This window comes from Dendrobates tinctorius, unplaced genomic scaffold, assembly GCF_039654945.1.
Source record: "Dendrobates tinctorius isolate UK_male_01 unplaced genomic scaffold, ASM3965494v1 ptg000059l, whole genome shotgun sequence".
NCBI lineage: Eukaryota > Metazoa > Chordata > Amphibia > Anura > Dendrobatidae > Dendrobates > Dendrobates tinctorius.
The window spans coordinates 226,136-288,834 of record NW_027361727.1 but is presented as its reverse complement, the minus strand read 5'-3'; the positions used below and the strand labels follow the sequence as shown (position 1 = coordinate 288,834).

Genomic DNA, 62,699 nt, shown 5'->3' with positions numbered 1-62,699 from the left:
GAGAGTCTGCCAAATTGCACCAAATAAGGTGCAGGATTCCATGGCTCTCAGGTGAAATCCCAATAATAGGACTAAAATCCATCGAAATCCATACAGTCGAATGCACTCCCCATGGGACTCCATACAGTAGAATGCACTCCCCATGGGACTCCATACAGTAGAATGCACTCCCCATCTGATTGAATGCAGTAGAATGCACGCCCTATCAGACTCAATACAGTAGATTGCAATCTGCAACAGATTCCATACAGTAGAATGCCCCCTCATCGGACTCCATGCAGTAGAAAGCACTCCCCATCGGACTCAATACAGTAGATTGCACTCTCCATCGAAATCCATACTGTCGAATGCACTCCCCATTGGCCTCCATACAGTAGAATGCCTTCCCCATTGGACTCCTTACAGTTGAATGCACTCCGAATCGGACTCCATACAGTAGAATGCACTTCCCATTGGACTGCATGCAGTAGAATGCACTCCCCATCGGACTGCATGCAGTAGAATGCACTCCCCATTGGACTGCATGCAGCAGAATGCACACCTTCAAAATCCATACAGCCGATTGCACTCCCCATCGGACTCAGTACAGTAGATTGTCCTGCCCTTCAGACTCCATACAGTAGAATGCACTCCCCATTGGACTCCATACAGTAGGATGCACTCCCCATCAGACTGCATGCATTAGAATGCATTTCCCATCTGACTCAATACAGTAGAATGCACTCCCCATCGGACTGTATGCAGCAGAATGAGGCTGAAATCCCAGAAATAGGACTAAAACACCACCACTCTGCCTGAGAGTCTGCTAAATTGCACTAAATAAGGTGCAGGATTCCATGGCTCTCAGGTGAAGTCCCAATAATAGGACTAAAATCCATCGAAATCCATACAGTCGAATGCACTCCCATCGGACTGAATGCAGTAGAATGCACTCCCCATGGGACTCCATAGAGTAGAATGCACGCCCCATCGGACTCAATACAGTAGATTGCACTCTCCATCGGATTCAATACAGTAGCATGCCCCCCCATCGGACTGCATGCAGTAGAAAGCACTCCCCATCGGACTCACAGGGGGGCGTCAGTATGTTGTAGGGCCCCCAGGGAGGGTCCCCAAGCTGGGGTTAAAGTTTGTGGATCCTGGGCGGAAAGTTGAATTTTGGAAGAAAAACCATATTTTGGGACTTAGAAAAATTTCGAGATGAAACAGACTTCCAGGCAGGGGAGTGTCTCAGGAGGTGTACCCAGGAGGCTTCCATGAGCCTGGGTACACTTTTCAGAAAGTACCGTTGGGACTTAGTCATTTTTTCAAGATTTTTGGACTTAGCCTGATTTTTGGATTTTTGACCAAAAATTGGATTTCCCCTTCTCCCACCACTTAGGTGGAAGGCCAATGGGGAGTGCATTCGACTGTATGCAGTCCAATTTGGAGTGCATTGTACTGTATGCAGGCCGATGGGGAGTGCATTTTACTGTATGGAGGCCGATGGGGAGTGCATTTGACTGTACGGATGCCAATGGGGATTGCATTCTACTGTATGGAGTCCGATGGGAAGTGTATTCTAATGTGTTGAGTACGATGGGGAGTGCATTGTACTGTATGGAGGCCAATGGGGAGTGCATTCTACTGTATGGAGACAAATGGGGAGTGCATTCTACTGTATGCAGTCCGATGGGGAGTGCATTCTACTGTATGTAGGCCGATGGGGAGTGCATTTGACTGTATGAAGGCAGACGGGAAGTGCATTCGATTGTACGAAGGTCGAGGGTGAGTGCATTCTACTGTATTGAGTCCGATGGGAAGTGCATTCTACAGAATTCAGTATGTTGGGGAGTGCATTCTACAGAATAAAGGCCTATAGGGAGTGCATTCTACTGTTTGGAGGCTGATGGGGAGTGCATTTGACTGTATGGAGGCCATATATAGTATTTATGGCTCCATTCCCCTCCTAGTATATATAGCCCCATCATCCTCTCCCTAGTGTATATGACCCCATCATCCTCCTCCTCCTATATATGGCCTTATCCTTCCAGTATATATATGGCCCCATCCTCCTCCTCCTTGTATATATAGCCACATCATCCTTTCCCTAGTATATATGGCCCCCATCATCATCCTCCTCCTATATATGGCCCCATCATCCTCCTCCTCCTATATATGGCCCCATCATCCTCCTCCTATATATGACCCCATCATCCTCTTAGTATATATGGCCTCATCATCCTCTTCCTAGTATATATGGCCTCATCATCCTCTTCCTAGTATATATGGCCCCATCATTCTCTTCCTAGTATATATGGCCCCCTTCATATATATGGCCCCATCATCGTCCTCCTATATATGGCCCCATCATCCTCCTCCTATATATGACCCCATCAGCCTTCAGGTCTCCCACCATTTTAAGTCCTTTTAAAGCAGGCTGCCTGCCACTCAAAGCCCCTTTTCTCCCCTTCATCATTATGAATCTTCCCATAGTCCTTAGCGACTAAAGATTATATGGCTCTACCACATCAATCCGAAGTCTCTTAAACCACTAGTATCCCACCCTTAACACTAAGGCACCCACCATTCACCTATGGGCTCCCAGTTCTTTTAAACAATGAAATTGAAGACAAACATATGCTTAGTTAAAAAGAAAAACAAAATTTATTGAACAAACCCCATCACATCAAATCAGTGCAAACATAGTGATGTAGGTTGAATAAAGACCTAGGTCCATCACGTTCAACCTTTCTCCCCCAATTGTACTCCCCATACCAACACTACACTAACTTACTGGGACTAGGCCTCACAAATGAATAACCATTTTTAGTATTACTGCACTATTACAATCTAATATATAAAGCTCAAGTGTGTGTATGTATGTATGTATGTATGTCCAGGATAGGCATGGTGGATATGTATGATGGGTGTATGGGCACGGGACTATGGGATGGAGAATATGTATGATGGGTATATGGGCATGGGACGGATGATGTGTGATTGGTATATGGGCCCGGGACTATGCGATGGAGGATATGTATGATGGGTACATGGGCATGGGACTATGGGATGGAGGATGTGTATTATGGGTATATGTGCACGGGACTATGGGATGGAGGACATGTATGATGGGTATATGGGCACAGGAGTTTGGGATGGCGGATATGTATGATGGGTATATGGGCATGGGACTATGGGATGGAGGATGTGTGATGGGTATATGGGCCCGGGACTATGGGATGGAGGATATGTATGATGGGTACATGGGCATGGGATGGAGGATGTGTATTATGGGTATATGTGCACGGGACTATGGGATGGAGGATATGTATGATGGGTATATGGGCACAGGAGTATGGGATGGCGGATATGTATGATGGGTATATGGGCATGGGACTATGGGATGGAGGATGTGTGATGGGTATATGGGCCCGGGACTATGGGATGGAGGATATGTATGATGGGTACATGGGCATGGGACTATGGGATGGAGGATGTGTGATGGGTATATGGGCACTCGACTATGGGATGGCGGATATGTATGATGGGTATATGGGCATGGGACTATGGGATGGAGGATATGTATGATGGGTATATGGGCACGGGACTATGGGATGAACAATATGTATGATGGGTATATGGGCACAGGAGTATGGGATGGAGAATATGTATGATGGGTATATGGGCATGGGACTATGGGATGGAGGATATATATGATGGGTATATGGGCACGGGACTATGGGATGGAGGATGTGTATTATGGGTATATGGGCACGGGCCTATGGGATGGTGGATATGTATGATGGGTATATGGGCACGGGACTATGGGATGGAGGATAATTATAATTTGCTATAACTAACCACAGTTAGTTACTATGCCCAGGCAGCGCCGGGCTCTTCAGCTAGTTACATATAAACCAGTTTATAATATTTAATTAGTTTTATTTTTGTATTACTGTTATGGTATTACTAAAATCACTGTACCTAAATCTGTTGATCCAGAAGAAGGCAAAAACCCCAGGATACATTCAGCCAATTTGCACCACGGGGAAAAATTCCTTCTTGACCCCTAGAAAGGCGATCGGTACAAGAACCCTGGATCAAAAAGACTACTATAGGTGTAACATTTTGTCTAATTTAACTATAACCCACAATGTTATGGGTATCGAGGAAATCATCCAGCCCCTTTTTTTGAAAGCTGTTATAATGTCGGCCATCACTACCTCATGTGATCGTCATTCCACAGCCTGACTTCTCTGACTGTAAAGAACCCTTTTCTGTTTACGAACATGTATTAATACAGTATAACAAAAAATAGGTATTCAAATTTGAATTTCCGCTCCTTAAAGAAGAAGTGCAGTGCTGAGACGTCTTCCAGGTGTTAAATTTCCCTATTAAATAAAGCATTTTTCTATGTATGTTCACATTGTGGGGCGTCATAATTCCTCTTTTGTCTCCATGCAGAGAGTTGGGGCAGCCACGGCCTCGATGTGAATGCTGCATCATGGCATTTGATTCTCAAGCTGCTCCTAGGAGCCTGATAAACACATGCCCTGATGTTGCACTCTCATCGTGGCCACGACTAACTCCGCTCTCTGCACGGAGGCAGAGAAAGGGGAAACAAGGCAGTGATTGAATGTATTTAGAAAAATGCTCTATTTAATAGGGTAGATGTAACACTGGGAAGTTGTCCCAGTGCTGCACTTCTTTAAGTTAAAACAATATCTGCTTTATTAAGCAGCCCCCATCCCACCAACCCCCACAAATCAATGTGTTTATGTGCATTCAAACATACATTTGCCAAGAAATAAAACATACGGTCATTCTTAAAACACTCCTGACAGGTCATCAGGTATGTCAGAATTTTCTGATCACAGAAGGGCTCACAAGTGAGACCTAATATGATCAAAAGCTTTTGACATACCCAACAAAATCCATAGAAGTGTCCATTCAATAGAATAAGTGTCCTTTTAAGAGTGTATTGTCCATTGTCCTGTTCTAAGTCAAACACTTTTTCCATTTTTCAAAGATATCCTTCACCCTCGGCAAGTTACTTTTCCAAAGTTTCTGTGCAATACATCTCTTCACCTCTTCATCTGGATGATCATCCTTAAGAAGTCCAAATATATAGTCCACTCGCATTCTGTTCTGTCTCCTCCTCCACCTATCATACAGATGTGGTCCATTCAGTGGGAACTTGTCCTGGCATTGTTTTAACGTTGATGCTTCTGTCTCAGCAGTTAGGGGATACAGGGAACTAAATCTTTGAAAATCCTCGTCTTTGGTCTCTATGGTGGGAGGTCCAGGCTTATTTTCCTTTTCTTGATTAAACTTTTCTTCTTTTTCAATTGCAGCTCTGTAAATGACACATATATATTTAATTGAAGAAAAAAAATGAAAAATGCAATATTTGTGAAAGATTGATCAAACAAAAATATTCTTCTTTTCAAGTACTTACAGTGAGAAGTGGAAGGCTTCTCTTGCAGTCTGTCAAGAATCTGTGTTGTCATCATGGATGCCTTCACCATATTTTCCATCAATAATATTAAATATGCTCAAAATAAAGAAAACAAAATTATGATAATAGTCACAGGAATAGAGCAGCACAACCATTAAACTGAGAAATGGCACCAGCAGGCAGGTGTAAAATTCAGGACTCATAATAGAGGACATAAGGGATAAGCTTTAGTACTCCATGGTAAAGTAAAATCAATGTAGTATTTTTATTCCATCATACAAGATGAAAAATGTTGTGACATCACACCAACTCACTCCATTATGTTCAAGCATGAGATGGATGTGTGAGGTGCTGAAACGTCATAACATGTATTCTCTCCTAAGATGGAATAAAAACACAGGGTTGATTCAACTTGACCTTGGCATGCTGTAGTTCAGAGGTCTCAAACTGCATTCCTCAAGGGCCGCAAACAAGTCATGTTTTCACGATTTCCTTGTATTGCACAGGTGATCATTTCATCACCTGCACAGATTCCAGCACCTTGTGCAATGCTATGGAAATCTTGAAAACACGCATGGTTTGCGGCCCTCGAGGAATGCAGTTTGAAAGCCCTGCTTTAGGTTATTCCTTATAAGATAGAAAGATACATGGGTAAGAACAGACATAGATGATAACTTTAAAGGAGAAATAAAAAAATCAAGATGACGGGAACACATTTTGGCAGTGGCCCTCCATCTGTCTATTGGTTTTCTTGCCTTTAAAAGACAAAAAAAGAAGATTGGAATTAAAACCTCATGAGAACTAACAGCTTGAGGGTTTTGTTTTTGTTATTTTATAACTAAAATCAAACAGTGAGAATTAACAATGCCTTGAGGGGCTCTTTCCTGCCCCATCCTCTATCTCTGGAACCTCATTATCCTGTGCTGGGGAGAGGGTGATCTTTGATAATTAGATGGGTATATGAATAAAATGACCATTAGTATACAATCAGGTGATGCATGCAGAAACTAGCTATAGACTGGTTCATAATTTTGATGCACTCACCTTTTAGTCCAGATCACTTCCTCTTTGTCAGTTGCGTCCACTTGGAGTCTTCAGTCTCCTTCCCTGCTGAGACATCTTCCTGGTGTTACATTTCCCTATTAAATAAAGCATTTTTCTATGTATGTTCACATTGTGGGGCATCATAATTCCTCTTTTGTCTCCATGCAGAGAGTTGGGGCAGCCACGGCCTCGATGTGAATGCTGCATCATGACATCTGATTTTCAAGCTGCTCCTAGGAGTCTGATAAACATATGCCCTGATGTTGCACTCACATCGTGGCCACGACTCACTCCGCTCTCTGTACGGAGGCAGAGAAAGGGGAAACAAGGCAGTCCCACGATGTGAATGTATTTAGAAAAATGCTCTATTTAATAGGGTAGATGTAACACTGGGAAGTTGTCCCAGTGCTGCACTTCTCCTTTAAGTTAAAACAATATCTGCTTTATTAAGCAGCCCCCATCCCACCAACCCCCACAAATCAATGTGTTTATGTGCATTCAGACATTTGCCAAGAAATAAAACATACTGTCATTCTTAAACACTCCTGACAGGTCAAAATGGGATAATAAGAGCTTATTGAGACTGAACAGCAACTATCACAGTGGAAAATCCACCGGATTCTACAGGAAATCTATCTAAATATCTAAAACGAAAAAATATATAATTTTATCTCTGGATCTCCCTGGTTTATCAGAACAATGCATGACAATGCAGCTCCTCAGGTGGTTGTTTGTCAAGGGCAGTGCTAGATGCAGAGCCTCTAGCAAAATATGATATGCTACTATGTTCAAGCATGTAAATGCTAAGAATTTGACAGGGTGCTGCCTCAGATCAGCATACAGGCTAAAAATGCCCTTTGGTAGTGACGCACCCACTGGGGCAGAGGGGTACTCGGGTCCGGGCCTGCGTCGGTGGCTGGGAATGCCGCGGTCACGGTGGCAGGCGGCCTGGCCCATGGCCCGGGCGACTGGATCCGCAGGGGCACGACAGTAGCCCATTGGGCACCTAGTGGGTGAACCCACATCATCCTAGCAAATCATAGTATGTAGTAACATGGTTATATGATAAGGATTTAAAACAATATTTAAGTCTTGCAACAGAAGCTTGTTAAAATTTAGAATTTGATGGCCATGAAAGAATTTGCTGTGGTCTGTGTTGTGTATTTGTGTAAAAGCAATCAATGACATAGAAACATGTCAGAAAAAGGTTCAAGCCTCTGGGTCAAAAGGCAGTCGGCCCTTAAAGTCCCGGGACAGCACGAGTCGACGTTCTGCCTCCTTCCACTCTTCTAGGACCATTGTCTTAATATGCTCACTCACAGGGAACACAGTCTGTCTCCGAGCAACCAATCCTCCAAACATCAGGTCCTCTCGGGACTGCGGCTTAGGAACCTCCTCAATTTGCATGGTGTTCCTTACCACCTGCACCAAGTCCTCAGTGTCCTCTAGTCTAAACAGGTATTTCCTGCCTTGGTCCCGCCTGTCAGTCGGGATCTCTCCCTCTTCCTCGGGATCTGAGTCCCGGAGGTCTGACCCCTCAGGTGAGCTTGTTTCCGAGGCTAGCTCCATCTCCCACCTCGGGCGCTTCCGGCCTGGCCCCGGACTGGGGGACTGTGGCCGTGAGAGGCTGGATCTGGAGGCCTGTACTTCCTCCCGGGTCAGGGAACGCATCTCGGCCAGGAGGGACGGTTGCTCATCTCTTACGACCCTTGCGGTGCAGGGTCCACAGAGAGTTTTGACGTGGGTGTCTGGCAGCTTTACCCTGCAGACCAGGCATCTGACAGATTTAGATGTGGCCTTGGCCGGATCTTTAGCGTCTGCCGGGGGGGCTGGGGTACCCTTCTCCTGTATGGTACAGAACAGGGATAGTCGGGTCAATCGTCCTGGGCTGCGGGGAAGGCGGTGTGGGGGGTGGATTGCGCCAAGCGCACTTACACCTCTGTCGGCTGGTGCCTCTGAGTCCATCACCAAAGATGCTGCTGCGTGCGCTGAGCCTGCTGGCCTGCACTCGGCTTGCAGGCGTGCTGATTCAAAGACAGCGCGTGACGTTACCGCCGCGCCACGGGTCCTCCCTGATGCCGCTTCCTGCCCGGATCTGACGTGCCCCGGGTGTTCTGTAATGGCGGCGCCCGCCTGCGGAGATCTGGCTTCCTGCGCCTTTGAGGCCGGCGCCCGCTGCCTGCGGGGACTCTGCTCTACTGCGGCGCCGCCTGGAGCCGAGAGCCTCCCACCGGAACGGCTCCCTCCAGGAGCGCGTCCTGCTCCTGTCTTTGGGGCAGAGGGACTCCCCACCGGGAAGTGTCGGCCCTGGGCATCCCGGCAGGGGGAAGGTTTGGACTGGCCGCCCGATCCCCCTGCGCCCTTCGGTAAGCTTGATCTTCCTCTCGTATGTCCCTCCATGCAGGGACAGGACACTGAAGGAAGAGGGGTGGGCCGGGGCCTTTTAACCTCTCGTGTGCTTTCCTGTCCCTGTAAGGAGGAGGACGTCCTCCATGGTGCTGTCAGGGGGACGTCCTGGAAAATCTCAAAACCATTGGGATATTATGTTGAAGCGTTCCAGAGTTATTACTAAATAAAGTGAGAGTGGTCATATTTTAACCCCTTCATGACCTGGCCATTTTTTGCATTTCTGACCAGTGTCCCTTTATGAGGTAATAACTCAGGAATGCTTCAACGCATCCTAGCGATTCTGAGATTGTTTTTTCGTGACATATTGGGCTTCATGTTAGTGGTAAATTGAAGTCGATAATTTTTGCATTTATTTGTGAAAAAAATGGAAATTTGGCGAAAATGTTGAAAATTTCACAATTTTCAAATTTTGAATTTTTATTCTGTTAAACCAGAGTTTCGTGACACAAAATAGTTAATAAATAACATTTCCCACATGTCTACTTTACATCAGCACAATTTTGGAAACAAAATTTTTTTTTTTGTTAGGAAGTTATAAGGGTTAAAAGTTAACCAGCGATTTCTCATTTTTACAACAAAATTTACAAAGCCATATTTTTAGGGACCACCTCACATTTGAAGTCACTTTGAGGGGTCTATATGGCAGAAAATACCCAATTCTAAAAACTGCACCCCTCAAGCTACATTCAAGAAGATTACTAACCCTTCAGGTACTTCACAGGGACTAAAGCAACATGGAAGGAAAAAATGGACATTTTAATTTTTCCAACAAAAATTTTCTTTTAGCATCATTTTCATATGGGTAATGGGATAAAATGGATCCTAAAATTTGTTGGGCAATTTCTTCTGAGTACACCGATACCTCATATGTGGTCATAAACCAGTTTGGAGCGAAAAAAAAAAAAAAAGTGATCCAGCTTGAGACAGAGGCGGCTGCAATTTACAAAGCTTTATTGGACAACTTAAAAATATGTTGGTTCTTAAAAGTTTCTTAAAGCAAACACCATGCACACCAGTGAGGCTAACAGGAGAAATTAGACCCCAAAAGTTGTTGTGCAATTTTTCCTGAGTACGCTGATACCCCATATGTGGGGGTAAACCACTGTTTGGGCGCACGTCGGGGCTCGGAATGGAGGGAGCACTGTTTGACTTTTTAAACGCAAAATTGGCTGGAATAAATGGTGGCGCCATGTCGCGTTTGGAGACCCCCTGATGTGCCTAAACAGTGTAAACCCCTCAATTCTAACTCCAACCCTAACCCCAACACACCCCTAATCATAACCCTAACCCCAACACACCCCTAACCCTAATCCCAACTCTAACCCTAACCCTAATCTCAACCCCAACCCACCACTAACCCTCATTCCAACCCTAACCCTAATGGAAAAATAAAAATATTTTCTTTATTTTATTGTATGTCCCTACCTATGGGGGTGATAAAGGGAGGGTTTATTTCCTTTTTTTTTTATTTTGGTCACTGTGATTGTTTCTCACAGTGATCAAAATAAATGAATGAATCTGCAGCAGGCGCACTGCACATGCGCCCGCCATTTTCCAAGATGGCGGCGCCCATGACGCACGACACCGGGACGGCCAGGAGGTACCGGGGCAGGTGGGGGGGAGCGGAAGGCTGGGGGGGGAAGTGGAGGGAAGGGGACCTGATGATGACTGCGGCGTCTGATTGCTGCCGTCAGTCGGTGGCGGCAGCCGATCTGTGCCATCAGTTGGTGGGTGAGGAGTCTGATTGCTGTCTCCAGCCATGGCCGATGATATTGCAGCATCGGCCATGGACCAATTGTAATATTTCACCAAATTTAATTGGTGAAATATTACAATCGTACTGTACATGTGCCCGCCATTTGCAAAGATGGTGGCGCCCATGCAGGAGGGACGGCGGGACACCGGGAGCCGGACGTGACAGGTACCGGGGAGGGTGATCAGAGGGAAGGGGAGGGGGCAGATCGTGACAGCAGCAGCCCATCGCTGCTGTCAGTCCATGGCGGGGGCCAATCGCCCCCGCCAGCCGGTGTGTGGGGGGGTTAAGTTAGTGTCTCCATCCATGTCCAATGCTACTGCAGCATCGGCCATGGCTGGATTGTAATATTTCATCAAATTTCATTGATGAAATATTACTATTGCTTTGATTGGCTGTTTCACTTTCAATAGCCAATCAGAGCGATCGTAGCCACGTGGGGGCTAAGCCACCCCCCCTGTGGTGAAGCATAAAGGGTCCTTTGTGTGCGGATCGGGTGACCTTTCACTGACCCTGGTCACCCGACCCGCAGGAGCGCTATTTATAGCATGACGCCTACGTAGGCATCATGGGTCGGGAAGGGGTTAAAAAATTGGGCCCGTCACTAAAGGGGCTAAGCAGCTTGTCCTGCCCTATGCATGAAATGAAAGGCTAAAAATGCAACATGGAGACTTAACCACAGCAATGTTTTATTTACATTCACTGAAATCGCAGACTTATAGAAATATTGGATAAATAATATTTTGACATTATGTATAGAAGTGCATTTTTTTGCATTGAAAACTTTATGCCTTTGCTTGTTTCATTTTAAGCATTTATGTATTGTAAAACTGTAATATGCTGGTGGTGCATGCGGGTAGGACTGTTGGGAGGGTCTGCAGCTCTGCCCCCCAGGCCTGCCTTTGGTGTCTGAGGTTTCGGTGTCCCGGACCAGAGATCATAATACCGGACTTGAATAGTAAAGGAGACGGCAGCCCGAGAAACATCCAAGGTGGGAACGCCCCATCATGCCGAAGAGAGTCTGCTAGATCCAGGCCTAGCAGACCAGCGCTGGTGGGTTTGTGGATGCCAGGAGGGGGTTGGCCTGAAGGAACGTCTTGTCTTTTCCTGGCAGGTCAGAGAGTTGGCCCGTCGGTTGCTTTTTTGGACAGAATATTTCCAAAACAACCAAAATTGAACTGTACATCTCTTGGGAGGCGGAGTTTAGTCCTATGTTGCAGAAGCAAAGTACTCTTACCCAGATAGGTGCAGAGCAGGGAACACTAGAAAGTCGGCGTGCGTGATTGTTCAGGGCACTGGCAGTGTGGCCCGGCCAACATAGAAGGCCTAGACCAGAGCCTGGATTTTTTTTTTTTTTTTTTCTAAGAGCAGGGTCGCAGGAGCCTCTGAAAAACAGAGGCCACATGAATAGCAATGCTTCCCCAGGAGACATCCATATTGCTCAGGGGAAACCTGCAACATATTTGTCCTGTCCCTTCCTTTTTTTAAACGGAGCCCCCTCACTGGTTGGTAGGATATATCTGTCCTGAAGATCCCAAAGCTGTCTTTGCACACCGGTGATGAAGATGGCCATGGAAAATCCAGGATGCAGACTTTCGGGTGGCTGGCAGGTAACCAATTTGTCTTTCTTTCCAACTCTATCTGGCTCTGGGGGGCAAGAGGGTCGGGGATTAGTGGCAAGGACAGGCCTCCGTGGAACAAACACCAAACACTTGATCTGTTAGGGCCTTGCCTTGTAGACCACAGATGACACGGTAGTGACAATTCTAGGTGGGAGAGCAGAGTGACAATTTCACTCTGTCACCCTCAAAAGATGTATCTGAAAGAAAAAAGGAAATCATTAATAAAAAAAAAAAAAAAACCTAAGGCAGAAACTGGCCTGGGCGGTCAGGACCCATGTCTGCCTCCTACTGACACTAAGGTAAAACGGATTAGCTTTGTGCCAGTTGGTGGTGTACCCTCCTCTGGGGGGACCTACATTTTTTACTTTGCATAGCATAAGCAGCATACACCCATGTTTTGTGTACCCCAATGAAGCATTAGCCCCCCCCCCACACCAACCAGAGGGCCACACAGCATAACCCCCCACACCAACCAGAGGGCTGTTATGAATGAGTCACCAAGGAGGAAAAACAAAAACAAGCTAAGCCACAGAAAACCAGAGAGGTTGGTAACTAAGCGGATTGCAGACCCCTGATCCTATCCACAGAACTAGCAGTAGCCGTGGAGCGTACCTACGATGATCCTAGATGCCTCGTCACAGCCGGAGAACTAAATAAGCCTAAAGCAAGAAAAGGGGAAATCTAAACTGCCCCAGAGCAGACGCCAAAGCAATAGACAGCCCCCAAACATGTATTGTCGGTGAGACAAGATGAAAACACAAACACAGATAGAAAAATAGGCTGAGCAAACGATGGGGCCCACACTAACTAGAAAGGACAGGAAAGGAAAGACGCTGTCTGCAATCACGCACAAAAAACCCTGCCAAAAATGTCCAACATTTTCTGATAACAAAAACCCTGAAATCGCTAGACTTCAATTCCCTACATCAGCACTCTGGTATAGTCTGAAGACAGAGCAAAAAGAGACCAATCTGATCAGGGACAAAAAAGCAAACTGGCATAAACAGAGACATAAGAACGGAAATTCAGCACAGCCCCAGCAGGGGCTGGCTGACCACAAAAACTGAGTAAACCAGACCAAATCTTATGTGAAAAAATAGCAGAGCACACTTAGCTTGAGAAGGCAGGAACAGAACTGGAAACCAGCACAAAATTAGGGAGTCGGCTGTCTTAAATCCAGTCAGAGACTCCTGATGTCCACTCACAGTCCTCCTCCTCAGGTGGCAGGTCTCTGCCATTTAGATCAGCTTCATTACCTACTGTCACCACCAGAGGGAGCCCGGATGGAGAACTCACGACTCCTCTGTCAACACAGCCAGCTCCACCACCCTCACCAGAGGTAAACCAGAAAATGAGTTGACAACAGAGGGCCACACAGCATAACACGGCTCCCCCAATCATAAACCTCAACCTGACACTAATCAGTGGACCCCACATTATAAACCCAAAGCCCACCAGACATTCCCTCCCCAAGCGTAAATCCCCATGACGCCCCCTGCCCCCAAATGTACATCCCATCAAACTGACTCCAAACAAATCCCCCAATTGGACGCCTCAACGCTTCATCAACCCCATCGAACGTCCACCGACGCCAAGCATAAACCCACAAACCCCCAAAGGACGTCCAACCCACCCCCCAAGCATTACTCCCATCAGACGCCACCCCCCACCCAAGAATAAACCCTCACTGGACATTCACTCCCCCCAGCATAAAGCCCCATCGGACTTCCGCCCTCCCCAAGCATAAAGCCCCCATCGGACTTCCGCCCTCCCCAAGCATAAAGCCCCATCGGACTTCCGCCCTCCCCAAGCATAAAGCCCCATCGGACTTCCGCCCTCCCCAAGCATAAAGCCCCATCGGACTTCCGCCCTCCCCAAGCATAAAGCCCATGCCCCCCTCACACCAGCCCCCTTGATGGTCATCTACATACCCCATGCCTCCTCACACCAGCCACACAGCCTCCTGGATGCCCCTGTACATATCCCATCCCATGCCCCATTCACACCATCCAACCCCTAGATGCCCTACTACATACCCTATGCCTCCTCACACCAGCCCTCTGGATGCCCCTCTGCATACTCCATGCCCCCCTCACACAGCCCTCTGGATGCCCCTCTGCATATTCCCCCTCACACCAGCCGCCTGGATGCCTCAACAACATTTATTCACATGGTCTCCCACCTCTGCATACCCCAAGCCCCCTCACATAGCCCCCTGGATACCACTCTGCATACCCCATGCCCCTCACAGCAGCCTTCTGGATGTCCCTCTGCTTACCCCATGCCTCCTCACACAGCCCCCTGGATGCCTCAACAATTATTCCCATGGTCTGCCCACCTCTGCATACCCCCTCACACGGCCACCTGGATGCCCCTCTACATATACCCTCCTCACACAGCCCCCTGGATGCCTCAACATTTATTCAAAGTGTCCCCACCTCTGCATACCCCATACCTCCTAAAACAGCCCCCTGGATGCCTCCAAATATATTCACATAGTCTCCCCACCTCTGCGTACCCATGCCTCCTCACACAGCCCCCTGGATGCCTCCAAATTCATTCACATGGTCTCCCCACCTCCTCACACAGCCCCCTGGATGCCTACAAATTCATTCACATGGTCTCCCCACCTCTGCGTACCCCATACCTCCTCACACAGCCCCCAAATTCATTCACATGGTCTCCTCACCTCTGCGTACCCCATGCCTCCTCACACAGCCCCCTGGATGCCTCCAAATTCATTCACATGGTCTCCTCACCTCTGCGTACCCCATGCCTCCTCACACAGCCCCCTGGATGCCTCCAAATTCATTCACATGGTCTCCCCACCTCTGCGTACCCCATACCTCCTCACACAGCCCCCTGGATGCCTCCAAATTCATTCACATGGTCTCCCCACCTCTGCGCACCCCATACCTCCTCACACAGCCCCCTGGATGCCTCTACATTTATTCACATGGTCTCCCCACCTATGTGTACCCCATACCTCCTCATACAGCCCCCTGGGTGCCTCCAAATTCATTCACATTGTCTCCCCACCTCTGTGTACCCCATACCTCCTCATACAGCCCCCTGGGTGCCTCCAAATTCATTCACATGGTCTCCCCACCTCCTCACACAGCCCCCTGGATGCCTCCAAATTTATTCACATGGTCTCCCCACCTCTGCGTACCCCATACCTCCTCACACAGCCCCCAAATTCATTCACATGGTCTCCTCACCTCTGCGTACCCCATGCCTCCTCACACAGCCCCCTGGATGCCTCCAAATTCATTCACATGGTCTCCTCACCTCTGCGTACCCCATGCCTCCTCACACAGCCCCCTGGATGCCTCCAAATTCATTCACATGGTCTCCCCACCTCTGCGTACCCCATACCTCCTCACACAGCCCCCTGGATGCCTCTACAACATTCATTCACATGGTCTCCCCACCTCTGTGTACCCCATACCTCCTCACACAGCCCCCTGGATGCCTCAATAACATTTATTCACATGGTCTCCCCACCTCTGCGTACCCCATACCTCCTCACACAGCCCCCTGGATGCCTCAATAACATTTATTCACATGGTCTCCCCACCTCTGCGTACCCCATACCTCCTCACACAGCCCCCTGGATGCCTCAACAACATTTATTCATATGGTCTCCCCACCTCTGAATACCCCATACCTCCTCCTCACTCAGCCCCCTGGATGCCTCTACAACATTCCTTCACATGGTCTCCCCACCTCTGCGTACCCCATACCTCCTCACACAGCCCCCTGGATGCCTCAATAACATTTATTCACATAGTCTCCCCACCTCTGCGTACCCCATACCTCCTCACACAGCCCCCTGGATGCCTCAACAACATTCACATGGTCTCCCAACCTCTGCGTACCCCATACCTCCTCACACAGCCCCCTGGGAGCCTCAATAACATTCATTCACATGGTCTCCCCACCTCTGCGTACCCCATACCTCCTCACACAGCCCCCTGGGTGCCTCAATAACATTCATTCACATGGTCTCCCCACCTCTGCGTACCCCATACCTCCTCTCACAGCCCACTGGATGCCTCAACAACATTTATTCACATGGTCTCCCCACCTCTGCGTACCCCATACCTCCTCAGTGTCCCCTGGATGCCTCTACAACATTCATTCACATGGTCTCCCCACCTCTGTGTACCCCATACCTCCTCCCACAGCCTCCTGGATGCCTCAATAACATTTATTCACATGGTGTCCCCACCTCTGCATACCCCATACCTCCTCACACAGCGCCCTGGGTGCCTCAATAACATTTATTCACATGGTCTCCCCACCTCTGTGTACCACATACCTCCTCACACAGCGCCCTGGATGCCTCAATAACATTTATTCACATGGTCTCCCCACCTCTGTGTACCCCATACCTCCTCACACAGCGCCCTGGATGCCTCAATAACATTTATTCACATGGTCTCCCCACCTCTGTGTACCCCATACCTCCTCACACAGCCCCCTGAATGGCTCTACATTTATTCACATGGTCTCTCCACCTCTGCGTACCCCATATCTCCTCACACAGCGCCCTGGATGCCTCAATAACATTTATTCACATGGTCTCCCCACCTCTATGTACCCCATACCTCCTCACACATCGCCCTGGATGCCTCATTAATATTTATTCACATGGTCTCCCCACCTCTGTGTACCCCATACCTCCTCACACAGCCCCCTGGATGCCTCAATAACATTTATTCAGATGGTCTCTCCACCTCTGTGTACCCCATACCTCCTCACACAGCCCCCTGGGTGCCTCCAAATTCATTCACATGGTCTCCCAACCTGTGTGTACCCCATACCTCCTCACACAGCCCCCTGGATGCCTCTACAACATTCATTCACATGGTCTCCCCCACCTCTGTGTACCTCATACCTCCTCACACAGCGCCCTGGGTGCCTCCAAATTCATTCACATGGTCTCCCCACCTCTGCGTACCCCATACCTCCTCACACAGCCCCCTGGATAGCTCTACATTTATTCACATGGTCTCCCCACCTATGCGTACCCCATACCTCCTCACACAGCCCCCTGGATGCCTCCAAATTCATTCACATGGTCTCCCCACCTGTGTGTACACCATACCTCCACACACAGCCCCCTGGATGCCTCTACAACATTCATTCACATGGTCTCCCCACCTCTGTGTACCCCATACCTCCTCACACAGCCCCCTGGGTGAATCCAAATTCATTCACATGGTCTCCCCACCTGTGTGTACCCCATACCTCCTCACACAGCCCCCTGGATGCCTCTACAACATTCATTCACATGGTCTCCCCCACCTCTGTGTACCCCATACCTCCCCACACAGCGCCCTGGGTGCCTCCAAATTCATTCACATGGTCTCCCCACCTCTGCGTACCCCATACCTCCTCTCACAGCCCCCTGGATGGCTCTACATTTATTCACATGGTCTCCCCACCTCTACGTACCCCATACCTCCTCACACAGCCCCCTGGGTGCCTCCAAATTCATTCACATGGTCTCCCCACCTGTGTGTACCCCATACCTCCACACACAGCCCCCTGGGTGCCTCCAAATTCATTCACATGGTCTCCCCCACCTCTGTGTACCCCATACCTCCTCACACAGCCCCCTGGGTGCCTCCAAATTCATTCAGATGGTCTCCCCACCTGTGTGTACCCCATACCTCTTCACACAGCGCCCTGGATGCCTCAATAACATTTATTCACATGGTCTCCCCACCTCTGCGTACCCCATACCTCCTCACACAGCCCCCTGGGTGCCTCAATAACATTTATTCACATGGTCTCCCCACCTCTGTGTACCACATACCTCCTCACACAGCGCCCTGGAAGCCTCAATAACATTTATTCACATGGTCTCCCCACCTCTATGTACCCCATACCTCCTCACACATCGCCCTGGATGCCTCATTAACATTTATTCACATGGTCTCCCCACCTCTGTGTATCCCATACCTCCTCACACAGCGCCCTGGGTGCCTCCAAATTCATTCACATGGTCTCCCCACCTCTGCGTACCCCATACCTCCTCACACAGCCCCCTGGATGCCTCAATAACATTTATTCACATGGTCTCCCCACCTCGGTGTATCCCATACCTCCTCACACAGCGCCCTGGGTGCCTCCAAATTCATTCACATGGTCTCCCCACCTCTGTGTACCCCATACCTCCTCACACAGCGCCCTGGATGCCTCTACATTTATTCACATGGTCTCCCCACCTCTGTGTACCCCATACCTCCTCATACAGCCCCCTGGGTGCCTCCAAATTCATTCACATGGTCTCCCCACCTCTGTGTACCCCATACCTCCTCACACAGCGCCCTGGATGCCTCAATAACATTTATTCACATGGTCTCCCCACCTCTGTGTACCCCATACCTCCTCACACAGCCCCCTGGATGCCTCTACAACATTCATTCACATGGTCTCCCCACCTCTGTGTACCCCATACCTCCTCACACAGCGCCTTGGATGCCTCAACAACATTTATTCACATGGTCTCCCCACCTCTGCGTACCCCATACCTCCTCACACAGCCCCCTGGATGCCTCTACATTTATTCACATGGTCTCCCCACCTCTGTGTACCCCATACCTCCTCATACAGCCCCCTGGGTGCCTCAATAACATTCATTCACATGGTCTCCCCACCTCTGAGTACCCCATACCTCCTCACACAGCCCCCTGGATGCCTCAACAACATTTATTCACATGGTCTCCCCATCTCTGCGTACCCCATACCTCCTCACACAGCGCCTTGGATGCCTCAACAACATTTATTCACATGGTCTCCCCACCTCTGCGTACCCCATACCTCCTCACACAGCCCCCTGGATGCCTCTACATTTATTCACATGGTCTCCCCACCTCTGTGTACCCCATACCTCCTCATACAGCCCCCTGGGTGCCTCCAAATTCATTCACATGGTCTCCCCACCTCTGAGTACCCCATACCTCCTCACACAGCCCCCTAGATCCCTCAACATTTATTCACATGGTCTCCCCACCTCTGTGTACCCCATACCTCCTCACACAGCCCCCTGGATGCCTCAATAACATTTATTCACATGGTCTCCCCACCTCTGTGTACCCCATACCTCCTCACACAGCCCCCTGGATGCCTCAATAACATTTATTCACATGGTCTCCCCACCTCTGCGTACCCCATACCTCCTCACACAGCCCCCTGGATGCCTCAACAACATTTATTCACATGGTCTCCCCACCTCTGCGTACCCCATACCTCCTCACACAGCCCCCTGGGTGCCTCAATAACATTCATTCACATGGTCTCCCCACCTCTGCGTACCCCATACCTCCTCACACAGCCCCCTGGATGCCTCAACAACATTTATTCACATGGTCTCCCCACCTCTGCGTACCCCATACCTCCTCACACAGTCCCCTGGATGCCTCTACAACATTCATTCACATGGTCTCCCCACCTCTGCGTACCCCATACCTCCTCACACAGCCCCCTGGATGCCTCAATAACATTTATTCACATGGTCTCCCCACCTCTGCGTACCCCATACCTCCTCACAGTCCCCTGGATGCCTCTACAACATTCATTCACATGGTCTCCCCACCTCTGCGTACCCCATACCTCCTCACACAGCCCCCTGGATGCCTCAACAACATTTATTCACATGGTCTCCCCACCTCTGCGTACCCCATACCTCCTCACACAGCCCCCTGGGTACCTCAATAACATTTATTCACATGGTCTCCCCACCTCTGCGGACCCCATAACTCCTCACACAGCCCCCTGGGTGACTCAAAAACATTCATTCACATGGTCTCCCACCTCTGCGTACCCCATACCTCCTCACACAGCCCCCTGGATACCTCAACAACATTTATTCACATGGTCTCCCCACCTCTGCGTACCCCATACCTCCTCACAGTCCCCTGGATGCCTCTACAACATTCATTCACATGGTCTCCCCACCTCTGTGTACCCCATACCTCCTCACACAGCTTCCTGGATGCCTCAATAACATTTATTCACATGGTGTCCCCACCTCTGCGTACCCCATACCTCCTCACACAGCCCCCTGGGTGCCTCAATAACATTTATTCACATGGTCTCCCCACCTCTGTGTACCACATACCTCCTCACACAGCGCCCTGGATGCCTCAATAACATTTATTCACATGGTCTCCCCACCTCTGTGTACCCCATACCTCCTCACACAGCCCCCTGGATGGCTCTACATTTATTCACATGGTCTCCCCACCTCTGCGTACCCCATACCTCCTCACACAGCGCCCTGGATGCCTCAATAACATTTATTCACATGGTCTCCCCACCTCTGTGTACACCATACCTCCTCACACAGCCCCCTGGATGCCTCAATAACATTTATTCACATGGTCTCTCCACCTCTGTGTACCCCATACCTCCTCACACAACCCCCCTGAGTGCCTCCAAATTCATTCACATGGTCTCCCCACCTGTGTGTACCCCATACCTCCTCACACAGCCCCCTGGATGCCTCTACAACATTCATTCACATGGTCTCCCCCACCTCTGTGTACCCCATACCTCCCCACACAGCGCCCTGGGTGCCTCCAAATTCATTCACATGGTCTCCCCACCTCTGCGTACCCCATACCTCCTCTCACAGCCCCCTGGATGGCTCTACATTTATTCACATGGTCTCCCCACCTCTGCGTACCCCATACCTCCTCACACAGCCCCCTGGGTGCCTCCAAATTCATTCACATGGTCTCCCCACCTGTGTGTACCCCATACCTCCACACACAGCCCCCTGGATGCCTCTACAACATTCATTCACATGGTCTCCCCACCTCTGTGTACCCCATACCTCCTCACACAGCCCCCTGGGTGCCTCCAAATTCATTCACATGGTCTCCCCCACCTCTGTGTACCCCATACCTCCTCACACAGCCCCCTGGGTGCCTCCAAATTCATTCAGATGGTCTCCCCACCTGTGTGTACCCCATACCTCTTCACACAGCGCCCTGGATGCCTCAATAACATTTATTCACATGGTCTCCCCACCTCTGTGTACCCCATACCTCCTCACACAGCGCCCTGGATGCCTCAATAACATTTATTCACACGGTCTCCCCACCTCTCTGTACGCCATACCTCCTCACACAGCGCCCTGGATGCCTCAACAACATTTATTCACATGGTCTCCCCACCTCTGTGTACCACATACCTCCTCACACAGCGCCCTGGATGCCTCAACAACATTTATTCACATGGTCTCCCCACCTCTGTGTACCCCATACCTCCTCACACAGCGCCCTGGATGCCTCAATAACATTTATTCACATGGTCTCCCCACCTCTGTGTACCCCATACCTCCTCACACAGCGCCCTGGATGCCTCAATAACATTTATTCACATGGTCTCCCCACCTCTGTGTACCCCATACCTCCTCACACAGCGCCCTGGGTGCCTCCAAATTCATTCACATGGTCTCCCCACCTCTGCGTACCCCATACCTCCTCACACAGCCCCCTGGATGCCTCAATAACATTTATTCACATGGGCTCCCCACCTCTTTGTACCACATACCTCCTCACACAGCGCCCTGGGTGCCTCAATAACATTTATTCACATGGTCTCCCCACCTCTGTGTACCCCATACCTCCTCACACAGCGCCCTGGGTGCCTCCAAATTCATTCACATGGTCTCCCCACCTTTGCGTACCCCATACCTCCTCACACAGCCCCCTGGATGCCTCAATAACATTTATTCACATGGTCTCCCCACCTCTGTGTACCCCATACCTCCTCACACAGCGCCTGGGTGCCTCAATAACATTTATTCACATGGTCTCCCCACCTCTGCATACCCCATACTTCCTCACACAGCGCCCTGGATGCCTCAATAACAATTATTCACATGGTCTCCCCACCTCTGTGTACCCCATACCTCCTCACACAGCGCCCTGGATGCCTCAATAACATTTATTCACATGGTCTCCCCAACTCTGTGTACCCCATACCTCCTCACACAGCCCCCTGGATGCCTCAACATTTATTCACATGGTCTCCCCACCTCTGTGTACCCCATACCTCCTCACACAGCCACCTGGATGCCTCAATAACATTTATTCACATGGTCTCCCCACCTCTGTGTACCCCATACCTCCTCACACAGCCCTCTGGATGCCTCAATAACATTTATTCACATGGTCTCCCCACCTCTGCGTACCCCATACCTCCTCACACAGCCCCCTGGATGCCTCTACATTTATTCACATGGTCTCCCCACCTCTGTGTACCCCATACCTCCTCACACAGCCCCCTGGATGCCTCAATAACATTTATTCACATGGTCTCCCCACCTGTGTGTACCCCATACCTCCTCACACAGCCCCCTGGATGCCTCAACAAAATTTATTCACATGGTCTCCCCACCTCTGCGCAGGGCTGTGGAGTCGGAGTCGTGGAGTCGGTGCTCATTTTGGTGGAGTCGGAGTCGGAGTTGGAGTCGGTATAAAATGGACCGACTCCGACTCCTAAAATATATAATAAATTGGGTACAGTAATTCAATGCAGGATGTGCTGAATATTTATTCATAGGAGTTTGGGAAAGTTATGAAATGTCCTATAAATGGCTTATATTCCTGATCTAAGGCTACATTCACACACAGCGTTTTTCCTGTGTTTTTTGAGGATACGTTTTTCAGCTGCAAAAGTTGATCATCTTTTTAAAAAACTGCATCACCTGAAAGGTTTTTGAGCTCATAGATAATGTTCTCAATAGCAAAAGCAGATTAGAAATCTGCTCTTTCTATCCATTTATCCATATCTGTCTATCCATATCGTATCTGTACCAAAAAGAATGAAAACCAGGTAGTACACCAATATATATTCTGTTCTATCTAAATATCTTGATTATTGGATCATAAAAATGATTAAATGTCTGAGGTTCACATTGTACTACAATACATTTTTCACTTAAATATAAGCAATATGTGTGGGAGTCGGAGTCGTGGAGTCGGAGTTGGAGTCGGTGTAAGGGAAATTGAGGAGTCGGAGTCGCAGGTTTGGCTTACCGACTCCACAGCCCTGCCTCTGCGTACCCCATACCTCCTCACACAGCCCCCTGGGTGCCTCAATAACATTCATTCACATGGTCTCCCCACCTCTGCGTACCCCATACCTCCTCACACAGCCCCCTGGATGCCTCAATAACATTTATTCACATGGTCTCCCCACCTCTGTGTACCCCATACCTCCTCACACAGCCCCCTGGATGCCTCAACAACATTTATTCACATGGTCTCCCCACCTCTGCGTACCCCATACCTCCTCACACAGCCCCCTGGGTGCCTCAATAACATTCATTCACATGGTCTCCCCACCTCTGCGCACCCCATACCTCCTCACACAGCGTCCTGGATGCCTCTACAACATTTATTCACATGGTCTCCCCACCTCTGCGTACCCCATACCTCCTCACACAGCCCCCTGGGTGCCTCAATAACATTCATTCACATGGTCTCCCCACCTCTGCGTACCCCATACCTCCTCACACAGCCCCCTGGGTGCCTCAATAACATTCATTCACATGGTCTCCCCACCTCTGTGTACCCCATACCTCCTCACACAGCCCACTGAATGCCTCAATAACATTTATTCACATGGTCTCCCCACCTCTGCGTACCCCATACCTCCTCACACAGCCCACTGGTTGCCTCAACATTTATTCACATGGTCTCCCCACCTCTGTGTACCCCATACCTCCTCACACAGCGCCCTGGATGCCTCAATAACATTTATTCACATGGTCTCCCCACCTCTGCGTACCCCATACCTCCTCACACAGCCCCCTGGATGCCTCAATAACATTTATTCACATGGTCTCCCCACCTCTGTGTACCCCATACCTCCTCACACAGCCCCCTGGATGCCTCTACAACATTCATTCACATGGTCTCCCCACCTCTGTGTACCCCATACCTCCTCACACAGCGCCTTGGATGCCTCAACATTTATTCACATGGTCTCCCCACCTCTGCGTACCCCATACCTCCTCACACAGCCCCCTGGATGCCTCTACATTTATTCACATGGTCTCCCCACCTCTGTGTACCCCATACCTCCTCACACAGCCCCCTGGATGCCTCAATAACATTTATTCACATGGTCTCCCCACCTGTGTGTACGCCATACCTCCTCACACAGCCCCCTGGATGCCTCAACAACATTTATTCACATGGTCTCCCCACCTCTGCGCAGGGCTGTGGAGTCGGAGTCGGTGCTCATTTTGGTGGAGTCGGAGTTGGAGTCGGTATAAAATGGACCGACTCCGACTCCTAAAATATATAATAAATTAGGTACAGTAATTCAATGCAGGATGTGCTGAATATTTATTCATAGGAGTTTGGGAAAGTTATGAAATGTCCTATAAATGGCTGTTATATTCCTGATCTAAGGCTACATTCACACACAGCGTTTTTCCTGTGTTTTTTGAGGATACGTTTTTCAGCTGCAAAAGTTGATCATCTTTTTAAAAAACTGCATCACCTGAAAGGTTTTTGAGCTCATAGATAATGTTCTCAATAGCAAAAGCAGATTAGAAATCTGCTCTATCTATCCATATCTGTCTATCCATATCGTATCTGTACCAAAAAGAATGAAAACCAGGTAGTACACCAATATATATTCTGTTCTATCTAAATATCTTGATTATTGGATCATAAAAATGATTAAATGTCTGAGGTTCACATTGTACTACAATACATTTTTCACTTAAATATAAGCAATATGTGTGGGAGTCGGAGTCGTGGAGTCGGTGTAAGGGAAATTGAGGAGTCGGAGTCGCAGGTTTGGCTTACCGACTCCACAGCCCTGCCTCTGCGTACCCCATACCTCCTCACACAGCCCCCTGGGTGCCTCAATAACATTCATTCACATGGTCTCCCCACCTCTGCGTACCCCATACCTCCTCACACAGCCCCCTGGATGCCTCAATAACATTTATTCACATGGTCTCCCCACCTCTGCGTACCCCATACCTCCTCACACAGCCCCCTGGGTGCCTCAATAACATTTATTCACATGGTCTCCCCACCTCTGTGTACCACATACCTCCTCACACAGCGCCCTGGATGCCTCAATAACATTTATTCACATGGTCTCCCCACCTCTGTGTACCCCATACCTCCTCACACAGCCCCCTGGATGGCTCTACATTTATTCACATGGTCTCCCCACCTCTGCGTACCCCATACCTCCTCACACAGCGCCCTGGATGCCTCAATAACATTTATTCACATGGTCTCCCCACCTCTGTGTACACCATACCTCCTCACACAGCCCCCTGGATGCCTCAATAACATTTATTCACATGGTCTCTCCACCTCTGTGTACCCCATACCTCCTCACACAACCCCCCTGAGTGCCTCCAAATTCATTCACATGGTCTCCCCACCTGTGTGTACCCCATACCTCCTCACACAGCCCCCTGGATGCCTCTACAACATTCATTCACATGGTCTCCCCCACCTCTGTGTACCCCATACCTCCCCACACAGCGCCCTGGGTGCCTCCAAATTCATTCACATGGTCTCCCCACCTCTGCGTACCCCATACCTCCTCTCACAGCCCCCTGGATGGCTCTACATTTATTCACATGGTCTCCCCACCTCTGCGTACCCCATACCTCCTCACACAGCCCCCTGGGTGCCTCCAAATTCATTCACATGGTCTCCCCACCTGTGTGTACCCCATACCTCCACACACAGCCCCCTGGATGCCTCTACAACATTCATTCACATGGTCTCCCCACCTCTGTGTACCCCATACCTCCTCACACAGCCCCCTGGGTGCCTCCAAATTCATTCACATGGTCTCCCCCACCTCTGTGTACCCCATACCTCCTCACACAGCCCCCTGGGTGCCTCCAAATTCATTCAGATGGTCTCCCCACCTGTGTGTACCCCATACCTCTTCACACAGCGCCCTGGATGCCTCAATAACATTTATTCACATGGTCTCCCCACCTCTGTGTACCCCATACCTCCTCACACAGCGCCCTGGATGCCTCAATAACATTTATTCACACGGTCTCCCCACCTCTCTGTACGCCATACCTCCTCACACAGCGCCCTGGATGCCTCAACAACATTTATTCACATGGTCTCCCCACCTCTGTGTACCACATACCTCCTCACACAGCGCCCTGGATGCCTCAACAACATTTATTCACATGGTCTCCCCACCTCTGTGTACCCCATACCTCCTCACACAGCGCCCTGGATGCCTCAATAACATTTATTCACATGGTCTCCCCACCTCTGTGTACCCCATACCTCCTCACACAGCGCCCTGGATGCCTCAATAACATTTATTCACATGGTCTCCCCACCTCTGTGTACCCCATACCTCCTCACACAGCGCCCTGGGTGCCTCCAAATTCATTCACATGGTCTCCCCACCTCTGCGTACCCCATACCTCCTCACACAGCCCCCTGGATGCCTCAATAACATTTATTCACATGGGCTCCCCACCTCTTTGTACCACATACCTCCTCACACAGCGCCCTGGGTGCCTCAATAACATTTATTCACATGGTCTCCCCACCTCTGTGTACCCCATACCTCCTCACACAGCGCCCTGGGTGCCTCCAAATTCATTCACATGGTCTCCCCACCTTTGCGTACCCCATACCTCCTCACACAGCCCCCTGGATGCCTCAATAACATTTATTCACATGGTCTCCCCACCTCTGTGTACCCCATACCTCCTCACACAGCGCCTGGGTGCCTCAATAACATTTATTCACATGGTCTCCCCACCTCTGCATACCCCATACTTCCTCACACAGCGCCCTGGATGCCTCAATAACAATTATTCACATGGTCTCCCCACCTCTGTGTACCCCATACCTCCTCACACAGCGCCCTGGATGCCTCAATAACATTTATTCACATGGTCTCCCCAACTCTGTGTACCCCATACCTCCTCACACAGCCCCCTGGATGCCTCAACATTTATTCACATGGTCTCCCCACCTCTGTGTACCCCATACCTCCTCACACAGCCACCTGGATGCCTCAATAACATTTATTCACATGGTCTCCCCACCTCTGTGTACCCCATACCTCCTCACACAGCCCTCTGGATGCCTCAATAACATTTATTCACATGGTCTCCCCACCTCTGCGTACCCCATACCTCCTCACACAGCCCCCTGGATGCCTCTACATTTATTCACATGGTCTCCCCACCTCTGTGTACCCCATACCTCCTCACACAGCCCCCTGGATGCCTCAATAACATTTATTCACATGGTCTCCCCACCTGTGTGTACCCCATACCTCCTCACACAGCCCCCTGGATGCCTCAACAAAATTTATTCACATGGTCTCCCCACCTCTGCGCAGGGCTGTGGAGTCGGAGTCGTGGAGTCGGTGCTCATTTTGGTGGAGTCGGAGTCGGAGTTGGAGTCGGTATAAAATGGACCGACTCCGACTCCTAAAATATATAATAAATTGGGTACAGTAATTCAATGCAGGATGTGCTGAATATTTATTCATAGGAGTTTGGGAAAGTTATGAAATGTCCTATAAATGGCTTATATTCCTGATCTAAGGCTACATTCACACACAGCGTTTTTCCTGTGTTTTTTGAGGATACGTTTTTCAGCTGCAAAAGTTGATCATCTTTTTAAAAAACTGCATCACCTGAAAGGTTTTTGAGCTCATAGATAATGTTCTCAATAGCAAAAGCAGATTAGAAATCTGCTCTTTCTATCCATTTATCCATATCTGTCTATCCATATCGTATCTGTACCAAAAAGAATGAAAACCAGGTAGTACACCAATATATATTCTGTTCTATCTAAATATCTTGATTATTGGATCATAAAAATGATTAAATGTCTGAGGTTCACATTGTACTACAATACATTTTTCACTTAAATATAAGCAATATGTGTGGGAGTCGGAGTCGTGGAGTCGGAGTTGGAGTCGGTGTAAGGGAAATTGAGGAGTCGGAGTCGCAGGTTTGGCTTACCGACTCCACAGCCCTGCCTCTGCGTACCCCATACCTCCTCACACAGCCCCCTGGGTGCCTCAATAACATTCATTCACATGGTCTCCCCACCTCTGCGTACCCCATACCTCCTCACACAGCCCCCTGGATGCCTCAATAACATTCATTCACATGGTCTCCCCACCTCTGCGCACCCCATACCTCCTCACACAGCGTCCTGGATGCCTCTACAACATTTATTCACATGGTCTCCCCACCTCTGCGTACCCCATACCTCCTCACACAGCCCCCTGGGTGCCTCAATAACATTCATTCACATGGTCTCCCCACCTCTGCGTACCCCATACCTCCTCACACAGCCCCCTGGGTGCCTCAATAACATTCATTCACATGGTCTCCCCACCTCTGTGTACCCCATACCTCCTCACACAGCCCACTGAATGCCTCAATAACATTTATTCACATGGTCTCCCCACCTCTGCGTACCCCATACCTCCTCACACAGCCCACTGGTTGCCTCAACATTTATTCACATGGTCTCCCCACCTCTGTGTACCCCATACCTCCTCACACAGCGCCCTGGATGCCTCAATAACATTTATTCACATGGTCTCCCCACCTCTGCGTACCCCATACCTCCTCACACAGCCCCCTGGATGCCTCAATAACATTTATTCACATGGTCTCCCCACCTCTGTGTACCCCATACCTCCTCACACAGCCCCCTGGATGCCTCTACAACATTCATTCACATGGTCTCCCCACCTCTGTGTACCCCATACCTCCTCACACAGCGCCTTGGATGCCTCAACATTTATTCACATGGTCTCCCCACCTCTGCGTACCCCATACCTCCTCACACAGCCCCCTGGATGCCTCTACATTTATTCACATGGTCTCCCCACCTCTGTGTACCCCATACCTCCTCACACAGCCCCCTGGATGCCTCAATAACATTTATTCACATGGTCTCCCCACCTGTGTGTACGCCATACCTCCTCACACAGCCCCCTGGATGCCTCAACAACATTTATTCACATGGTCTCCCCACCTCTGCGCAGGGCTGTGGAGTCGGAGTCGGTGCTCATTTTGGTGGAGTCGGAGTTGGAGTCGGTATAAAATGGACCGACTCCGACTCCTAAAATATATAATAAATTAGGTACAGTAATTCAATGCAGGATGTGCTGAATATTTATTCATAGGAGTTTGGGAAAGTTATGAAATGTCCTATAAATGGCTGTTATATTCCTGATCTAAGGCTACATTCACACACAGCGTTTTTCCTGTGTTTTTTGAGGATACGTTTTTCAGCTGCAAAAGTTGATCATCTTTTTAAAAAACTGCATCACCTGAAAGGTTTTTGAGCTCATAGATAATGTTCTCAATAGCAAAAGCAGATTAGAAATCTGCTCTATCTATCCATATCTGTCTATCCATATCGTATCTGTACCAAAAAGAATGAAAACCAGGTAGTACACCAATATATATTCTGTTCTATCTAAATATCTTGATTATTGGATCATAAAAATGATTAAATGTCTGAGGTTCACATTGTACTACAATACATTTTTCACTTAAATATAAGCAATATGTGTGGGAGTCGGAGTCGTGGAGTCGGTGTAAGGGAAATTGAGGAGTCGGAGTCGCAGGTTTGGCTTACCGACTCCACAGCCCTGCCTCTGCGTACCCCATACCTCCTCACACAGCCCCCTGGGTGCCTCAATAACATTCATTCACATGGTCTCCCCACCTCTGCGTACCCCATACCTCCTCACACAGCCCCCTGGATGCCTCAATAACATTTATTCACATGGTCTCCCCACCTCTGCGTACCCCATACCTCCTCACACAGCCCCCTGGGTGCCTCAATAACATTTATTCACATGGTCTCCCCACCTCTGTGTACCACATACCTCCTCACACAGCGCCCTGGATGCCTCAATAACATTTATTCACATGGTCTCCCCACCTCTGTGTACCCCATACCTCCTCACACAGCCCCCTGGATGGCTCTACATTTATTCACATGGTCTCCCCACCTCTGCGTACCCCATACCTCCTCACACAGCGCCCTGGATGCCTCAATAACATTTATTCACATGGTCTCCCCACCTCTGTGTACACCATACCTCCTCACACAGCCCCCTGGATGCCTCAATAACATTTATTCACATGGTCTCTCCACCTCTGTGTACCCCATACCTCCTCACACAACCCCCCTGAGTGCCTCCAAATTCATTCACATGGTCTCCCCACCTGTGTGTACCCCATACCTCCTCACACAGCCCCCTGGATGCCTCTACAACATTCATTCACATGGTCTCCCCCACCTCTGTGTACCCCATACCTCCCCACACAGCGCCCTGGGTGCCTCCAAATTCATTCACATGGTCTCCCCACCTCTGCGTACCCCATACCTCCTCTCACAGCCCCCTGGATGGCTCTACATTTATTCACATGGTCTCCCCACCTCTGCGTACCCCATACCTCCTCACACAGCCCCCTGGGTGCCTCCAAATTCATTCACATGGTCTCCCCACCTGTGTGTACCCCATACCTCCACACACAGCCCCCTGGATGCCTCTACAACATTCATTCACATGGTCTCCCCACCTCTGTGTACCCCATACCTCCTCACACAGCCCCCTGGGTGCCTCCAAATTCATTCACATGGTCTCCCCCACCTCTGTGTACCCCATACCTCCTCACACAGCCCCCTGGGTGCCTCCAAATTCATTCAGATGGTCTCCCCACCTGTGTGTACCCCATACCTCTTCACACAGCGCCCTGGATGCCTCAATAACATTTATTCACATGGTCTCCCCACCTCTGTGTACCCCATACCTCCTCACACAGCGCCCTGGATGCCTCAATAACATTTATTCACACGGTCTCCCCACCTCTCTGTACGCCATACCTCCTCACACAGCGCCCTGGATGCCTCAACAACATTTATTCACATGGTCTCCCCACCTCTGTGTACCACATACCTCCTCACACAGCGCCCTGGATGCCTCAACAACATTTATTCACATGGTCTCCCCACCTCTGTGTACCCCATACCTCCTCACACAGCGCCCTGGATGCCTCAATAACATTTATTCACATGGTCTCCCCACCTCTGTGTACCCCATACCTCCTCACACAGCGCCCTGGATGCCTCAATAACATTTATTCACATGGTCTCCCCACCTCTGTGTACCCCATACCTCCTCACACAGCGCCCTGGGTGCCTCCAAATTCATTCACATGGTCTCCCCACCTCTGCGTACCCCATACCTCCTCACACAGCCCCCTGGATGCCTCAATAACATTTATTCACATGGGCTCCCCACCTCTTTGTACCACATACCTCCTCACACAGCGCCCTGGGTGCCTCAATAACATTTATTCACATGGTCTCCCCACCTCTGTGTACCCCATACCTCCTCACACAGCGCCCTGGGTGCCTCCAAATTCATTCACATGGTCTCCCCACCTTTGCGTACCCCATACCTCCTCACACAGCCCCCTGGATGCCTCAATAACATTTATTCACATGGTCTCCCCACCTCTGTGTACCCCATACCTCCTCACACAGCGCCCTGGGTGCCTCCAAATTCATTCACATGGTCTCCCCACCTTTGCGTACCCCATACCTCCTCACACAGCCCCCTGGATGCCTCAATAACATTTATTCACATGGTCTCCCCACCTCTGTGTACCCCATACCTCCTCACACAGCGCCTGGGTGCCTCAATAACATTTATTCACATGGTCTCCCCACCTCTGCATACCCCATACTTCCTCACACAGCGCCCTGGATGCCTCAATAACAATTATTCACATGGTCTCCCCACCTCTGTGTACCCCATACCTCCTCACACAGCGCCCTGGATGCCTCAATAACATTTATTCACATGGTCTCCCCAACTCTGTGTACCCCATACCTCCTCACACAGCCCCCTGGATGCCTCAACATTTATTCACATGGTCTCCCCACCTCTGTGTACCCCATACCTCCTCACACAGCCACCTGGATGCCTCAATAACATTTATTCACATGGTCTCCCCACCTCTGTGTACCCCATACCTCCTCACACAGCCCTCTGGATGCCTCAATAACATTTATTCACATGGTCTCCCCACCTCTGCGTACCCCATACCTCCTCACACAGCCCCCTGGATGCCTCTACATTTATTCACATGGTCTCCCCACCTCTGTGTACCCCATACCTCCTCACACAGCCCCCTGGATGCCTCAATAACATTTATTCACATGGTCTCCCCACCTGTGTGTACCCCATACCTCCTCACACAGCCCCCTGGATGCCTCAACAAAATTTATTCACATGGTCTCCCCACCTCTGCGCAGGGCTGTGGAGTCGGAGTCGTGGAGTCGGTGCTCATTTTGGTGGAGTCGGAGTCGGAGTTGGAGTCGGTATAAAATGGACCGACTCCGACTCCTAAAATATATAATAAATTGGGTACAGTAATTCAATGCAGGATGTGCTGAATATTTATTCATAGGAGTTTGGGAAAGTTATGAAATGTCCTATAAATGGCTTATATTCCTGATCTAAGGCTACATTCACACACAGCGTTTTTCCTGTGTTTTTTGAGGATACGTTTTTCAGCTGCAAAAGTTGATCATCTTTTTAAAAAACTGCATCACCTGAAAGGTTTTTGAGCTCATAGATAATGTTCTCAATAGCAAAAGCAGATTAGAAATCTGCTCTTTCTATCCATTTATCCATATCTGTCTATCCATATCGTATCTGTACCAAAAAGAATGAAAACCAGGTAGTACACCAATATATATTCTGTTCTATCTAAATATCTTGATTATTGGATCATAAAAATGATTAAATGTCTGAGGTTCACATTGTACTACAATACATTTTTCACTTAAATATAAGCAATATGTGTGGGAGTCGGAGTCGTGGAGTCGGAGTTGGAGTCGGTGTAAGGGAAATTGAGGAGTCGGAGTCGCAGGTTTGGCTTACCGACTCCACAGCCCTGCCTCTGCGTACCCCATACCTCCTCACACAGCCCCCTGGGTGCCTCAATAACATTCATTCACATGGTCTCCCCACCTCTGCGTACCCCATACCTCCTCACACAGCCCCCTGGATGCCTCAATAACATTTATTCACATGGTCTCCCCACCTCTGTGTACCCCATACCTCCTCACACAGCCCCCTGGATGCCTCAACAACATTTATTCACATGGTCTCCCCACCTCTGCGTACCCCATACCTCCTCACACAGCCCCCTGGGTGCCTCAATAACATTCATTCACATGGTCTCCCCACCTCTGCGCACCCCATACCTCCTCACACAGCGTCCTGGATGCCTCTACAACATTTATTCACATGGTCTCCCCACCTCTGCGTACCCCATACCTCCTCACACAGCCCCCTGGGTGCCTCAATAACATTCATTCACATGGTCTCCCCACCTCTGCGTACCCCATACCTCCTCACACAGCCCCCTGGGTGCCTCAATAACATTCATTCACATGGTCTCCCCACCTCTGTGTACCCCATACCTCCTCACACAGCCCACTGAATGCCTCAATAACATTTATTCACATGGTCTCCCCACCTCTGCGTACCCCATACCTCCTCACACAGCCCACTGGTTGCCTCAACATTTATTCACATGGTCTCCCCACCTCTGTGTACCCCATACCTCCTCACACAGCGCCCTGGATGCCTCAATAACATTTATTCACATGGTCTCCCCACCTCTGCGTACCCCATACCTCCTCACACAGCCCCCTGGATGCCTCAATAACATTTATTCACATGGTCTCCCCACCTCTGTGTACCCCATACCTCCTCACACAGCCCCCTGGATGCCTCTACAACATTCATTCACATGGTCTCCCCACCTCTGTGTACCCCATACCTCCTCACACAGCGCCTTGGATGCCTCAACATTTATTCACATGGTCTCCCCACCTCTGCGTACCCCATACCTCCTCACACAGCCCCCTGGATGCCTCTACATTTATTCACATGGTCTCCCCACCTCTGTGTACCCCATACCTCCTCACACAGCCCCCTGGATGCCTCAATAACATTTATTCACATGGTCTCCCCACCTGTGTGTACGCCATACCTCCTCACACAGCCCCCTGGATGCCTCAACAACATTTATTCACATGGTCTCCCCACCTCTGCGCAGGGCTGTGGAGTCGGAGTCGGTGCTCATTTTGGTGGAGTCGGAGTTGGAGTCGGTATAAAATGGACCGACTCCGACTCCTAAAATATATAATAAATTAGGTACAGTAATTCAATGCAGGATGTGCTGAATATTTATTCATAGGAGTTTGGGAAAGTTATGAAATGTCCTATAAATGGCTGTTATATTCCTGATCTAAGGCTACATTCACACACAGCGTTTTTCCTGTGTTTTTTGAGGATACGTTTTTCAGCTGCAAAAGTTGATCATCTTTTTAAAAAACTGCATCACCTGAAAGGTTTTTGAGCTCATAGATAATGTTCTCAATAGCAAAAGCAGATTAGAAATCTGCTCTATCTATCCATATCTGTCTATCCATATCGTATCTGTACCAAAAAGAATGAAAACCAGGTAGTACACCAATATATATTCTGTTCTATCTAAATATCTTGATTATTGGATCATAAAAATGATTAAATGTCTGAGGTTCACATTGTACTACAATACATTTTTCACTTAAATATAAGCAATATGTGTGGGAGTCGGAGTCGTGGAGTCGGTGTAAGGGAAATTGAGGAGTCGGAGTCGCAGGTTTGGCTTACCGACTCCACAGCCCTGCCTCTGCGTACCCCATACCTCCTCACACAGCCCCCTGGGTGCCTCAATAACATTCATTCACATGGTCTCCCCACCTCTGCGTACCCCATACCTCCTCACACAGCCCCCTGGATGCCTCAATAACATTTATTCACATGGTCTCCCCACCTCTGCGTACCCCATACCTCCTCACACAGCCCCCTGGGTGCCTCAATAACATTCATTCACATGGTCTCCCCACCTCTGTGTACCCCATACCTCCTCACACAGCCCCCTGGGTGCCTCAACATTTATTCACATGGTCTCCCCACCTCTGTGTACCCCATACCTCCTCACACAGCCCCCTGGGTGCCTCAACATTTATTCACATGGTCTCCCCACCTCTGTGTACCCCATACCTCCTCACACAGCCCCCTGGGTGCCTCAACATTTATTCACATGGTCTCCCCACCTCTGTGTACCCCATACCTCCTCACACAGCCCCCTGGGTGCCTCAACATTTATTCACATGGTCTCCCCACCTCTGTGTACCCCATACCTCCTCACACAGCCCCCTGGGTGCCTCAACATTTATTCACATGGTCTCCCCACCTCTGTGTATCCCATACCTCCTCACACAGCCCCCTGGGTGCCTCAACATTTATTCACATGGTCTCCCCACCTCTGTGTACCCCATACCTCCTCACACAGCCCCCTGGATGCCTCTACATTTATTCACATGGTCTCCCCCACCTCTGCGTACCCCATACCTCCTCACACAGCCCCCTGGATGCCTCTACATTTATTCACATGGTCTCCCCACCTCTGCGTACCCCATACCTCCTCACACAGCCCCCTGGATGCCTCTACATTTATTCACATGGTCTCCCCCACCTCTGCGTACCCCATACCTCCTCACACAGCCCCCTGGATGCCTCTACATTTATTCACATGGTCTCCCCACCTCTGTGTACCCCATACCTCCTCACACAGCCCCCTGGATGCCTCAACATTTATTCACATGGTCTCCCCACCTCTGTGTACCCCATACCTCCTCACACAGCCCCCTGGATGCCTCTACATTTATTCACATGGTCTCCCCCACCTCTGCGTACCCCATACCTCCTCACACAGCCCCCTGGATGCCTCTACATTCATTCACATGGTCTCCCCCACCTCTGCGTACCCCATACCTCCTCACACAGCCCCCTGGATGCCTCTACATTTATTCACATGGTCTCCCCACCTCTGTGTACCCCATACCTCCTCACACAGCCCCCTGGATGCCTCAACATTTATTCACATGGTCTCCCCACCTCTGTGTACCCCATACCTCCTCACACAGCCCCCTGGATGCCTCTACATTTATTCACATGGTCTCCCCCACCTCTGCGTACCCCATACCTCCTCACACAGCCCCCTGGATGCCTCTACATTTATTCACATGGTCTCCCCACCTCTGTGTACCCCATACCTCCTCACACAGCGCCCTGGATGCCTCTACAACATTTATTCACATGGTCTCCCCACCTCAGTGCAGACGAGCCCAGGATCAGGATCAGTCCTCACAGTAAACCGCTGAGCACTGCTCCTCAGCAGAGTCTCCCCAGAGCGCAGGTTGCTGCACACAGCTCAGTGCAGGAATCTGAGTCCTCTCCACAGCACAACTCAGGATGCTAGACTGTATAACTCAGGAGCAACACCAGGATCCGGCACACATGATGGGAGCACTGCTGCACGCGCCGGACTGAGGAGGTCCCGCCCCTTCCGATGACGTCATGATTCCAACAAATCACTCCCCCCCCACAAGAATTCATCTCCAAACTAGACGCTACCCTTGGAGACGGGCAGTTGAACTGTCTGAGGGCAGGAATCCTGTCTGTGACGCCATTACACAGCAAAGCCAGCAGATAGCACTCCTTGCTGTAAATGGCGTTAGGGAGAATATGTTTTAGGGATGCCATGAGGTAAAATTACCTCGGACAATATGTTTTAGGGATGCCATGAGGTAAAATTACCTCGGAGAATATGTTTTAGGGATGCCATGAGGTAAAATTACCTCGGAGAATATGTTTTAGGGATGCCATGAGGTAAAATTACCTCGGACAATATGTTTTAGGGATGCCATGAGGTAAAATTACCTCGGAGAATATGTTTTAGGGATGCCATGAGGTAAAATTACCTCGGAGAATATTTTTCAGGGATGCCATGAGGTAAAATTACCTCACAGAAGATGATTCCTGTGAAGAGAATCAGTGAGCACAGTGTCTGAGAGCTGTATACAGACACTACATTGTTAGGTGTTGAGTTCCCATCACTGCACGGGGAATCTCAAGCCATGTCCCTTGCGGTGTGAGGAGTGAGTGGTGTATGCACGCATGAATGTCTCTGGTGACTGACTCATTATGAAACCCCTATCCTTGGTACGCATGTGTTTGGCCTTTCCAATTAGTGCATAGACTGAGAGTGCAGGTAGGAGGCAAAGCCAGGGACGCCACTGTACACTTTGCACTCCACAGTAGCCAGCGTTTATTAGGCTGGTTTCACATTGGCGCTTCACAGACCTGCGTTGGTCTGCGCGCGACCAACCATACGTTTTCCTTTTGACGGTGCGCCGAGCGCACCAAAATGCAACAGGTTGCGTTTGGCGCTGGTCGGCGCACCGTCAAAAGGACGCATGCGCCGGCAAACGCATACCTGCGCACAGCCTGCATCCCCAGTGCTAAAGATAGAGGACGCAGGTCGCATGCAGCATCATGCGTCCATAGGCGGAGCTAACCGGCAGGGGGCGGAGCTTAGCGGTGGTCGTGCGCAGACTGACGCAGGTCTGTGAAACGCCAATGTGAAACCAGCCTTACTAGTGTTCGCAGGTGCGACGCCGTACGCTTAGTGGGTCTAGAGGGACTCTAAGGCTAGCTTCACGCTAGCGTTTTGGGCCGCAGCGCACGGCCGCCGATAAGCCCCGCCCCCTCCGGTCATCTCTGCCTAGTATCGCACACGGCTAAATGCGATCTGCACACCCTATCTTTAGCATAGGGTGCGCAGACCGTGCGCTAGTAGGATTTTGCGTGAGCTGCGCCCTTTTGACGGTGCACCGAACGCACCATGTTGCATTTTGGTGCGCTCGGAGCACCGTCAAAAGGGCGCAGCTCACGCAAAATTCTAGCGCACGGTCTGCGCACCCTATGCTAAAGATAGGGTGTGCAGATCGCATGCATCTGTGTGCGATACTAGGCGGAGATGACCGGAGGGGGCAGCAGGGGGCGGGGCTTAGCAGCGGCCGTGCGCTGCGGCCCAAAATGCTAGTGTGAAGCTAGCCTAACCCTGTGTCTTTTGGGCAGAGTTCTGTGACTGTACACTAGCGCTCACTGCCGAGCTCTGTGAGCTTAACAGGCTACGGCATTCATATTCTGCGGTTCTGTGTAGCAACAGAGTCCGCCTCTGTATCCACCGGGTGACGTTAACCCGCGTGTGTTCTATTATACCGCCATATAGCGTCCAGCAGGTAACATCTCTGCACGGTGGACCCCGGGCTTTGAACGCACCTTATTACTACATTCTTATTATTTGGTGCGTTCCGCCAGCCCTAACGTACAGAGATCCTTCAAGAGGAAAGGCGGCAATGAGAGAAAATAACTGAGCGCAAAAGATAGAAAATAGGCAAACATCAGCACATTATGTGTAAATTTCATCATAACAAAAATACTGAAAGAACGCATGAAAAATGTTAAACCTCAATCATAAGTTTATAAATGACAAATAATGGGGATACGAGAAAAAACCGCCAAGCAGTGCTTCATAAAGTATCTGAAAATCACCTTCAGTATAAATAAGATCGAACTAAGAAACATACGAGTCAGAAAAATGATCTTATAGCGCCGTAATGCAACACATAAAGTAAGAAAAACAATGTAATACTGACGACAGAAAGAGAAGGAAAATATTCACATTTTTAAGGACAAAAAGAAAATAAACTAAATTCTGATGTGCACTTTGCCTTCTCCAAGAAGCTAAGAGCTAAAAACATTACAGAATATAAAAGGGAAAAAATTAAACCTAATACAAATACTTGTGAAGCGCACTTATGTCTCAAGGCATATTGTACAACAGCAGTCCATGTTTATACATCCCGTATATTTACCCAATATGTTTATTATCAGGCATTACTACTTACACCTAAGGCTTCGTTCACGTGTCAGTTTTTCTCATACGGATGTATATGGTTTTTGCGGATATCACTTGTACCTATAGGGCTGTGTGCACACGTTGCAGGTTTGGTGCGTTTTTGCCGCATTTTTTCTGCCGGGATATGTGACAAAACCTGATGCCAGCAAAGTGAATGAGAAACCTGACGTGTCATGCACATTTTGAGTTTTTTTGCAACTTTGGTGCAGAAAATAATCTGCATGCCAATTCTCTGCGGTTTTTCCCTATGTTTTCGCCATTGACTTCACTCAAATCAGGCAAAAATGAACCAAAATCACGCATTTTTGCAGCTGCCTCTTTCCAGCCAAAAAATACAGAAATGATGCAGAATTTTTTTTTCTGGGTCCCCCATTTTAATAACTAGTAAAGTGTATAGATACAACTTTGTGGTATTAATAGTCCATGAAACTCCATGTGTATTACACATTTCACAGACTTTAATCTTCAGCCCACAGTTGTACACTTTCCCGCTGATGCTTTTTAGTGTTGTGTGTGTGATTTACTGATTAGAACAACAAATAAACCAAATGAGATGAGGCCTATATTAGACACAAATCATATTATAGATTTGTATGCCAAGAACAAAAAAGGCATATTATTTTCATACACCAAACTAATGATGATTTATAGCAACATAAAAAGGAAAAAAACCCTATAATGTGAAGTGGGGGAACTGGGCCTGGACTGAGTGTTGAAAAAGGTGAAGGTGCAGAAACTCGAGTTGACACATAGGGGGTAACTGACAGAAAGGGACTAAATAAAGGGTGGGAAAATCCCATGGTCTAGAGTCTCTGGTTGAAAATGTATTTTAGAACCCAAAACACCAGCCTGATGGTGCGATTCTGGGGTATGAGGTTGTTGTGTAGACATCTTCAAACCAAAAGGCTCATCTGTCTTGTTTGGGCCCACATTCCATCCTGGAAAATAAAATATTCATCCCAGAGTTGTACACTTTCCCACTGATGCTTTTTAGTGTTGTGTGTGTGATTTACTGATCAGAACTAGAGATGAGCGAAACGGGTCTGTCAAATTCAAAAGTCGCCGGCTATCGCTAAAGTCGAGTTTCACCGATCGAAACCCGACCATAGTGTGAGGTCGGCCATGGGGTCGCCGACTTGAGCGCCAAAGTCGCGTTTCAAATAATGCTTCCAGCGTCTTTTCTCAGCCAATGATCAAGGACGCACACTGTGGGCAACGCGATGACATGGGGAGCGGCCACCACCATCTTAGAGAAGGGCATTGCAGTGATTGGCTGGCTTTGTGTGGCGTCACAGTGGCTAAATTTAACAGAGACCCTTACAGCACTTAGATGTAGATATGTATAAAATCAAATCTTTAATGAAGCCTAAATCATAGACAATACAACCACACAATAAAAAACACAACCGTGTCACCTATTAATGCCCTACAATAGGGTCCTGATATCAAAGTTGCCTAACAACGGAGGTTGGCACCCTAAACATAATCGAGATTGGCGCCCCCGTTCCACGACGGCTGTACCCTAAAGCTCCTGAATAACCCTAAGCATGTGCCACAGATGATCAATCAATTACTCAGGAAAGGAGTGTATAGGGGTTGCCAAATAGTTAGCTGAATAGGCAACAATAGAAAAAGTGCAAAAATAGTGCATAAAGACAAGACAAAAAAGTGGCAAGTGCATTTAGAGTATCTCACTATCTGTCCACTGTATCTGTACACCTTCCTGTCAGCGGAGGTTGGCACCCTATTGGTCAGCGGAATGGCGGCCTCGCTCCACGACGGCTCACCCTAGAAATGCCCTGATAAGGCCTTAGACCCAATGCCGGGTGGCATAACAATATAAATGGAAGGCAGAAAAAAGGAAAAGATGGCCCTAATTACATCAATAAATAAACATTGTTGATAACAAATAGAGGGATACTCAAATTTTGATGCAGGATAGGCGAAAAACCTCAACGCGTTTCTCCCAACAGGATCATCAGGAGGTAGATAGATGGATGCTATGTGGAGGAATGAACAAACACCCCCTGTATATATAGCCTAAATGGCCAATAGACGCCCACTTCCTGTATGCTCTAGAGTCTAGAGGTCACAGGAGCTAATTACCATGATGAGTTGGAAACAATATGTTCAAAACAGACCTCATACTTCAAGATGGACACTAGATTGTGCTCTATCACCAAAAACTGACCCCTATTAGGTAGCCAGCTGATCCATCAGTCAGTTCATAGTAGTGGCACCGTCACTCAGCATCGAACCTGCGCTCCAACTCACACCCACACACCTGTGCATTAGCTAAAAATATTTTAATGGTATACTGAATCATGGCATACTGAATCATAAGCGCACCTGTGTACACTTTGATGTACTCCACAGCCATAACGGTAAATCAGCGTGCATTCCATAGACCACGCTGTGCTAAATGAATGAGCGTTCCACAGGGCTTGCCACTACTTCCGGTTTGAGACGATGCATGCTCAGTGTGGGGGAGAAGACAGCGCAAGTCCGCTGTATTAGAGAGATGTGCATTCCAACTGGCTTGCCGCTTCTTCCTGTCCTGGACAGCGCATGCTTGGTGCAGAAGGGGAGAAGGTCCACGCTCTAATTGAACATGAGTTGTCATGACAGCGCCAAAACTCCCAACCTCTGCTACACTGCGCATGCCCCCAGTGATATCGCATAGTGGGCATTGTGATTTTAGCCTCTTGTGATTGAATTCTTCCCCCTCTCACAAAGCCACATAGAGTGGCTGATAAAGTGAAGAGCCCTATGTGTGCAGCACAGGACAGCAAATACATCTCACTGCCCAAGTGTTCAAAGCCACATATGGCTATATCTGCACAACCCGGATGTTGTATATATCAAATGAACATATACCATATAATTATATTCATCATACTGTAATACCATAGATAACCTTATAATCACAAATGGAAAGGAAAGACAAGAGGAAGGGGGTAATTGCAACATTATTACATTAAAGGTATAAATTAACACTCAAAAAAATATTTTTATATATATAAATCTCGCCCACAAAATTTATTCTGAATCCTCTTGGGGCGCTCTATTAGAGACAGTTTGGTGCATAGTTTCTTTAGGAGATCGGCACCCACTGGTACGTGGTTGGATCGTAAAACCTGTGGTTTTTTCAAATGTGGAGACTGCGTAAATTGTAAACTTGTGAAATCATGTAAATTTTTCAGTAGCTCCCACAATGGGAGAAAATTTTACCACAGGGATTTCTCTAATTGTAAAACCCCTGGTGTAATCTATTTGGCCACGTGTAGTTGCCCGCTTGACTATGTGGGGAAAACTTTGAGGGAATTTCGACGCAGAGTGGGTGAGCATGCTGGGGACATCAGGCACAATCGTGATACCCCTCTGGCGAAACATATGCATGAGACACATGTTATCGAAGTAGTAAAAAGGAACCCTAGGGGAGGAAACTTTGACAAGTTACTGTTACAGAGAGAATGTGCCTGGATTCATCGTCTGGAGTCTATGGCACCAAATGAGGGGTTATCCTATGCCTGTTTTTTATAAGCGGCAATACATTCTATAGGCGTCATTGTGTCGGTGGGCTATGTCGTGCTAGACCAAATATTTCCCGCTGCCATGGGATGCACAAATTTTGTGGGCGAGATTTATATATATATAAAATATTTTTTTGAGTGTTAATTTATACCTTTAATGTAATAATTCTATGGAGCATCTTATGGGGGCATTATTAATCTTTGTGCAGCATTACAGTGGGGCAAAAAAGTATTTAGTCAGTCAGCAATAGTGCAAGTTCCACCACTTAAAAAGATGAGAGGCGTCTGTAATTTACATCATAGGTAGACCTCAACTATGGGAGACAAACTGAGAAAAAAAAATCCAGAAAATCACATTGTCTGTTTTTTTTTCATTTTATTTGCATATTATGGTGGAAAATAAGTATTTGGTCAGAAACAAAATTTCATCTCAATACTTTGTGATATATTCTTTGTTGGCAATGACAGAGGTCAAACGTTTTCTGTAAGTCTTCACAAGGTTGCCACACACTGTTGTTGGTATGTTGGCCCATTCCTCCATGCAGATCTCCTCTAGAGCAGTGATGTTTTTAGCTTTTCGCTTGGCAACACGGACTTTCAACTCCCTCCAAAGGTTTTCTATAGGGTTGAGATCTGGAGACTGGCTAGGCCACTCCAGGACCTTGAAATGCTTCTTACGAAGCCACTCCTTCGTTGCCCTGGCGGTGTGCTTTGGATCATTGTCATGTTGAAAGACCCAGCCACGTTTCATCATCAATGCCCTTGCTGATGGAAGGAGGTTTGCACTCAAAATCTCACGATACATGGCCCCATTCATTCTTTCATGTACCCGGATCAGTCGTCCTGGCCCCTTTGCAGAGAAACAGCCCCAAAGCATGATGTTTCCACCACCATGCTTTACAGTAGGTATGGTGTTTGATGGATGCAACTCAGTATTCTTTTTCCTCCAAACACGACAAGTTGTGTTTCTACCAAACAGTTCCAGTTTGGTTTCATCTGACCATAGGACATTCTCCCAAAACTCCTCTGGATCATCCAAATGCTCTCTAGCAAACTTCAGACGGGCCCGGACATGTACAGGCTTAAGCAGTGGGACACGTTTGGCACTGCAGGATCTGAGTCCATGGTGGCGTAGTGTGTTACTTATGGTAGGCCTTGTTACATTGGTCCCAGCTCTCTGCAGTTCATTCACTAGGTCCCCCCGCATGGTTCTGGGATTTTTGCTCACCGTTCTTGTGATCATTCTGACCCCACGGGGTGGGATTTTGCGTGGAGCACCAGATCGAGGGAGATTATCAGTGGTCTTGTATGTCTTCCATTTTCTAATTATTGCTCCCACAGTTGATTTCTTCACTCCAAGCTGGTTGGCTATTGCAGATTCAGTCTTCCCAGCCTGGTGCAGGGCTACAATTTTGTTTCTGGTGTCCTTTGACAGCTCTTTGGTCTTCACCATAGTGGAGTTTGGAGTCAGACTGTTTGAGGGTGTGCACAGGTGTCTTTTTATACTGATAACAAGTTTAAACTGGTGCCCTTACTATAGGTAATGAGTGGAGGAAAGAGGAGACTCTTAAAGAAGAAGTTACAGGTCTGTGAGAGCCAGAAATCTTGATTGCTTGTTTCTGACCAAATACTTATTTTCCACCATAATATGCAAATAAAATGAAAAAAAACAGACAATGTGATTTTCTGGATTTTTTTTTCTCAGTTTGTCTCCCATAGTTGAGGTCTACCTATGATGTAAATTACAGACGCCTCTCATCTTTTTAAGTGGTGGAACTTGCACTATTGCTGACTGACTAAATACTTTTTTGCCCCACTGTATATGGGGTGTATTTTGTATGGGGCATCATAGGGCCCATCATGAACTGTATGGAGCATTATATGGGGCTCCTGATTCAATGTGGATATTCAAAAACATTTAAGCTACGGATGTCTCAATTTATTTTACTTTTATTGGTATCTATTTTTATTTTTGAAATTTACCAGTAGCTGCTGCATTTTCCACCCTAGGCTTATACGTGAGTCAATAAGTTTTCCTAGTTTTTTGTGGCAAAATTAGGGGGGTTGGATTATACATGGGTCGGCTTATACATGAGTATATACTGCAATTATTAAAATATGGTGACAAAAAAAGTTTATTTTTAATGTAAATTTTTGGGCAAACATCCAGAAAAATAAAGAAAAATTATTTTGAAATTGTCGTGATCGTATTAACTCAGAGAATAAAGATGACATGAACAAAATATAGAATTGATTCCACCCAGTGGGTACAGAAAAAAAATATAAAAAAGTTGCATGTACCACAGAATGGCACCAATGTAAACTACAGCTAGTAGTGCAAACGATAAGACTATGTGCACACTCTGCGGATTCACCCGTGGATTTGTATCTGTGGATCCGCAGGTAAAGCCGCAGGTAAAATGACCTGGGGTTTTACCTGCAGATTTGCCTGCGGTTTTCCCCTGCGGTTTGTCACCTGGACAATGGAATAGGTGGCAAACCGCAACGGAATCCACAGAAAGAATTGACATGTCAATTCTTTCTGCGGATTCAAAACCGCAGCTTTTCCACAGTTGAAAAACCGCAGCATGTGCACTTCGGATTTTAAGTCACAGACTTACATTGTACTGTGCACTGTCTGCAGAACTGCTGCGGATCCGCAGAGGTCAAATCCGCAGCGGATCCGCAGCAGAATCCGCAGAGTGTGCTCATAGCCTAAGCCCTCGTACAGCTCAGCTGTCGGAAAACCGTGAAATTATAGGTCTCACAATTTGATGACCCAAAATCAAAAGAATTTTTTTTTTCCATTGAGCATATTAATTGTACAAAAGTAAGCTATATAAATTTGGTATTTCCATATTTGATCTATCCAAAACAACCTGCTTACATTCCTCCCTGGGAAAAAATGCCTTCACTTTTACTAAAAACTTTATCACTCCTGGAACAAGCCAATAAAGGTGAAAACTGTCTGTGATACTACGGGGTTAAGGTTTGTGGGTTCTGCTATTTTTGTCCTGTAAAAGTAAAGGGGACCGTTCTGTGTCAGGACAGGGGGAGGTTGTGGACAACATGAATGCTTCAGTCAGGACGTTGCTTATGACAAGTTTCACCTCTTAATGACGAATGACGGGTATAGCACGTCATGCTCTGGTGTCATCCGCATCACGCCGTGCTATACCCGTCATGGATTTAACCTGTCCTATGTGTAAATGGACTAACTAACCACAACGTGCGATCAGCGAGAGGAGCAGAAACATCATCACTTCTCTCTCAATCACTGCCAAGAGCTCGGCTCAACTGACAGCTGAGCTTCTGTGGTAATAGCCATGGCCGGTGCCGCCATTGTTCCTAGCTGATTAACTCTTTAGATGCAACGATTGATGGTGATCGCAGCATTTAGAAGGCCGTGACAGGGAGTGGGCTCCCTCTCTCACACCCATCAGCACTCCTGCAAAGCAATCATCAGGAGTCATTAGTAGTCACGGCACATAGAGGTCAAACAATTACCTCCTGATCTGCCAGGTACGGTGGCCTGTTAGACCCAGCCTTAGGCCGGCGTCACACTAGAGAGGAATACGGACGAGTGAGAGGCGATAAAAAAACGCATTGCCCACAGACCAATGATTCTCTATGGGACAGCTCCCATCAGCCGAATATTTCTCTCGTATTTTCTACGGTCCGTGTCAGTCGCAGAATGCTGCGATTGTCAGCGTATTACGACCGTAGTACGCTAATGCAAGTCTATGGGTGCGCAAAAAAAAAATCGCGTTACACACGGACCACCCGTGTGACTTGCGAGAAATACGCAAGACTTTTCCTGGCCACAGGAAATGGGCCAATCCATCATCAGGAAGCATAGACATGCAAATTAGCTCAAATAGCGCTCCAGACATCCAGGAAGTACGCCTCCACGGAGTCCTGCAGCGTCATGTCTGGCCACATTAATGTGGAGCTCCTAACTGTGTTGGTACAGGAAAGACCCGAACTTTGGGACCAACGGGATGCCCATTATTCTGACCGGGGCCGCAAAGAGGCGGCATGGAGGTGCATCTGTGTGCACATGTTCCCAGACTATGCCCAACGGCCACGTGAGGAGCAACAACACATTCGTAAGTAAATGTCATTTTTACCAATCAGCTTAAAGGCCAGATGTGAGCTTTTTTAAATGTAGCCCCTACAATCCTAGACTGTGTATGTAGGTATCCCTGTATAGTAAAGAAAAATATACATCAAAACCACCCCCTACTAGGCCACGTGACTACGTGAAATGTTAGGAATATTGCTTGGCACAATTCCCAAAGGTCACAGTCCCTTTTTACTTCACATTGCAGTTGAGGATGTGATGACACTGGCGCAGCATCCGCGACCAGTACCGGCAGGAAAGACAGCAGAGGGCCAGGAGTGGGTCAGCAGCACCGACCAAGCGGAAATACATCTATTTTGACCGCTTGGCATTTTTGGCACCCAGTATGGATCTCAGACTGTAAGTACAGACATCACACCACATGACACATATGCTTTTTAGGGTCAGAGCTACATTTGTTTTTTTTGTACATTTCCTAACAGAACTCAGTCCAACCTCACAGAGAGGGAGACAGGGTCGGATACTGAGCCCATTATAGACCCGGACGGAGATGTGAAGAGGTGGCTGGCCCATCTTCTGACCAGAGCTTTTGCAACCCCCAAGCTCCACCAGCATCAGGCCCAGCATCAGGATCTGCACCTGGTCCAGACCCAGCAGAGCCACCAGCAGCCAGCAACTTAGGCTACTTTCACATTAGCGTCGTGCGACGCACGTCGCAATGTGTCGTTTTGGGGAAAAAACGCATCCTGCAAAGTTGCCCACAGGATGCGTTTTTTCTCCATTGACTTACCTTAGCGACGCATTGCCACACGTCGCATCCGTCATGCGACGGATGCGTCGTGTTTAGGCGGCCGCGACGCAAAAAAAAACCGTTACATGTAACGTTTTTTTGTGCGTCGTCTCCGCCATTTTCGACCGCGCATGCACGGGTGAAGCTCCACCCCCTCCTCCCCGGACATTACTATTGGGCAGCGGATGCGATGAAAAACTGCATCCGCTGCCCCCGTTGTGCACGCCTTGCACAGCGTGCGACGGTACGTCGCCCCTACGCAGGGCGACGGCCGTCGCACAGCACTAATGTGAAAGTAGCCTTAGAAGACCCTGGCAACAGCAGCAGCACTACTGGCTGTGTTGAGGGGTCCCCCCAGCCTGCAGCCATAGGCCGCCATGGGGACAGAGAAGGGACAACACTGCCTCTGATACCCGGAGGCATGTAGACACAGGTGTCCTAAATTACCTGTCCAGGGCTGCCCAGGATGAGGGTGGAGAGGCATATTCCCGAAGCCTGGCCCGGTACCTCCGTCCCCTACCCCGTGAGGTGAGGCTACGTGTGTGCGGATCCATTCAGATCCTAATTGATGCATGCACACACCCCCATATGAGTTGTTTGAGTATCTTGAGAGGTGGCAGCTCTCAACCCGTAACCGTCTCCGCCTTGTTTGACAAGCAGCTGTGCATGCTCAATTAGGATCTGAGTGTCCGCCTGCACGTTTTCCTACACCTCCACCCATTCCCCCCCCAAACCAACCTTGGCCACAACAGGGCCAAATGGCAGTCTATAACCAACCTGCCCACTTGTACAGACCTGGTGTTGGAGGCTGGCCCCAACCTGGGTTTGGACGACATGGTCATATTGGGGGGTATGATGGACGTGGCTACAATCAGCCACAGGATTATAATCCACAGTATCCTTATGGTCTCTTTGGTGCGCAGCTGCAGGAACATGGCCACATCTTCCCACAGGACCAAGATCATCCACCCCAACAGGGTGATGGTCAATCTGGGCACCCCAACACCCAACAAAGAGATGAAGGCCTCCCGCCATCACCTACGCCAAGCTATCAGCAGTTATAAAATAGCTAATTGTTTTGTAAAGTTTTTTTGTTGGTATTTATAATTTCTTGTTACCTCTTTGTGTGTCAAAAAATGACAATGCTATATACAGAAAAGGCTAAATGGCCTGGGCAATTTCTGCTATATGACAAAAATATGGTACACAGTATTGTAAGCTATTTTTTTAATTTATAAAACCTTTGAAAATGCATCTTTGGCCTTCTTCCTGAATTATTTTAGGCATTTGAATAAGTAAGTCAACTTTATCACATATAAACAGACAACACAAATCAGAGAAGACCAAACAAAAAAAAATTATATACACACACACATAAGAACATCACAACATAGATACAGCCTGATCTTGCCAGGTAGTAGAACCATGAGGTGAAACAAAATACTGGGTGAACACATCACGTAGTTTGAGTCCTGAGAGAGGACGCCGTAAAGGGAGCACATGTGGCGTAGGCCTATCCCCATTATCCACCACACCTTCAGCCACATCAGATGAGGAGCAATCATGCAGTCTAGGGAAGTTAAGAAATGGCTGGAGCTGAGCCTCCCCTGCCCCCTCCAAGGAGGCATGGGCGGAGGCCAGCATGACGGGGGGGTGGTCAGCCATCGGGGGTGGGTTTCCCTGTGATGGGGTATAAAGAGGAAGGGGTGGGAGTTACCTTCCTCTTTCGGATCCGGACCCCAGGAAGAAGACATCCTCATCATGTCGGACGTGGAGGGGATGCTGGAGCAGCTGCGGGCGGCGGCGCGGTCGCAGCCCCCGGGCTGGCTGGCGTCGCAGGTGGCCGGCATCGTTGGAGGCGCAGCCGGCGAGCCTGCAGCAGCGGGGAGAGAGCGGGGGGGGGCAGAAGGGTGAGGCCTCCTGAGCGGCTCTCGCCCGCGTCATCACCCAGGGCCTCGCGGCGCCGCCGGAGCCCCTCACGGGACCCTCCAGGCCGGGCGCAGCGTGCTGTGCCTGTCGCCGCTACCCGGCCTGGGAGGAATCCACAGGCAAGGCGAGGGCCCGCGGCGGTGACTAGGCCGCGGCCTGCTTCCGGGCGGGGGGCGGTCCTGTCAGGCGCCGGGCGGCGGCGAGCACGAGTTCCGGCGGGGGGCTGCGGCGGTGATCTCCACGCCGCACGGCCTGCCTCCCCCTCCGGCAGGGAGACAGACGTCGGGGGACCTTCGGCCTGCAGCTTCGTAGGGCCGGCACCAACATCCCCGGGCTGTGGGGGATCTTCGAGCGCGGCAGGTGGCCGCAGCGAGGGGGCTCTGCACCGGGGGTCCGCCTCGGGGGCCGCTGCAGGTAGAGGACAGTCCGGAATCGGGACCGCGGCCTGCTCCCCTTCGGGGCCGCTATCGGCGTCGCCCATGTTCGGTGGCGATGGGCTCTTTGCCGGGGGCCTGGAGACGCAGCGGGGGGCCTTAAACGCAGAAAGAATTGACATGTCAATTCTTTCTGTGGATTTCGTTGTGGTTTGCCCCCTATTCCATTGTCCAGGTGACAAACCGCAGGGGAAAACCGCAGGCAAATCTGCAGGTAAAACCCCAGGTCATTTTACCTGCGGTTTTACCTGCGGATCCACAGATACAAATCCACGGGTGAATCCGCAGCGTGTGCACATAGTCTTATCGTTTGCACTACTAGCTGTAGTTTACATTGGTGCCATTCTGTGGTACATGCAACTTTTTTATATTTTTTTTCTGTACCCACTGGGTGGAATCAATTCTATATTTTGTTCATGTTATCTTTATTCTCTGAGTTAATACGATCACGACAATTTCAAAATAATTTTTCTGGATGTTTGCCCAAAAATTTACATTAAAAAAAAACTTTTTTTGTCACCATATTTTAATAATTGCAGTATATACTCATATATAAGCCGACCCATGTATAATCCAACCCCCCTCTTTTTTCCACTAAAAACTAGGAAATCTTATTGACTCACGTATAAGCCTAGGGTGGAAAATGCAGCAGCTACTGGTAAATTTCAAAAATAAAAATAGATACCAATAAAAGTAAAATAAATTGAGACATCCGTAGCTTAAATGTTTTGAATATCCACATTGAATCAGGAGCCCCATATGATGCTCCATATAGTTCATGATGGGCCCTATGATGCCCCATACAAAATACACCCCATATAATGCTGCACAAAGATTAATAATGCCCCCATAAGATGCTCCATAGAATAATATGCCCTGTTATGAATGGGTCACCGAGGAGAAAAAAGCAACACACGCTAAGTCTCAGAAAACCAGAGAGGTTGGTAACTATGCAGATTCCTGATCTTAACACACAACTAGCAGTAGTCGTGGAGCGTGCCTACGATGGTCCTGGATGCCTCGTCACAACCGGAGAGCTAAATAAGCCTAAAGTAAGAAAAGAGGAAAACTAACTTCCCCAGAGCACACCCCAAAGGAAAGACAGCCCCCCACATGTATTGACGGTGAAGCAAGATGAAAACACAAACAAAGGCAGAAAAATAGGCTGAGCAAACGATGGGGCCAAACTAACTTGAAAGGACAGGAAAGGAAAGAAACTGTCTGCAATCTGCCAAAAAACCCTACCCAAAATAATTTGCAACACTTCTGATAACAAAATTAACCCTGAAGTCACTAGACTTCTCCCACTATATCAGCACTCTGAAATATTCTGAGACAGAGCAAAAAAGAGGCCAATCTAATAAAGGACAAAAAGGCAAATTGGCAAATACAGATAAATAAGAGTGGAAATTCAGCACAGCCCAGCTGGGCTGGCTAACCACACAAAAACTGAGTTGACCAACAAGAGTAAGTGTGAACATTAGCAAAAACAAACTTAACTTGAGAAGACTGGAGCACAGCTGAAGTCCAAGACCTGAGAAACAGACTGAATCACCAGCACCAGGATAGGGCGTCGGCTGTCTTATATCCAGTCTGATACTCCAGAGATCCAATCATTATCCTCCTCATCAGGTGGCAGACCATTACCAATTAAACCAACCTCACTACCTCCTGTCACCACCAGAGGGAGAACAGAAGGAGAACTCCCAGCTGGTGGAGCAGAAAATGAGCTTATAACAATGCCCCATATAATGCTCCATTAAGGTTATGGCCCCATAAGATGCTCCATAGATTATGCCCTCATAAGATGCTCCATAGATTATTCCCCCATAAGATGCTCCATAGATTATGCCCCCATAAGATAAATATTCTTGAGTTTAATGAGCGGTACCACGTGACCGCTGAAGGCAGGAAGGGAGACCGTGGAGAAGCTGTGGGCTACAGAGACCGTGCCATGGGGTAAGTGATCTTTGACGTGACAGATCAGCGATCTGTCACAGGACAGTGATGTCCCACCTGGGACAATGTAATAAAGTTAAAAAAAAAAGTGTAAAAATAATTTTTAAAAAATCGCTAAATAAATTAAAAAAAAAAATTCCCTAATAAATTCATTTTTTGTTAATAAAAAAAAAGCCAATACAAGTACACATATTTGGTATCACCACGTCCGTAACGATCCGCCCTATAAAACTGTCCCATTAGTTAACCCCTTTAGCGAACCCCTTAAAAAATAAAAAACGAAGCAAAAAATAATGATTTATTATCATACCGCCGAACAAAAAGTGCAATAACGCGCGATCAAAAAGGCGCATATAAATATCCATGGTACCGCTGAAAACGTCATCTTGCCCCGCAAAACACGAGCTGCCACACAGCATCATCAGCAAAAAAATAAAAAAGTTATAGCTCGCAGAATAAAGCAATGCAAAAATAATTATTTTTTATATAAAATTGTTTTCATTGCATAAAAGCGGCAAAACATAAATAAGCGACATATATGAGGTATCGCTGTAACCGTACTGACCCGAAGAATAAAACTGCTTTATCAATTTTACCGCAGGCGGAACGATGTAAACCTGACCCGTTGAAGCGCTCGAGCAGCGCGAAACGGCCGTTGTCAGCCTTTCTTGCACTCCTTATGTCACTCCCCCGACTTGACATGTTCATGATATGTCAATAAATCAGTGAAACTTCCATCTCGATGAGTGCAACCTCTTCTCTTTGCATGGATTCCCAGGATTGACTGTTTCCAGGTCTGGCACCCGAGATTCCCAGCTGCTGGACTTCTGTATGCCGCACATCATTTGAAGTCACACGGTAACAGCGGTGCCGTCCGCTTTTTATCTTGAGCTTTGGAACGATGTAAACGCACCCCCAAAAGAAATTCATGAAACGCTGGTTTTTGTTCATTCTGCGTCCCAAAAATTAGAATAAAAAGCGATCAAAAAATGTCACATGCACGAACATTACACCAATAAAAACGTCAGCTCGTCCTGCAAAAAATAAGACCTCACATGACTCGGTGGGTCAAAATATGGAAAAATTATAGCTCTCAATATGTGGTGATGCAAAAACTATTTTTACAATAAAAAGCGTCTTTTAGCGTATGACAGTTGCCAAAAATAAAAACCGCCATAAATAGTAAATCAAACCCCTCGTTATCACCCCCTTAGTTAGGGAAAAATAATAAAATTAAAAGAAAATGTATTTATTTCCATTTTCCCATTAGGGATAGGGCTAGGGCTAGAGTTAGGGCTGAGATTAGGGCTGAGATTAGGGTTAGGGGTGTGTTGGGCTTAGGGTTGGAGTTTTAATTGGGGGTTTCCACTGTTTGAGCACATCAGGTGCTCTCCAAATGCAACATGGCGTCTGATCTCAATTCCAGCCAATTCTGCGTTGAAAAAGTCAAATGGTGCTCCTTCCCTTCCAAGCTCTGCCATGCGCCCAAACAGTGTTTTACCCCCACATATAGGGTATCAGCCTACTCAGGACAAATTGCAAAACTACTTTTGGGGTCCAATTTCTCCTGTTACCCTTAGAAAAATAAAAAATTGGGGGGCAAAAATGTGGAAAAAAATGATTTTGCTATTTTCGCGCCCGGGCGTTATAAACTTCTGTGAAGCACTTGGGAGTTCAAAGTGCTCACCACACATCTAGATAAGTTCCTTAGGGGGTCTAGTTTCCAAAATGGTGTCATTTGTGGGGAGTTTCCACTGTTTAGGTACATCAGGGACTCCCCAAACGTGACATGGCGTCCGATCTGAATTCCAGCCAATTTTGCATTGAAAAAGTCAAATACCGCTCCTTCCCTTCTGAGCTCAGCCATGCTCTGAAACAGTGGTTCCCCCACACATATCAGGTATCAGCGTACTCAGAACAAACTGCACAATAACTTTTGCAGTTCAATTTCTCCTGTTACCCTTGGTAAAATAAAAAATATTGAACCTGAAGTATTTTTTTTGTGAAAAAAAGTTAAATGTTCATTTTTTTTTAAATATTCAAAAAATTCCTGTGGCGCACCTGAAGGGTTAATAAACTTCTTGAATGTGGTTTTGAGCACCTTAAGGGGTGAAGTTTTTAGAATGGTGTCAGGTTTGGGTATTTTCTATCATATAGACCCCTCAAAATGGCTTCAAATGTGATGTGGTTCGTAAAAATAAAATGGTGTTGCAAAAATGAGAAATTGCTGGTCAACTTTTAACCCTTATAACGTCCTAACAAAAAAAAATGTTGGTTCCAAAATTGTGCTGATGTAAAGTAAACATGTGGGAAATGTTACTTATTAAGTTTTTTGTGTGCCATATCTTTGTGATTTAAGGGCATAAAAATTCAAAGTTGGAAAATTGCGAAATTTTAAAAATATTCGCCAAATTTCCGTTTTTTTCACAAATAAACGCAAGTTATTTGAATGAAATTTTACCACTAACATGAAGTACAATATGTCACGGGAAAGAAATGTCAGAATCACCAGGATTCATGGAAGCATTTTCAGAGTTATTACCTCATAAAGGGACAGTGGTCAGAATTGTAAAAATTGGCCAGTCATGAACGTGCAAACCACCCTTGGGGGTTAAGGGGTTAATTGCATCCCCGCCATGTCAGGCAATCAAAAACTTTAAGTAACAACAACAAAAAAAACATTTTCCTTTCACCAGGACGTAAACTGTCCCCGTTATCTGCACAACGGCGCAGCGAATTCCCAACAGTCCACGCCACCTTCTAGTGGCCGGTAGCAAGGGACCCCACAGCCGTGGAGCTCCCAGGATGCAGGGAGTGTCCTTAGAGTCCTTCTTATGGGGGCTCGTGGTCCTCGGGTTCAGCAAGCACGGCTACCGCATAGTAACAGCGGGGACAATACTCCTTGTACCAGTCCCCTTCTAGCAAGGCCCGGCCGTGGCGGATAGAGGTCACATTAATATACCCTTTCTGGCTGGTTGTGAGGTCTCGGATGAACCCGTACCCGTTTTGCTGGTTAGTGTATACGAGCCGTCCCATGGATCATGTGGTCACCATGCCAGCCTCTCCCCTCTCATGGAGCAGATTCCAAACTTCCTGCTCCCAGGCCTTCTTCTTTCTGATGACCTCTGCGACCCAAACGGAGGGTCTGGCATAGGCCCTGGAGTCCGGTGGGCGGGAGGACTCAGTCATAGTTGAGAGCGGGGCAGAGCCGGCCGTTGATGTCAGCGGCCCAGCAGCCGCTGGGGCCGGGCGGCGGGTAGTGACAGCCGTAGTTCCTGGTGAATGGGCCGCAGGGCCTAACAAGTAGGCCGCATCTGGAGTTGCTGACAGGACCGAAGTAGCAGTCAGTTTCGGAAACGAGGCCGCTGCTGGCCGGGGGGATGCAGCAGCGCTTTCCGCGGACAGGCTCCGCACCGGCGACACCAGGCGGGGTGGCTCGGGGACGTGAGCGAGGGCATCACTCAGCCCGGCGTAAATCGCAGAGTCTTCCGCGGCCAGGCTTCCAGGAACACGGGAGGCCGCGTATTGCGGCCGAGTGGTGGGGGTCGCTTGCGGAGCCGCCGGCGGAGTCGGGGGAACGCTCACCTTCCCCGGCGCCACAGTCTCCGCCATATCATCTCATGGCTCATCCCGTGGCCTCCGTTCTTCACCCCGCCGTCGGCGGGGCAAGACCCCAGGCTCGGGGGTTCCGCGGAGAGGCTCTCCGGTGGTATCTTCGGCGACCGCTCCCGCGGGGCCCGCAATCGCTTCTCTCCTTCGCCCGAGATCCGGATGACTGCCCGCGACTCTAAGGAGCAAGTCTCCCAGCGAGACTCAATCTCTCGACGCCATCGCCACTCCAGGTGTCCGATGCCTCGACAACCACAGCATCACATCCCGTCCGGTGGGCATCAGTCAAATGGCGCCAAACCACCGCAGCCAACCTTTTCTTCCATGTCACTCCCTCTGTTGGGTGGGGCAATGGCAGGCTTTCCCACCCAGCTGCCTGGGTCCAGTATGTGGGACCGTCGGCCTCCTGGCACATATCATTTCCCCCAGGAGTACGTTGGAGGGGGCCCCAGTCCATCTGGAACAATGGCAAACACCCGGACCTCTCCCCTGCGTTGGAGTAATACCGCCATCTTGGGCAGAACCCGCTGCTGCCTTGGATTCTCTGCAAGCAACGCAGATCCGCCACAGCGTCCCAATTTGTAATCCACAGGTCAGTAATTGATAATCCACAGGTGTTTATATTCCAAAATAGAGCAGTCCAAGTTTTTCTCAGTTCTTCAGACACAGGCCTGTCGCGGAGGGTGTCGTATTAGCGGCGGCGATCCTGCCGACTACGCCAAGTGTAGGGTCGTGGGCCGGACTGGAGGGTGGTCCCTCTGTATATCGCACAGTGACGTAACAGACACAAGATGGAGGCAACTTTCGGGTGCAACAGGTCCAAGTTTATTTCTCGCTGTCCATCTGACAGCCCCAGCAATGCACCGCAATCCTTTTCTCGGCCCTCCGTTTCTAGGCCCCGTTACACACACCGTACTTTGCACTAGAGACGTAAATAAACGCACCGTCCCTTTTTCAAACTTATTGACGTTCCTGACAGCTCAGTCACTGTGGCCGCCTTAGGCCTGTACACCAACAGCAATTTTACTGATCTGTTGTCGTCATTAATTCTGTTTTTTTTCCCCCGGGGCCTCGTCTGTACTGTGGTACTTTGTGTTGTGAACTCATTTTCTGGTTTACCTCTGGCTTCTAGTGAGGGTGCTGGAGCTGGCTGTGTTGACAGAGGAGTTGTGAGTTCTCCATCCGGGCTCCCTCTGGTGGTAACAGTAGGTAATGAAGCTGATCTAAATGGCAGAAACCTGCCACCTGAGGAGGAGGATTGTGAGTGGACATCAGGAGTCTCTGACTGGATTTAAGACAGCCGACTCCCTAATTTTGTGCTGGTGATTTTTTCCTGCCCTGAGGTTCTGGTTTCCAGCTCTGTTCCTGCCTTCCCAAGCTAAGTGTGCTCTGCTATTTTTTCTCATGAGATTTGGTCTGGTTTACTCAGTTTTTGTGGTCAGCCAGCCCCTGCTGGGGCTGTGCTGAATTTCCATTCTTATGTCTCTGTTTATGCCAGTTTGTTTTTTGTCCCTGATCAGATTGGTCTCTTTTTGCTCTATCTTCAGAATATATCAGAGTGCTGATATAGGGAATTGAAGTCTAGCGACTTCAGGGTTTTTGTTATCAGAAAGTGTTGGACATTTTTTGGCAGGGATTTTGTGCGTGATTGCAGGCAGCATCTTTCCTTTCCTGTCCTTTCTAGTTAGTGTGGGCCCCATCGTTTGCTCAGCCTATCTTTCTATCTGTGTTTGTGTTTTCATCTTGTCTCACCGACAATACATGTTTGGGGGCTGTCTATTGCTTTGGGGTCTGCTCTGGGGCAGTTTAGATTTCCCCTTTTCTTGCTTTAGGCTTATTTAGTTCTCCGGCTGTGAGGAGGCATCTAGGATCATTGTAGGCACGCTCAACGGCTACTGCTAGTTGTGTGGATAGGATCAGGGGTCTGCAATCCGCTTAGCTACCAACCTCTCTGGTTTTCTGTGGCTTAGCTTGTTTTTGTTTTTCCTCCTCGGTGACTCATTCATAACAACTTTGTGTCAGGACCACCCCCCTGACTTCCCTTCTCCTCAGTCCCCTGGTTTAGCTCTCCTCACAACACTCCAATTGTCACAGACTTCTTGTCTCTTGAGCTCCTCCCGGGGACTGGAACTTTCTGGAACCCTCCTGTCAAATTTATATCTTTCCCGGTTCCCTGTAACTCCGCCCCCCATGATCAATGGTTTCTAAAGCCCTAAGCTGCTGTCAAGTCCTGAACTCACACTCCTCCCTGCCATCTTGTGGTCAACCCAAGGTACTGCACGTCATCTACACTTTCCTAGCTGTTTCCCCACTGTCATAACTGATATCTGTCTAAAGTGTGCAACCCTTCTCTTTCTAGTCTGACAAGTCCGTGCACCCGTCAGGTCACCTTCCCTAAAGGTATATGGGCATGGGACTATGGGATGGAGGATGTATGATGGATATATGGGCACTCGACTATGGGATGGAGGATATGTATGATGGGTATATGGGCATGGGCCTATGGGATTGTGGATATGTATGATGGGTATATGGGCACGGGACTATGGGATGGAGGATAATTATAATTTGCTATAACTAACCACTGTTAGTTACTGTGCCCGGGCAGCGCCGGGCCCTTCAGCTAGTCTAATATATAAAGCTCAATGTGGGTGTGTATGTCGAGGATTGGCATCCGCACCGTCCCAGCTACAGCCACAAAATTTGGCACAGTCACACGTCTGGACCCCGAGAGCATCCTAGGCTATGCTGTGAGGCAAAATTTTAACCCTGCGCTTTCCAATTCACCAAACAATTTTGCCCCTATCTACATAATGGGGAAAAAGTGTGTGTATCAAGCCCCGCCCATCATTATGATGTCATAATGGTTGCCATGGCGACGCAGATGTCATCATAGGTTGCAAGCCCTGCCGCTCATTATGATGTCATAATGGTTGACTATGGGATGGAGGATGTGTGATGGGTATATGGGCACTCGACTATGGGATGGAGGATATGTATGATGGGTATATGGGCACGGGACTATGGGATGGAGGATATGTATGATGAGTATATGGGCACGGGACTATGGGATGGAGGATGATTATAATTTGCTATAACTAACCACAGTTAGTTACTATGCCCGGGCAGCGCCAGGCTCTTCAGCTAGTTTAATTATATTTTACTATTTTTTTTACATGAAAAATGTTTTTGTATTTTCTTTTTGAAGGCTCATCATATTGTCAGGGTTCTAGCTTTTTCATTTTTCTCTAAACAGAACTGTATAAGGCTTGTTTTTTTTGTGTGTAATGAGCTGTCGCTTTTATTGGAGCCATTTTGGACTACATGCAAGTCTTTGATCACTTTTTATTACATTTTTCTTTATCCAAGAATAAAAAATCCCTGCTATTACTGCAGAGTTTTTAAGTATTTAACAATTTTCAGCATGTGGGACGAAAAAAATATTGTCATGATACCAGTGTTGGGTGACCGGCACTTCTGGGGTTAATGTTCTGACCTCAGTGCAGACTCTCACCTGCACACCTGGGACCTATTATGGTGGCCTCTCATTAGTTCTGGGGAGGCTTCTTATAGCCTCAGGAAGCTCCCATCCCCCGTCAGTTATACTTTCGCCCTTGGCATTGTGTGGTGACCCCTGAGTGTGTTTGTGCTGTGTTCTGGTTGCTTGATTCTCGGTGTATGACTCGGTCTGTTCTCTGGATATTGCTTTGGATTCTGCTTGGTACCTTCTACGTCCGTTTGGTTTTGATCTCTGCTTGGCCCTGACTATCCGTTCTGTCTCATCCCTGGTACGTTACTGATATCTTGTGTATGACCCTTGGCTTTGTCTGACCTTCCGTCTGTTTATACCTCCTGTACCTCGCTGGTCTGTACAGTGCATGACCTCTGCTTTGCCTGACTCTGAGTTCTCTAGCTTCTCTGAAAGCAGGACGCTAAGCCCCGCCCCCTTGCAATCACATGACCGTTCACATGACCATAGGTCCTATGCCGGCTTGCTGAATTTCGGCATCCACAGGTCCTGTGCATCGGTATTTTCTGGCTGTACCTGACCCCGGTACCCCTACAGTGCGGGTGAGTCCCTGCTCAGCGGAGGCTGCACGCCGGCGCTGACAGGATGCTGACACTCAGGACACGCGCACTGGCTCAGTGAGCAAGTACAGTGCGGTGTTCCTGACAAATATATTGTTTTATCAGCAATACCAAACATTATAATTTATTATTTTAATATTTAGAACAAGGAAACTAGAATATGGCAAAAGTCTGGGCACCCTTGGAGATTTGTGTGCTTAGATAACTTTGTCAAGGTTTCAGACCTTAACTAGCCTGTTAGGGTTATGGCTTGTTCACTATCATCAATAGGAAAGGCCAAACGATGCAAATTTCCCAGCTTTATAAAAACCCAGCCTCCTCTGACCGACCTTGTGCCACAATACTGCAACCATAGGATCTTCTAACAGCTGACTAGCTCTCAAAAAATGAAAATGGTTGAGGTCCAAAAAGAAGGAGAAGGCTATAAGAAGATAGCAGATTTTCAAGTTGCTCTTTCCTCAGTTTGAAATGTAATTAAGAAGCGTCAGTTAACAGGAACAGTGGGGGTCAAGATAAGGTCTGGATGACCAAGCAAAATTTCACTGAGAGCTGCCCATAGGATTGCTATAGAGGAAAATCAGGATGCCCGCTTGAATGCAAAAGACCTTCAGAAAGATTTAGCAGACTCTGAAGTTGTGGTACATTGTTCTAGTGTTCAGACACACCGGCACTAATATGGCCTTTATGGAAGAGTCATCAGAAGAAAACCTCTCCACCATAAAATTCAGCATCTGAAGTATTAAAAAAAAAACATCTAAGCCAGCCTGATGCATTTTGGAAACAAGTCCTGTCGACTGATGAAGTTAAAATAGAACTCTTTGGCCACAATGACAAAATGTATGTGTGGAGAAAAAAAGACACGGAATTTCAGGAAAAGAACATGTCGCCAACCATTAAACATGGGGTTGGATCAATCATGCTTTGGGGTTGTGTTGCAGCCAATGGCACAGGGAACATTTCACGGGTAAAGGGAAGAATAGAGTCAATGAAATTTTAGCAAATTCTTGATGCAAACATAACACCATCTGTAAAAAAGCTGAAGGTAAAAAGAGGACTCTTATGTGATTTTTATTTTTATATTATTTTTACTTTTTTTTACTTAGTCCCTCTTTGGAACTTTCCCTTTTATCACACTGGTCGCTGTTATAAAGCATTGCAATGATTTACAGCTGTCAGGTCTGCACTGACACACAAGCTTGTTGTACCATGCGCTGAACAAAGTGTAACAAGCCTGCTAGCCTGGTGACACGGGTCACCATGGCAAGGATCAGGACCTCACAGGGGCGCCGATCAGTGGGGAGAGAGAGCTTCCCTTCCTTTCCCTGCCCTCTATATGCTACGATCGATATCATTCGCAGTATTTAGGGAGTTAAATTGCTGAGATGTGTGCGGGCACCGCTCCTGGCAGTGAGAGCTGGGGGTCAGCTTTCATGTTATCTGAACACCTGGCGACGATCATGCAAATCCAAGGTCAGGAAGGGGATAAAACTGTGAATTTGTGTGTTTTTTTTTTATTTGATATTTAGCACTTTGCCTTCAGTGTGGCAAATCACAGCCAACTTCGGCTTGTCCTGGTCCAAAAACTGGTGTGGATTACACACCCGCTCAAAAGTAGGCGTCCTGTGCAGTTTCTTGCATTCTCGAGGGGCAGGACCTGAACATTCCTATTGTACACACTTAGATGTGGGGAAGTGTGCTTGACGAGAAGCGGGAAACTTACATTATCCATTGAGGTCACTAGAAATGTGGAGAATTTGTGTAATTTTGTGATAAGTGTAGACTGGACGGTCACATCCTGGGATAGTTATTATGGGTTACTGCTGAACCTGGAGCGGCAGACATATCACCCAGTTCCCAGAATATCCTCATTGCTATGTACAGTGCATGTCATGATAATTCTCTACCATGTGGCGCCATACTGTGCCATTCTGTGCTGGGTATCACCAGCAGAGTCCTGCAGCTAGAGTATTCCACCCGTGTAGTCAGGGCGTTACTGCACTCCCAAGTTATTGGGTGACTGATGTAACTGTATTCTACTTTTGATGGAACAGATATACAATAGATTAGTGACTGATGGACATTAGGCCTCATGCGGAGATGGAAGTGAGTGATAATGTGAGTCAGCTGTGTATCCAACCCTCTGCCGCCTTGTAGGGCGCGGTCTCGGCTCCTGAGCCCGCTCCATGCACTCACAACCAACATCCGCTGTACATATACAGCTAAAGAAAATCCTCATAGCACATGTGGTAACAGAAAACCCAGAGTTCTAGTAACAACACAACCCCGTCCTCAGGAATAAGCAATGACAACATATAGGGAGGGCTGTAGGAAGGAGCCGGTGAGTTTACGTGTTACATCGTAACTGTGCAGACTACTAGAGGCCCAAAACCTTCTTACTCAGAAATTCATGTTTTATGTCACTGTGGACATCAATTCTTACAGATGTGTAATGTAGAGGATAAGTAATAGTATGTGAAACCCATGACAATGTGCAGTGTTACCACCTTTCTATAGATCACACACTGGTAATAAATACAGAAAATACACGAGATACAGGATGATGATGTTCAATAATTAATCATTTTATTTTTCTCTCCTATCAGTATGTTTTGAGTTGTGGGAGGAAACCGGAGTACCCGGAGAAAACCCACACGGACACGGGGAGAACATACAAACTCTGTGCAGATGGAGTCCCAGATTTACACCGAAGACCACCGTGCTGCTCGCTAACAGCGCTAATCACTGCGCCACCGTGCCGTCCTGTAGTATGATGGTCCTACATCTCCAAGTAGCCTGCCAGCCAGATGAGAATGCAGGAGACTGATATGTAACAGAGAAGATAGAAGAACTCGGGGTTGGGATTCCTACAGACCCTGCCTCTTTCTTCAGACCACACCCAGGTCCACGCCTTCCTGAGCCAGTAGTCAGGTATTGGGGGAGGGGGCTGCGTTATATTTCCATTGCTGCGGCTGTTAATGCTCTTCCACCTCTTGCTCATGTAGGAGAAGCCACAGAACAGCCGCTGGTCCTCCGGGGTTACAGGTGGCTTCTGAGCTTCAGTGTCAG

The 62,699-nt window shown here is 48.3% G+C and overlaps 3 long non-coding RNA genes across 13 annotated transcripts in view; all 3 read right to left on the bottom strand.

Annotated features, from left to right (window-relative positions):
• Positions 1 to 2,623: 2,623 nt before the first annotated feature.
• On the bottom strand, positions 2,624 to 36,790 carry LOC141092261 (uncharacterized). Its single transcript, XR_012232730.1, has 3 exons — positions 36,552 to 36,790; positions 5,441 to 12,465; positions 2,624 to 5,338 (listed from the first exon to the last, which is right to left on the bottom strand). It is a non-coding gene; the product is annotated as an uncharacterized lncRNA (long non-coding RNA).
• On the bottom strand, positions 14,161 to 36,543 carry LOC141092262 (uncharacterized). Of its 11 annotated transcripts, none has more exons than XR_012232735.1 (6): positions 34,310 to 36,543; positions 32,493 to 34,096; positions 27,529 to 31,988; positions 22,691 to 27,024; positions 19,313 to 22,544; positions 14,161 to 18,667 (listed from the first exon to the last, which is right to left on the bottom strand). It is a non-coding gene; the product is annotated as an uncharacterized lncRNA (long non-coding RNA). The 11 variants fall into 11 exon arrangements; XR_012232738.1 differs by lacking the exon at positions 14,161 to 18,667 and having other exon boundaries at positions 18,678 to 22,544; positions 22,691 to 23,511; positions 24,093 to 27,024; XR_012232732.1 differs by lacking the exon at positions 14,161 to 18,667 and having other exon boundaries at positions 18,678 to 22,544; positions 22,691 to 24,165; positions 24,379 to 27,024.
• Positions 36,791 to 62,194: 25,404 nt separating the features above from the next.
• Positions 62,195 to 62,699, bottom strand: part of LOC141092442 (uncharacterized) — a 1,304-nt gene continuing 799 nt past the window's right edge. The window contains exon 2 of the long non-coding RNA XR_012232795.1: positions 62,195 to 62,699. This exon is cut by the window's right edge and continues 49 nt beyond it. This is a non-coding gene — a long non-coding RNA (uncharacterized lncRNA).